Source organism: Triticum dicoccoides, chromosome 2A (assembly GCF_002162155.2).
Source record: "Triticum dicoccoides isolate Atlit2015 ecotype Zavitan chromosome 2A, WEW_v2.0, whole genome shotgun sequence".
Classification (NCBI taxonomy): Eukaryota; Viridiplantae; Streptophyta; class Magnoliopsida; order Poales; family Poaceae; genus Triticum; species Triticum dicoccoides.
The window spans coordinates 192,454,772-192,526,860 of record NC_041382.1 but is presented as its reverse complement, the minus strand read 5'-3'; the positions used below and the strand labels follow the sequence as shown (position 1 = coordinate 192,526,860).

The 72,089-nt window shown below is 45.3% G+C and overlaps 1 protein-coding gene across 1 annotated transcript; it reads left to right on the top strand.

The window, feature by feature from the left end:
* The first annotated feature begins 51,239 nt into the window (after positions 1-51,239).
* Positions 51,240-56,035, top strand: LOC119354153 (vesicle-associated protein 4-2-like). The gene is made up of 7 exons (XM_037620866.1): positions 51,240-51,688; positions 53,162-53,232; positions 53,367-53,448; positions 53,547-53,662; positions 55,351-55,428; positions 55,522-55,641; positions 55,744-56,035. The coding sequence occupies exons 1-7, from the start codon at positions 51,397-51,399 to the stop codon at positions 55,801-55,803; spliced, it is 819 nt and encodes a 272-aa protein (XP_037476763.1). The 5' UTR covers positions 51,240-51,396; the 3' UTR covers positions 55,804-56,035.
* The last annotated feature ends 16,054 nt before the right edge of the window (positions 56,036-72,089 follow it).

Sequence of the window (72,089 nt, the reverse complement as noted above, 5' to 3'; positions counted from 1 at the left end):
GCTGCACCGCACCCCGCCCCGCGCGGGCGACGAAGCTCCGGCGGCGCCCCGGCCGCCTCCTCCTCAAGAAGGCGCCATGGCTCCAAGGCGCGTGGCCCCTGGGCGGAACCCGCTCCGTCAGGTGCCAGCGCAGCAACAGCAGAGCTGCCAGGAAGTCCCTCGCCCGCAAGAAGCTGCCTGGGCGCTCTCTGCTCCGGCACGTCGCGACCATGCTCCTGCTCCCGTGGGTCAAGACCCCGCGCTGCTCCCAGCTGCAGCGCGAGGGGACATGCAAGACCAAGCTCTCCGCCACCCAAGGCCTCCCGTGGCCACAGCAGGCTGCCGCGCCTTCACCACCGAGCTATGCAGCGTCGCGTGGCCCAGCAAGTTCAAGCCAGACCTGCCTCCTCGTTACGACGGCACGGCTGACCCTGCGGAGTTCCTCCAGCTCTACGAGCTGGGCATCAAAGCTGCCAACGGAGACGAGAAGGTCATGGCGAACTGGTTACCCATGGCTCTCAAGGACGGGGCCCGCACCTGGCTCCTGAACCTGGCTCCAGGCACGATCTCCTCCTGGGACGAGATGCGCACCCGCTTCATCGCCAACTTCCAAGGTACTCGCGACCGGCCACCCGCCGTGAGCTACAAGCGCCGCATCAAGCAACAACCCGGGGAGACCCTGCAGAAGTACATCCAGCACTTCAACAACGCACACCTCAAGATTCCCAAGGAGACTGAGGAGGCCATCATCTCAGCCTTCTCCGACGGCGTGCACGATGTCAAGATGAAGGAGGAGCTGGCGATGCATGAAGACCTGTGCACTTCCTTGGAGCTGTTCAACTTGGCAACCAAGTGTGCCAGGGCTGAGGAAGGGCGTCTCTCCCTCCTCGAGCTGCCTGCCGCAGACCCAGAAGAGAAGAAGCCCAAGGCCAAGGATGTGAAGCGCAAGGGGTCTGCCGTGCTCGCGGCAAAACCAGACACCAAGCGGGGCAGAGATCAGCCGAACCTTCCAAGGGCAGCCGGTACTATGTGTACCACGACCTCCACACCCACAACACCAACGAATGTCAAGAGCTCCGAGCCGTGCGAGAAGGAAGGATCGGCCGTCGCCTTGACCGCGGTGACCAGGGCTACGGTCGAGGAGGAGGAAGGAACGTAGGACGCTGGGAAGACCGTGGCCCGCGCCAAGGGTGGCGCGATCAACCTCACGAGGATCGCTGGCAAGATCCGCCTCGAGAGGGAGACTGGAGGGATCAGCCTCGCGAGGATCGCCCGCAAGGCAACGCAGGCCTCCCTCCTCTGCCGCTGCAGCCAAGGAGAAACGAGGACCGCCACCAGGACGAAGGGGCTAGGGGCTTCCAGGAGCCGCGCGCGATCGCCTGCATCCTGGGCGGGGCTCAAGCCCCGGCCTCTCAACGCATCTTCAAGCAGTTCTCCTGCGAAGTGAATGCAGTCCTCCCTAGGCTCGAAGCCACGCGCCCTCTCAGGTGGTCAGCGTGCGCCATCATGTTCAGCTCAGCAGATCAGCTCAAGTGTGCGGCTACAACCGGAGTCCTCCTGATGCTTTGTTCCCCAATCGTCAGCAACGTGGTGGTCACCAGGACCCTCATCGATGGCGGGGCAGGGCTCAATGTCCTGTCCATGGAAACATTCAACAATCTCCAAGTGCCCTACAGCTAGCTTCAGCCAACCAAGCCCTTCTCCAGAATCATCGACGGCTCCACGGTCCCGATTGGGCAGGTCCGCCTCCCTGTCACCTTCGGGGCACGCGACAACTACCGCACCGAGCTCATCGACTTCGACGTCGCTCACATTCGCCTACCGTACAACGCCATCCTTGGGTACCCAGCGCTAGCCAAGTTCATGGCCGTAACTCACCACGGCTACAATGTCCTCAAGATGCCAGGAACTGGCGGAGTCATCACGGTGCCCTGTGAAGAGAAGGACGCGGTGTGTTCCCTGGAACGAGCCTTTCAGGCCGCGTCACTGGAAGACCCGGATCGCGGAAGCAGGAGGCTTCCCGAGACTGTCCCCAAGAAGAAGAAGACATTTTCCGGCCCGGCCCCTCAGGAGGCAGGCCCCTCTGGGCCCGTGCCTGCCCAGGGGGAACCTCCTTCCGTCGCATAGGAAAGTGCGCCCTGCGCCCTCCTCAGGCAGGGCTCGGGGGCTCTTCCCTGGAGGGCCACCGACCTGGCTAGGGTCACGAGGGAGGCGCTTGGGCACCACATGGAGGCATGTTTCGAAGCACGTTTCCCTCAAGAAGGAGTAAGGCAAGGAGAGCTAGACCCTCAGGAGTTCGTCAGCAAGGCCATTCAGGAGCTACAGGAGTTAAGGGTCATGAAAGGCGGCCGCCGTCTACCAGCAGTGGCTCCCCATCCAGGCGAGGATGGTGGGCTGCGCGTCTGCATCGACATACCAGGGCTCAATCTAGTCGCCTCTCTGGAGCGCCTCTGGCCCACGCGCGTGGGGCGCTGCGGAGGTCCACCCCACAGCTACGTTTGCATGCCTTACGGCTTGCCGAACGCGGCTGCCACGTACCAGTGCCTCATGAGGGGCATCATGGAGGCACAAGAGGCCAGGCGTTCCGCAGCCCTGGCGGAGATGGAGATGGTCCGCAGGGAGCCACCAGCGCCTCCGGAGCCTCCTGAGGCCCCTGGGCCTGGGGGCTCGTGAGGATCGGCTTCCGCAGCCCACTGAGTCTGCTACACCAACACCCCTTTGTCCTCAACGTCATCAGGTGACATCTTTCAAGTTTCACTTCCAGCTAGGAGCGCCCCCCAGGGCTGCATTATTCCCAGGTCGCGTGGGTCCGTCCCTGCGGCATGTACCCCTTTTATTTCATGTTGTTAGCTTACCTTGTTGGGGGCGCCCCTCGGGCTGCATCATCCCCAAGTCGCTCGGGCCAGACCCGGCGGCATGTGTCTCATTTGCATTTATTTCCGGTTATGCGTTATACCCACCATGCTTGATTATTTGATGCCGGTCCACGGCACCTCTTCTTCTCCATGCCAACCGCTTGCACGTTAAAGGGGGGGTACCTGAGCATCGCGACTCAGGGCTCTTACTGGCTCTCCAGCCCTCACCCTCTGGCCTTGTCCACGGCATCGCGACCTGGCATACCAGCGATGGCTGAGACCAGCTCGAGGGCCGGGACCCGAGGACGTAGAGTGTCGGCATCTAACCAAATTTGCAGGGACACATCACAAGATAAGGCCGAGTGCCAGGCGCAACCCGCCTAGAGGTAGGGCCCCGTGAGTCCCGCGCTGGCCCACGGGTGCCCAGATACACCTCGCTAGGCCCTACCGTGCCAGCCACATGTCAGGGCGGGGCTGTACACGCCCCGGGGGCTCCTCCCGGAGGGGGCCCCCTCCCACGTACCAGTGGAAGCACCATGCTCCGCGCTGGCTGACGACACTGCCGAGGAGCGGCTATGCCCGTACACATACGGAAGCGCTATGCTCCGCCCTGGTGATAAACAACTGAGGGTGGCCCCCGGGCCGCATCAACCTCAGGGAGCCCAGAGCTCAGTGTCTAGCCTCATCGTAACACCTCCCCTCGGGAGTGCCGTGCGAGGGGGCTGGGCACGGGGGCTGCGACTTGGTCACGCCCAGACGCACGCCGCCCAGCCAGCCAGCCCCCCCCCCCCCCGGGCCTGGTTCGTCACGCGTCTCTCCCCGAGCGGAGCCAAGGTATGAAGGCCATTTGAGCGTCAAGGGGGACTCCTGAGCATCGCGACTCAGGAGCCTAACTGGTCACGTAGCCCCTCACTCCTTAGTTCCGAAAGGCTAACGCTGGGTGAGGTATGCGCGCGGCCGGGCTCTGCAGACGTAGAACGGTAGATCCACCCACATCACACCTCCCTACTTGCTGTTTGTGCGCCAAGGGGGACTCCTGAGCATCGCGACTCAGGAGCCTAACTTGTCACGTAGCCCCTCACTCCTTGGCCCCGTCCTGTTTTCCGATCGGGACTAACGCTGGGTGAGGTATGCGCGGGGCCGGGCTCTGTCGGCATAGAACATAAGCAAGTAGGAAGGAAAAGCGCAAATTTCAAGGAATTCAAAAGCAAATATTACATTCCACACTATTCTCTCAATGCCAAACACAAGTTTAAGCGCCTCCCCGAGGCATGATACATGTGCAGGAATTAAAGGCAGGACAGGAGCCACAACGGAGTCACTTGTCGGCGGTGGAGCAGCGCAGAGTGGGTGCGCCTCATGAAGCAGTGGGGTCGGCAGCGCCTTGCTTCGGCTTGGTGCTGAAGGCCCGGAACTTCCCCAGCAGAGCCTCCGCGCGACCCTTCATGGCCTCGGCAGCGGCAGCGGCACGCTCGCCGCTTACTGGCTCCAGCAGGCCATCGAGGTTGACATCGGGATCGTGAAGGTAGATGTGGGTGAGCACCCGCGTTAGTGCTGCAGAAGACAGGACACGTGCCTCGGCCCGGCCGTGGGGCCAAGGCCAAGGGCGACATCTTCAAGAGCGTGAACCAGGAAGGGAAGCAGCTTGGCGGGGCCATCCTCGGCGCCAGCCAGCGGGCTCTCCAGGCCGCTGTTGTAAAGCGTCCTCAGCGAGGAGCGAGCCTTCGCCTCCATCTCCGTGAAGGCCACGCGGTCCTTGGCAAGAACCAGGGCCTTGTCGTCCAGCTCGGCCTTCCTCACCCCCAACTCCTGCTCCAGCGTGCCTAGGCGGTCGCGGCGCTTCCTGAGCTTGACCTTTCTCTCCCTGACGGCCGCTTCGCGAGCCTTCACACCTTCTTCCTGCTCTTGGCGAAGGCGGACCTCTTTCGCGAGCTGGTCCCGCAGGCCCTCCATCTCGTCCTCTAGCGCCTTGCAGTGACCACGAACGTCGACCACCTCCCCCAGGGATGCATCATGAGCAGCCTTCGCCTCAAGGAGGGCCTGCTTCTCCTCATCGCAAGCCGTCGAGGCCTGGACTAGCGCCGCCCGAATCGAAGCATCGGAGCGAACCCATCCTGAAGCCAGCTCCAAGCGCCCGGCCACCAAGCGAGGGTCGGCGCCAAGAAGATCATGCCGCAGTCAGTCTAGCTCAGCGACAGCACGATCCAGAACGGCAGAAGGAGTCGGAGAGACAGAAGCCGATGGAGTAGGAGGAGAAGGCGGTTGCGCGGCCACAGCATCCTGAGGCGGAGTCTGCAGCGCCCCAACGGCTGTAGTGGCGGCGGCAGGCAAGGACACCTCGGGAGTCAGTTGGGCCGTGGGGGCTGAGCTCGCCCCAGCCGGCTCAGCCAGGCCTCGCGAGGACGACCGGGCAGGAGAAGCCGTGCGTCGCGGTCACCCTCCTTCCCGGGTAGAGGCGCTGCCACGGATGGAACCTCAGGAGCTCCCTTTGACTTCTTTGCTGCGGGCGCCAGCCTGTCCAAGAGATGCGGACGTCAAGCCTGAGAAGTAGAATAAGAAATAAATACAAGAATCAAAACGCTTACGAGTCGTCCCCAGTGAGCTCAAGCGGCCTCCGGCCAAATTTGAAGCCTGAAAGCCAGCTGGAAGGGTCAACCTCGGGAAGCTTGGAAGCGGAAGGTGCGGTCCGCCTCGGGGCCGGGGCAGACCCGCGGGAGATCAGCCCGGTCCTGTCCTTCTTCAGGATCTGGGGCAAGCTCCTGCCGTCATCCTCGTCGTCGTCCTCATCGTCATCGCTCGGAGAGAGGCGGAGAACGCGGGACCTATGTAGGGGGAGGGGAGCCCTCGACTCTCTGTCAGTCGCCTCGGAGTCAGGCCCTCTTTCCCGCTCCCCTCCTTCCTCCTCTTCGCTAGAGTCGTCGGAGGGCACGTCCACCGGTTCCTCGGGAGTTTCCATGGGCACGGGCCCATCCCCGTTGAAGACGGGCATGGACTCCACTACCTGCTCCCAGTCGTAGCGGAGGAACAAGGGCGTAGGAGCACCCTCCAACCTCGCCACATCGCCCCCGACCAGAGATTGGAGGACCGCAGCCAGATCTCCGTCGGCCAAGGCCGCGGGGCTCGGATGGGGCCTCCACATCGGAAGTGAGTACTGCCGAAGCGGAGCCAGTTGGTGCTCCAGGAACTCCCTCAGCAGCGACGGGCCGGTCAGCTTCGCCGCCGCCATGTTGGCCGGCCTCAGATCCGCATCCATCTTCTCCAACAATGGCTTCGCGCGGGGGTCCGCAAGCTCCGCTCGACCCCAATCGCTGGAGCTCGTGGGCTGCTCTGTGGGCAAGATCAGCCGAGGGTGAATGCGCCCAGCATCCGCTAAGACCCACTTTCTCCTGAAGCCCTCAATCCTTTTCCCGGGGTTCGAGATGGCAATGGCGCCGCCGTACGCAATGAAGCTCGCGCACGCGGAAGCAGGACCGCGAAAGGTCCGGAGGTAGAAGTAGTGGCGCAGCAAGGCCACTAAGGGCTACACGCCTACGTGAGCCTCGCAGTAATAGGCGAAGATTGCCAGGAGAAGGACAGAGTTGGGGTGGAGATGCAGAGCCTGTAGCTTGTAATGGCGGAGGACAGAGAAGAAGAACTCGGAGAAGGGAGGCACCAGGCCAGCAGCAATGGCACTTACGAAGAATAGATAGAAGGTGCTCCCTTGACCCTTAGGGTTGGCGGAGCCGGCCTTGAACACCTTCGCCCCGTCGATGCCCCGCGCCGCCGCCATCCGGTGCAACCGGGCAAGGCTCGCCTCCGACACGTTCGGCGAGTCCAGGGCAGACAAGTACCAAGCTACGGCCGGGGGCTGACGAGGCGCCATGGCTTCCTAGGTCACGCGGTCAGAGTAGATCTGGAAATTTTGGAGGAAGGAAGGAGAGGCGCAAGAAAGGGGATCTGAACAGCAACTAGAGAAAACAAAAGGCAAAGCCTAGGCAGATGCCGCTCCCTTATCAACTCGCACGGTTGCTAAGGCACTCACGTCCAATCAACTGCCACGCGGCGCCCAAGGCCGCAGGCTGTTAGGGCCCACGGTGCTTCGCTCTTGCCCTTCCGCCTCCCTGCACGGCCAAGTCCAGGCGCGCCTTGGGCCCGGGGGCTACTGTCGGCGTTCTGGGAACGGGGGTCCCCAAACTTGCCTGCCTGCGGCCTGCGGCGTGACTCAAAGTGGGGCCCAGCATGGCCCATCTTCACCAACACACACCCAAGACCCTCGCGAGGGGCCAAGCCTCGCGGGGTGGACGATGCGGAGCTTCCTCAGGCACGGCCTCACCAGGCTGGCTCGCGAGGAGGCGGAGAAATCAAGGCGGGGTACCTCACGAGGTGCCCGTGACGCAAGCCATGACGACCAAAGGCGCCAGGCGGGTGCCAGCCCGCGCAGTGTCCTCCTTTCCTCTTCGGTGCAAAGGGAGCAAGCGCAGCCGCAGAGTACCGAGGCGTCAGGCAAAGGTTGCCATTTCGGTGCAACAAGAGCAAGACCAGGAGGACTGCAAGAAGGAGGTCATCGTGGAGCCCAAGACGGCGTCACCACCAGAGCTTTGTGCAGGCGAAGACTACTTTTGTCAGGATAGCTGGTACTAGCTGTCCCCTTTCAAATTAGCACACCATTGTTGGCTCCCTTCCCGCTCTATATTTGGGAAGAGGGCCAGGGCCTCTATAAATAGGACCAGCCACCCGCAGGATGAAAAAGGAGAGGACAATCGAGAAGAGAGAGAGAGAGAGGAGGGTGACTGAACTCCTCCCAGCAGTTCATCCCCCCAGCCAAGAACAGACCCTTGCGAGGCTGTTCTTCCTTGTATTGTTCATCATCATCAGCCCAAGAGGCAATCCACCACGCCACACACTGGAGTAGGGTATTACACCACAACGGTGGCTCGAACCAATATAAACCCTGTGTCATTCGTGTTGCTCTTTCCATAGCTTAGATCTTAGCGAGGCGGAGGGGTGCAGGTAGGTAGGAGGCGAAATCTCCGCGCGCACCCTAGTGTTCGAACCTCAAGGGTCTGCCAAAACCCGAAATCCGACAGTGTTACTTTAGCATAAGAAATCATATGACAATATTTATATATGTTGATGTCCTAAGAATGATCATGATGCCCTCATGTCTGTATTTTATTTTATCGACACATCTATCTCTAAACATGTGGACATATTTATCGATATCGGCTTTCGCTTGAGGACAAGCGAGGTCTAAGCTTGGGGGAGTTGATATGTCCATTTTGCATCACGCTTTTATATCGATATTTACTGCATTATGGGCTGTCATTACACAATATGTCACAATACTTATGCCTATTCTCTCTTATTTTACAAGGTTCACATGAAGAGGGGGAATGCCGACAGCTGGAATTCTGGGCTGGAAAAGAAGCAAATATTAGAGACCTATTCTGCACAACTCCAAAAGTCCCAAAACTTTACAGGAGTATGTTTCAGAATATATAAAAAATATTAGGCGAAAGAAGTACCAGAGGGGGCCATCCACCATCCACAAGGGTGGGGGCGCGCCCAACCCCCCTAGGTGCGCCCCCTGCCTTGTGGGCCCCCTGGCAGCCCTCTGATGCCCATCTTCTGCTATATGAGGTCTTTCGTCAAGGAAAAAATCATAAGCTAGCTCACAGGACGAAACTCCGCCGCCACGAGGCGGAACCTTGGCGGAACCAATCTAGGGCTCCGGCGGAGCTGTTCTGCCGGGGAAACATCCCTCCGGGAGGGGGGAATCATCACCATCGTCATCACCATCGATACTCTCATTGGGAGGGGGTCAATCTCCATCAACATCTTCACCAGCACCATCTCATCTCAAACCCTAGTTCATCTCCTGTATCCAATCTTTGTCTCAAAACCTCAGATTGGTACCTGTGGGTTGCTAGTAGTGTTGATTACTCTTTGTAGTTGATGCTAGTTGGTTTATTCGGTGGAAGATCATATGTTCAGATCCTTTATGCATATTAATACCCCTCTGATTACGAACATGAATATGATTTGTGAGTAGTTACGTTTGTTCCTGGGGACGTGGGAGAAGTCTTGCTATAAGTAGTCATGTGAATTTGGTATTCGTTTGATATTTTGATGAGATGTATGTTGTCTTTCCTCTAGTGGTGTCATGTGAATGCCGACTACATGACACTTCACCATTGTTTGGGCCTAGAGGAGGGCATTGGGAAGTAATAAGTAGATGATGGGTTGCTAGAGTGACAGAAGCTTAAACCCTAGTTTATGCATTGCTTCGTAAGGGCTGATTTGGATCCATATGTTTCATGCTATGGTTAGCTTTGCCTTAGTACTTCTGTTGTAGTTGCGGATGCTTGCAATAGGGATTAATCATAAGTGGGATGCTTGTCCAAGGAAGGACAGTACCCAAGCACCGGCCACCCACATATCAAATTATCAAAGTACCGAATGTGAATCATATGAGCATGATGAAAAGTAACTTGACGATAATTCCCATGTGTCCTCGGGAGCGCTTTCCTTTATATAAGAGTTTGTCCAAGCTTGTCTTAGCTACAAAAAGGATTGGGCCATCTTGCAGCACCTTATTTACTTTTATTACTTGTTACCCGTTACAAATTACCTTATCACAAAACTATATGTTACCGATAATTTCAGTTCTTGCAAAGAATACCTTACTGAAAACTGCTTATCATTTCCTTCTGCTCCTCGTTGGGTTCGACACTCTTACTTATCGGAAGGACTACGATAGATCCCCTACAGTTGTGGGTCATCAGTCTTCACCTCAACCGGAAGAGCAAAGAGTTGCTCCTCAACCTACTGCACCTACTAAAAATATTTATTATGAAATATCTTCGGGTATGATAGAGAAACTGCTACCTAATCCTTACGAAGGAGATGGAACATTACATCTTGATATGCGCCTAATCTACGTGCATGAAGTTTGTGGATTATTTAAGCTTGCAGGTTTGCCCGAGGATGTTGTCAAGAAGAAGTTCTTACCTTTATCTTTGAAGGGAAAGGCATTGACATGGTATAGGCTATGTGATGATATTGGATCATGGAACTACAACCGATTGAAATTGGAATTTCATCAGAAATTTGATCCTATGCATCTGGTTTATCGGGATCGGAATTATATATATAATTTTTGGCCTTGTGAAGGAGAAAGTATCGCTCAAGCATGGGGGAGGCTTAAGTCAATGTTATATTCATGGCCCAATCATGAGCTCTCAATAGAAATTATTATTCAAAAAATTCATGCTCGGCTTTCTCATAATGATCGACCCATGCTCGATACTTCTTGTACTGGTTCTTTTATGAAGAAGGATATTGAATTCAAATGGGATTTATTGGAAATAATTAAACGCAACTCTGAAGATTGGGAACTCGACGAAGGTAATGAGTCAGGTATAAACATTAAGTTTGATTGTGTTAAATCTTTTATGGATACGGATGCTTTTCGTGATTTTAGCACTAAATATGGACTTGAATCTGAGATAGTAGTGAATCATTTTCTACTCATGTTGATCTCCCTAAGGAGAGGTGGTTTAAATATCATCCTCCCATTGAAGTTAAAGTAGTTGAACCTATTAAAGTTGAAGAAGAAACTGTTACTTATAATGTTGATCCTATTGTTCCTACTGATTATATTGAGAAACCACCTTTTCCTATTAGGATTAAGGATCATGCTAGAGCTTCAACTGTGGTTCGTAAGAGTTATAATAGAACACCTACACCCCCTGAATAAATTAAAGTTGAACCTAGTATTTCTATGGTTAAAGATCTCTTGGTTGATAATATTGATGGGCATGTTATTTATTTCTCTAATGAAGCTGCTAGGATTGCTAAACCTGATATTAAAGATAAACATAGACTTGTTGTTGGCATGCCCGTTGTTTCTGTTAAAACGGCTTTGGTAATGTGGGTTCTAGTGTGAGTGCAATTCCTTTTACTTTATATAAAGAATAATGAATGATATTGCACCTGCTGAGATAGAAGATATTGATGTTACTATTAATCTTGCCAATAGAGATACTATCTCGCCAATTGGGATTGTTAGAGATGTTCAGGTCTTGTGTGGGAAAATAAAATAGCCTACTGATTTTCTTGTTCTTGCTTCCCCGCAAGATGATTTTTGTCCCATTATATTTGGTGGACCTTTCTTGAATAATGTTAATGCTAAAATAGACTGCGACAAAGATATTGTAACTGTCGATTTAGGGGATATGTCTCATGATTTTAATATCTCTAAATTTCGAAGACAACCCCATGACAAAGAATTTCCTAGTAAGGATGAAATTATTGGTCTTGCTTCTATTGTTGTACCTCCTACTGATCCTTTAGAACAATATTTGCTAGACCATGAAAATGATATGTTTATGAATGAAAGAAGGGAAATAGATGAAATATTCTTTAGTCGAGGGCTTGTTTTGAAACACAATTTGCATGTTGAAATTCTTGGGGATCCTCCTCCACCCAAGGGTGATCCTGTGTTTGTGCTTAAACATGCTTATCTTGATGAAAAGAACATATATCCTATTATTATTAGTGCTAACCTTTCAGAGCATGAAGAAAATAAATTATTGAAAACTCTGAAGAAGTACTATGCCGCTATTGGATATACTCTTGATGATCTTAAGGGCATTAGTCCCACTCTATGTCAGCACAAAATTAAATTGGGGCATGGTGCTAAACCAGTTGTTGATCATCAATGACGATTAAATCCCAAGATGAAAGAAGTGGAAGGAATGAAATATAAAAGCTTCTGGAGGCAGGTATAATTTATCCTATTGCTGGTAATAGATGGGTAAGTCTTGTTCATTGTGTCCCTAAGAAGGGAGGTATTACTGTTGTTCCTAATGATAAGAATGAATTGATTCCACAAAGAATTGTTACAGGTTATAGAATGGTAAATGATTTTTGCAAATTAAACAAAGCTACTAGAAAAGATCATTACCCTCTACCTTTCATTTATCAAATGCTAGAGAGACTATCCAAACATACACATTTTTGCTTTCTGGGTGGTAATTATGGTTTCTTCAAATACCTGTGTCAAAAGATGATCAGGAAAAGACCACTTTTACCTGCCTTTCGGTACTTTTGCTTATAGACGTATGCCTTTTGGTTTATGTAATGCGTCTTCTACCTTTCAAAGATATATGCATGCTATATTCTCTAACTTTTGTGAAAATATTGCTAATGTTTTCATGGATGATTTCTCCATTTACGGAACTTCTTTTGATGATTGCTTAAGCAACCTTGATCGAGTTTTGTAGGGATGTGAAGAAACTAATCTTGTTTTGAATTGGGAGAAGTGCCACTTTATGGATAATGAAGGTATTGTCTCGGGGCATAAAATTTCTAAAAGATGTATTGAAGTCGATAAAGCTAAAGTAGATGCTATTGAAAAGAGGCCCTGTCCAAAATATATCAAAGGTATAAGAAGTTTCCTTGGCCATGCTGGTTTCTATAGGAGGATTATTAAAGACTTCTCTAAAATTTCTAGGCCTGTCACTAATCTCTTACAAAAAGATGTTACTTTTGTTTTTTATGATGATTGTGTAGAAGCATTTGAAATACTTAAGAAAGCCTTGATTTATGCACCTATTGTTCAACCGCCTGATTGGAATTTACCCTTCAAAATTATGTGTGATGCAAATGATTATATTGTTGGTGTTATTCTAGGACAAAGAGTTGATAAGAAATTGAATGTTATTCATTATGCTGGTAAAATTCTAGACAATGCCCAGAGAAATTATGCTACTACTGAAATAGATTTTTTAACAGTTGTTTTTGCTTGTCATAAGTTCAGATCTTATATTGTTGATTCCAAAGTAATTGTTCACACTGATCATGCTGCTATTAAATATCTTATGGAAAAGAAAGATGCTAAACCTAGACTTATTAGATGGGTTCTCTTGCTACAATAATTTGATTTGCATATTATTGATAGAAAGGGAACTGAGAACCCCGTTGCAGACAACTTGTCTAGGTTAGAAAATGTTCTTGATGACCCACTGCCTATTGATGATAGCTTTCATGATGAACAATTAGCTATCACAAATGCTTCTCGTAATACTCCATGGTATGCAGATTATTCTAATTACATTGTTGCTAAGTTTATACCACCTATTTTCACATACCAGTAAAATAAAAAGTTTTTCTATGATTTAAGACATTACATTTGGGATGACCCACACCTTTATAAAGAAGGAGTAGATGGTGTCATTAGAAATTGTGTACCTGGGCATGCACAGGAACAGATCCTACGCAAGTGTCACTCTGAGCCTTACGGAGGACACCACAGTGGAGACAGAACTGCACACAAGGTATTGCAATTCGATTTTTATTGGCCTACTCTCTTTAAGGATGCTCGTAAGTTTGTCTTGTCTTGTGATGAATGTCAAAGAATTGGCAATATTAGCAAACGACGGGAAATGCCAATGAATTGTTCACTTGTTATTGACCATTTGATGTTTGGGGCTTTGATTATATGGGACCTTTTCCTTCCTCTAATGGGTATACACATATTCTAGTTGTTGTTGATTATGTTACTAAGTGGGTAGAAGATATCCCAACTAGTAGTGCTAATCATAACACTTCTATTAAGATGCTTAAAGAAGTTATTTTTCTGAGGTTTGGAGTCCCTAGATATTTGATGACTGATGGTGGTTCACATTTTATTCATGGCGCTTTCCGTAAAATGCTTGCTAAGTATGATGTTAACCATAGAATTGCATCTCCATATCATCCTCAGTCTAGTGGTCAAGTAGAATTGAGCAATAGAGGGATTAAAGTGATTTTGAAAAAGACTGTTAATAGATCTAGAAAGAACTGGTCTAAGAAACTTTATGATGCATTATGGGCTTATAGAACTGCTTATAAGAATCCTATGGGTATGTCTCCATATAAAATAGTTTATGGAAAAGCTTGTCGCTTACCTCTCGAACTAGAACATAAAGCTTATTGGGCTATTAAAGAGCTCAACTATGATTTCAAACTTGCCGGTGATAAGAGGCTATTTGACATTAGCTCGCTTGATGAATGGAGGACCCAAGCCTACGAGAATGCCAAGTTGTTTAAAGAAAAGGTTAAAAGATGGCATGACAAGAGGATACAAAAGCGTGAGTTTAATGTAGGTGATCATGTTTTGCTATACAACTCTCGTTTAAGATTTTTTTGTAGGAAAGCTTCTCTCTAAATGGGAAGGTCCTTACATTATCGAGGAGGTCTACCATTCCGGTGCCATCAAGATCAACAACGCCGAAGGCACAAATCTGAAGGTGGTAAATGGTCAAAGAATCAAACATTATATCTTAGGTACTCCCATAAATGTTGATACCAATATAATTAATACCATAACATCGGAGGAGTACATAAGGGATACTTTCCAGAATGTTTCAGACTACGAAAAGGAATAGGTATGTGGTACGGTAAGTAAACCGACTCCAAAATGTTTCCAATGGAAAATTTTCTCCATTTTGGAATATTTAAAAAATTAGGAAAATTAAAATTTGTCCAAAAGAGACACGAGGAGACCACAAGGGTGGAGGGCGCACCCTACCCCCTGGGCGCGCCCCCTGCCTTGTGGCCACCTCGTGTGCCCTCTGGACTCTGTTTTCTTGCACAATACTCCTTTTGGTCGGTAAAAATTCAGTAGATAATCTCCCGAAGGTTTTGACCTCCGTACCACGACAAAATCCTCTATTCTAGTTTCGTGTTGTTTTCCTGCTAGATCTGAAAATATGTCGTCTCAGGATTCGGAAGGAGAGAGTTATGTAGCTGATTATATCACAAACCCAAAGGCATACAGGGATGTGGAACATTATGGTTGGTCCACGGAGGAAGAAGAATACTATGATCCAAAGGGAAAGGAGGAGACGAGTTCCGATGAAGAGAAAGTCCCTCTACCCCAACCTAGAGACATGCACGTGGAGTTCAAAAAGTCAAGTCTCCCAAACAAAGCAAAGAAACCAAAGATCGAGTTTATCCCTTTTAGTCTTTTGCATGAGAACACAGAAGAATTATGCAGAAGGATATTAACATTAGAACAAGAGATCGGTGAGCTGAAGGAGGAAAATTCCATCCTCAAGCGTAAGCTGAGGAAAAAGGACAAGCCTACTACATCAACAACTCCATCGTGACCACCTCCGAAGAAAGAGACAAAAATGCATGGGTATGGCCACTCCCCTTGGCAACTGCCAAGCTTGGGGGAGGTGCCCCGGTATCGTATCACCATCGCACCTATACCTTTATTGTTTTTCTCAGTTCGATCCTTTTGGTCATATCCTGATCTAGTAGAATAAAGTCATTAGTATGATCTAGCTTTGAGTTTTGTTTTGAGTTCTATCTATATAATCGAATTCGTGAGTTATATATAGTAAAGAGTAGTTTTGAGTTTAGGGCTTTGCTATGTTGCTATGATCTTGACGGAAATTAAATAAAAGAGAGAATAAAAAGATCATATATTGATCTTATGAAGAGTAATGACTTCACATATCAAGAGTATGATGGATAAAACTTGTTGAGGGTTGACAAACATAGTTTTGGTCATTCTTACAATTAATAGGAAGTAATAAAGAAAGAGAGGCTTCGCATATAAATATACTATCTTGGACATATTTTGTAATTGTGAGCACTCATTAAAATATGACATGCTAAAAGGCTGATGTTGGACAAGGAAGACAACATAATGGGTTATGTTTCCTTATATCTGAATAGAAGTTACATTTTCATGGATCATCCAACATGTTGGGCTTGCCTTTCCCTCTCATGCCAGCCAATTTTTTTACCAAGTAGAGATACTGCTTGTGCTTCCAAACATCCCTTAAACCAGTTTTGCCATGAGAGTCCACCATACCTACCTATGGATTGAGTAAGATCCTTCAAGTAAGTTGTCATCGGTGCAAGCAATAGAAATTTCTCCTTAAATATGTATGATCTATTAGTGTGAAAAAAATAAGCTTTATATGAACTTGTGATATGGAAGAAATAAAAGTGACGGACTGCATAATAAAGTTCTTTATCACAAGCGGCAATATGAAGTGGCGTTCTTTTGCATTAAGTTTTAGTGCATCCAACCATAAAGCGCATGACAACCTCTGCTTCCCTCTGAGAAGGGCCTATCTTTTACTGTTATCTTCTACCCTTATACAAGAGTCGTGGTGATATTCACCCTTCCTTTTTACACTTTTTCCTTTGGCAAGAACTGTGTGTTGGAGAGATCCGGCTATATATATCCACTCGGATGTAGGTTATCATAAAGTATTATTGTTGACATTACCCTTGAGGTAAAAGGTTGGGAGGCAAAATTATAAGCCCCTATCTTTCTCTGTGTCCGACGAATGCTTTGAACCCATAACTATCACGTGAGTGTTAGCAATTGTGAAATACTAAATGATAGTTGAGTATATGGACTTGCTGAAAAGCTCTTAAATTGACTCTTTCCGATGTTATGATAAATTGCAATTGCTTCGATGACTGAGATCATAGTTTGTTAGTTTTCAGCGAAGTTTCGGATTCATACTTTACCTTATGAATGAATCGTTACTTTAGCATAAGAAATTATATGACAATATATGTTGCTATTCAAAAGATGATCATGATGCCCTCATGCTCGTATTTTATTTTATCGACACCTCTATCTCTAAACATGTGGACATGTTTTTCGATATCGGCTTTCGCTTGAGAACGAGCAAGGTCTATGCTTGGGGGAGTTGATACGTCCATTTTGCATCATGCTTTTATATCAATATTTATTGCATTATGGGCTGTTATTACACATTATATCACAATACTTATGCCTTTTCTATCTTATTTTATAAGGTTTACAGGAAGAGGGAGAATGCCGGCAGCTGGAATTCTAGACTAGAAAAGGAGCAAATATTAGAGACCTATTCTAGACAACTCCAAAAGTTCTTAAACTTCATGGAGAATTATTTTGTAATATATAAAAAATATTGGGCGAAGAAAGCACCAGAGGGGGCCACCTGCCATCCACAAGGGTAGGGGCGCGCCCCCTACCTTGTGGGCCACCTGGCAGGCCCCTGATGCCCATCTTCTGTTATATGGTCTATTTTGACCTGGAAAAAATCATAAGGAAGCTTTCGGGATGAAGCGCCGCCGTCTCAAGGCGGAACTTGGGTAGAACCAATCTAGGGCTCCGTCGGAGCTGTTCCGCCGGGGAAACTTCCCTCCAAGAGAGGGAAATCGAAGCCATCGTCATCACCAACGATCCTCTCATCGAGAGGGGGTCAATCTCCATCAGCATCTTCACTAGCACCATCTCCTCTCAAACCCTAGTTCATCTCTTGTATCCGATCTCTATCTCAAAACCTCGGATTGGTACCTGTGGGTTGCTAGTAGTGTTGATTACTCCTTGTAGTTGATGCTAGTTGGTTTATTCGGTGGAAGATCATGTGTTTAGATCCTTAATGATAATTAATAATCCTATGATTATGAACGTGAACATGCTTTGTGAGTAGTTACGTTTGTTCCTGAGGACATGGGAGAAGTCTTGTTATAAGTAATCATGTGAATTTGGTATACGTTCGATATTTTGATGAGATGTATGTTGTCTTTCCTCTAGTGGTGTTATGTGAACATCGACTACATCACACTTCACCATTGTTTGGGCCTAGGGGAAGGCATTTGGAAGTAATAAGTATATGATGGGTTGCTAGAATGACAGAAGCATATATAAAATTCCGATCACAATGAACCAGATGCGTAGGATAAAACTTCTGATGAAATTCCAATTTCAATCAGTTGTAATCCCAAACTCCAATATCTTCACATAGCCTATACCATTCAACGACTTTCCCTTTAAAGATAAAGGGAAGACCATCTTCTTGACCTCATCCTCGGGCAAAACTGCAAGCTTAAATAATCCACAAACTTCATCCACATGGATTAGATGCATATCAGGATGTAGTGTTCCATCTCCTGCATAAGGATTAGCTAGCAGTTTCTGTATCACACCCGAAGGAATTTCATAATAAATATTTTTAGTAGGTGCAGTAGATTGAGGGGTAACTCTTTGTTCTTCCGGTCGAGGTGAAGATACCCCGAACAAGCCCCTCAGAGGATGATTTTCCATAGTGAGAACTAACGGTAAATTTCAGCACGTAATATAAATTTTTCCTTACCAAATTCCACTCACAAAGGCTCTTCACTCCTAGGCAACGGCACCAGAAAAGTGTCTTGATGACCCACAAATATAGGGGATCAATCATAGTCCTTTCGATAAGTAAGAGTGTCGAACCCAACAAGGAGCAGAAGGAAATGACAAGCAGTTTTCAATAAGGTATTTTCTACACGCACTGAAATTATCGGTAACAGATAGTTTTGTGATAAGATAATTCATAACGGGTAACAAGTAACAAGTGTAACAAAGGTGCATAAAGGTGGTCCAATCCTTTTTTAGCAAAAGACAAGCCTACACAAACTCTTATATGAAGCAAAGCGCTCCTCAGGACACATGGGAATTATTGTCAAGTTAGTTTTCATCATGCTCATATGATTCGCGTTCGTTACTTTGATAATTTGATATGTGGGTGGACCACTTCTTGGGTGTTTTCCTTACTTGGACAAGCCTTCCACTTCTGATTAACCCCTCTCGCAAGCATCCTCAACTACGAAAGAAGAATTAAGATAAATCTAACCATAGCATGAAACATATGGATCCTAATCAGCCCCTTACGAAGCCACGCATAAAGTAGGGTTTAAGCTTCTGTCACTCTAGCAACCCATCATCTACTTATTACTTCCCAATGCCTTCCCCTAGGCCCAAATCTTGGTGAAGTTTCATGTAGTCAACATTCACATAACACCACTAGAGGAAAGACAACATACATCTCATCAAAATATCGAATGAATACCAAATTCACATGATTACTTATAACAAGACTTCTCCCATGTCCCCGGGAACAAACGTAACTACTCACAAAGCATATTCATGTTCATAATCAGAGGGGTATTGAGTAGCATCAAGGATCTGAACGTATGATCTTCCACCAAATAAACCAACTAGCATCAACTACAAGGAGTAATCAACACTACTAGCAAACCATAGGTACCAATATGAGGTTTTGAGACAAAGATTGAATACAAGAGATGAACTAGGATTTGAGAGGATATGGTTTCTCCTCAAGATGGCAGCGCTTCATCTCGAAAGCTTTATTATTATTTTTTCTAGGTCAAAAACTTGCATATAGCAGAAGATGAGCTCCAGACGATGGCCAGGGGGGCCACAAGCCCTAGGGGTAGGGCGCGCCCCCAGGCTTTTGGCCACCTGGTGGGTCCCCTTCTATTGTTTCTTCGCCCAATATTTTTATATATTCCAAAACAATTCTCTGTAAAGTTCCAGGACATTTGGAGTTGTGCAGAATAGGTATCTCAAATTTCCTCCTTTCCGGTCCAGAATTCCAGCTGCCGGCATTCTCCCTCTTCATGTAAATCTAGTAAAATAAGAGAGAAAATGCATAAGTATTGTACCATAATGTGAAATAATAGCCCATAATGCAATAAATATCTTTACCTAATATTAAAGGAAGGATTGTTTCTCCACTTTTTTGGTTTGTGGTGGGACCCAGATGTTTTTTCATCCGTCATGGGGTTAATATTTTTTGTCGGTCACAAATCCTCTCGAGCGAGTTTGCTTTTTGTTCGGTGAAAAATCAACAAAAAAATGTACCCAGGTGGGACTCGAACCAGCGACCAGCTGCTGATTCACCCGCATACCTAGCCACTACACCAGGATACCTTCAGTGGAAGGTTTGCGGCGCAGCCATTAAAGAAAAGAGCGACAGTGGCAAAGCAACAAAATAAAAAGGGCTATCAAAAAATTGTGCGTGAGTGGGACCAATCACATGACCTCCCGTGAGTTAACGACGTTCCTAGCCAATGTATTATTTTGTCTAAAAATTGCAACTAAAGATTTAAACTTTTTTAAGTCTGCAAATTTTTTTTGAAAAGAAGTGAACAAATTTTGAAATACTAAACAAATTTTGAATTTCTGGACAAATTTGAAAACATGATTATTTTTTTAAAAATGAACTAATTTTGAAAAATGTAAACATTTTTTAAGATTCTGAACATTTGTTGAGAAAAGAAAAAGAAACCTTGAGTGAATAAATTGGTCCAGCTCGTACTTCTCTCTATTACCTTCATCCTCATTATTAAGCCAGGTGCAATGAGTACGTCCGTTATTTGTGGGTCATTCGATAAAAATGCTTGATCAACAGATCATTATAAAGCACCAGCCAATGCATGCGATGGGTTTTCTTTCCTCCAATCGGTGCATCGTATGCGGGCCCAATTATCCAACATGCCAGCCAAAATGTACTCCCTCCGTTCCAAAATATAGTGCATCCTCGATTCCCATGCTTCAACTTTGACCATAAATTTAACCAATGAGACCGACTGCGGCGGTAGCAAAATTTATACCAATGAATTCATATTCAAACAAACTTTTGAATTATATAATTTTTGCTTCTGTCGCAGTCGGTCTCGTTGGTTAAATTTATGGTTAGAGTTCAACCTCGGGAAGCGTGGGTGCACTATATTTTGGAACAAAGGGAGTAAAATTTACGTGGAAACTTCTTCTTCATGCAGTGACTGGCTACAGTTATATGCATTTAATCTTCACGCGAGGTTGTCTCTTGGCCGTAGAGATTTGGCCCTCGAGCGCTTTAAATTCAGATGAGAGGGTTTGTTTACTTATCAAACTAAATATAAATACTAGCTTCTCATTTTCTTATACTAAATTTCATCATTTTATATATGTTTGCAAGTTGTGTGGAAAATCAATAAACCGCTCCATGAATTGATAGAGGGTGAGGAGTGGGTACCGATTATACCTAGAGAACCGAACACACAATTGTTTTGTTACACATGAGCAGGAAGGACTTAACTCACATTTCTCAAAAAGAAGAAATTAAGTCCCAATGATCTGGATGCTTTGCATGCGGGATTGTCGGTGAACATGAAATAGACAGTATGTTATGAGACTATGGGATTATGATATAACTTAATATAAAATTGCAATCCGACAATATTTAACTTGGCCGTGTTGTATGTTCACCAACTGCACATTCACAACCAAGATTTAGGGTTAATACATATATATATGATTATAAGTTCAAATATAGTGGGGAGTGTGAAGGAAATATGCCCTAGAGGCAATAATAAAGTTATTATTTATTTCCTTATTTCATGATAAATGTTTATTATTCATGCTAGAATTGTATTAACCGGAAACATAATACATGTGTGAATACATAGACAAACAGAGTGTCACTAGTATGCCTCTACTTGACTAGCTCGTTAATCAAAGATGGTTATGTTTCCTAACCAAAGACAAAGAGTTGCTATTTGATTAACGGGATCACATCATTAGGAGAATGATGTGATTGACTTGACCCATTTCGTTAGCTTAGCACTCGATCGTTTAGTATGTTGCTATTGCTTTCTTCATGACTTATACATGTTCCTATGACTATCAGATTATGCAACTCCCGTTTACCGAAGGAATACTTTGTGTGCTACCAAACATCACAACTTAACTGGGTGATTATAAAGGAGCTCTACAGGTGTCTCCACCGTACATGTTGGGTTGGAGTATTTCGAGATTAGGATTTGTCACTCCGATTGTCGGAGAGGTATCTCTGGGCCCTCTCGGTAATGCACATCACATAAGCCTTGCAAGTATTGCAACTTATGAGTTATTTGCGAGATGATGTATTAAGGAACGAGTAAAGAGACTTGCCGGTAACGAGATTGAACTAGGTATTGAGATACCGACGATCGAATCTCGGGAAACGGCCCTTCGTTAATGCGGAGGAATCCCGAAGATTCTGCTGAGTCATCGAGTGGTTGACCAGTCTCGTGCTACATCATGACAGTCAGTTTTCGGCTTTCTCTACTGAGGTGCTCATCCGGATGAACCAGGGCACAGTCGCAGTAGTTCTCCCAGTGTTACCTTAGCCGATATAGCGGAATGAAGGTATCAAAACATGGGAGCTAGGCAAACCCAATATTTGACCAAAGACATGATTCGGAGCTGATGCATATAGGGCCAAACTCGCGACACCGAACACTCCCTAAGGTATTCGGTCTTTATAACATATGCCGGGCTGAACAATGCCCTCAATAAAACCCCGAGTGTCCAGGTACGTGCAGTATCCTGACATGGCCACATGCCAATGACGTCGGCATCCTTCTCGGTTGGATTGAGTATCCGAAGGATGTGAACAACAAGAGAGACAGTAAAAAAGGTTTAGGCAGGGTCTTAATCTGAAAAGAAACCTTTGAGCGGGCCCCTGCTGCACTCTCCGCTTGTGTCTCCGTTGTGCCGTATCCTGGACGGGTGTAGCACGATTGTAATCTGTAAAAGAGAAGAACTTAGGTGAAAGTTGTCGTGCCAGAAAATTGGTTATGAAAATTCAAGATAAGTTAAGTTTGAGCCGGGCTAGCCCTGATTACACGCGGGAAGCCCCTGGTACCGTCGGGTTTGACCATCAAACCAATCTCATGTGTATGTGGTGATGCGCCGGACTCGTCTAACCGTGTCCGTGGTCTTGACGACCTGTCATTTTTTCTAGTTGGTGAGGCCGTCTAGTGTTCGGCTGTTAAAGCCGCCGCACATTCTTCCGCACATAGAGAACACTCGGTGTTTCCACTAACTGTGATGGTGCCACGTGGACCGGGCATCTTGAGCTTGAGAGAAGCGTAATGTGGTATTTCATTAAAACGAGCGAAAGCTGCTCTCCTGAGTAGTGTTTGATAGCCACTTCGGAATGGAGCGATGTAGAAAGTTAGACTTTTGCTTCGGAAGTTGTCGAGAGAGCCGAATACAACCTCTAGTAATAGAGAGCCCATATAGTGGGCCTCTAGGCCTGGTATTACTCCCTTGAAGGTAGTATTACTGTGGCTTATTTGTGTCGGGTCTATCCCGATTTTGCGGACTATGTCCTAATATATCATATTTAGACTACTGCCGCCATCCATAAGGACTCGTGTTAGATGGTGTCCACGTATTATTGGGTCTAACACCAAGGCAGCCAACCCTTCATGTCGGATGCTTGTCGCATGGTCTCCGTGATCAAAAGTGATCGGCTAGGCCAACCAGGGGTTGGACCTAGGGGTGACGGGCTCTATGCCCCGTGTGTCTCGGAGTGCATGTTTGCTTCTCCTCTTCATCACATGGATCATGTTTACTGTTTTAACCTCTGGTGGGAATTTTTTTCTGTCCTCCAGTGCTTTGCTGGCGAGGTTCATCCTCGTCTTCGCTTGATGAAAGGATCGATATGGTTGACTAGAGGGGGAGTGAATAGGCAACTAACAATTTTTAGCTCTTCTTTAACAATTTAAACTTTGCATCAAAGTAGGTTGTCTAGATATGCAACTAGGTGAGCAACCTATATGATGCAACAAGGATAGGAACACAAGCAAGCAAGAGATATGAAACAAATAAGCTTGCACAAGTAAAGGCACGAGATAACCAAGAGTGGAGATGCTGGAGACGAGGATGTGTTGCCGAAGTTCCTTCCCTTTGAGAGGAAGTACGTCTCCGTTGGAGCGGTGTGGAGGCACAATGCTCCCCAAGAAGCCACTAGGGCCACCGTATTCTCCTCACGCCCTCACACAATGCGAGATGCCGTGATTCCACTGTTGGTGCCCTTGGAGGCGGTGACCGAACCTTTACAAACAAGGTTGGGGCAATCTCCACAACTCAATTGGAGGCTCCCGACGACACGACGAAGCTTCACCACAATGGACTATGGCTTCGCGGTGACCTCAACCGTCTAGGATGCTCAAACACCCAAGAGTAACAAGATCCGCAAGGGATTAGTGGGGGGAATCAAATTTCTCTTAGTGGAAGTGTGGATCGAGGCCTTCTCAACCACTCCCGAACAAATCAACAAGTTTGATTGGCTAGGGAGTGAGATCGGGCGAAAATGGAGCTTAGAGCAATAATGGAGCTTAGGGTTGGAAGAGATGAGTCAACGGGGAAGAAGGGGACCCCTTAAATAGTGTAGGACAAAGATCCAACCGTTACCCACCAACCAGCCCGCGGCCAGCGGTACTACCGCGCCAGGCCAGTGGTACTACCGCAGGGCCGCGCGGTACTACCGCTTGCTACCAAGCGGTACTACCGCACGGCTATGCGGTACTACCATACTGGCCCGCGGTACTGCTGCAACCCCAGCGACAGTAAGGTCAAATCTGACGCGCAGGAGCTGAGGGCGGTACTTCCGCAAGCATGGTACTACCGCGCCTCCATGCGGTACTACCGCAAGGCAGAAATCCCCTAGCCAGGGGGGAGGAAACATCCGTGCCTACTTCCGTAAAGAAACAGAAGTAGCAAAAACCCGACAGTAGTACTGCCGAGGGGCGGTACTACTGCCTGACAGCATAGCGCGGTACTACCGCGGAGCGAAAGCGGTACTACCACGGTAGATGCGGATGTAAAAAATTACATCCGCCCCTACTACCGCGAAGGAGCGGTACTAGCCTGGTGGGCAGCGGTAGTGCAGCTCCAGGGGAGCGGTACTACCATGGGCACCTGCGGTACTACCGCGCCACCGCACGATACTACCGCTGATGCCTACGGTACTACCGCTTTCCTGGGAGCAGTACTACCGCGACCCAACTCAGCAGCCAGAACCAGGGAGGCAAGAAAATGGAGGAAGCTCCAAGGGAAAAAGGAGGGGACAAGACGGAGACGTGTACGTGATGATTCCACCGAAACCTTTCCAACGCGGACCCCCTCTTAATAGTACGGCTTTCCTACGACTCAAATCCACCAAAAAGAAACATAGAAAAGACGCCGTCTTTAGCAGTCTTCGAGGGGCACCCAACCGTCTTGTGCCTAGCGATGAAATGTCTGGGATACTCAAGGCACACGATTAGTCCGCAAACATGTTGTCATCAATCACCAAAACACCTTAGGGATAAATATGCCCTTACAATCTCCCCCTTTTTGGTGGATTGATGACAATACGGGATTTGCACAAGGGAAATAATATTAAGTAACCGCAAACCCCTCCTCTCTAGAATATAGACGGGCTCCCCCTAGATGTGTGCCACCTAGATGAGTGCTTTGGACTGCACGGCACACATACTAGGATCAAAGCTCCCCCTATATTATAGAGACAAGGCATATCTATCACTAGACAAGATAGCACAAACATAAGTTAACTAAGATAGATAGAGTGCATATGTCTTACACTATATGGAGGATAGGATTCGAAGCACAAACCAAACAAAAGCAAACGAGGCAAATGAGGTCCAAACGACAAAGCAAACAAACACACCAAGCACGACATGACGCAAATCCCTACACTCTCTCCCCCTTTGGTATCGAGACACCAAAAAGGCAGAGAGGACACCTACACACACGGGGTGGCTCAGGCAGAGAAGTCGTCCCACTACTCCTCATGCTCCTCGTCAGACTCAGCGGCGGGGACGGTCTTCTCGATGTCTTCCTCTGAACTGGTCCACTTGTATCCCTGCTTCGACATCCAGGCAGCCTCAGGTGTGATGATGTCCTCAGACCCGCCAGACACATCCTCTCCAAAGAGCCTCATAACCTTCTTGTCACGGTGGCGACTCTCCTTGTCTGCCACGTGAGCCCTGTACTGTCCCTTTGCCTGCATGCAGAAGAGAGTCTTCATCTTGTCCTTTAACTTCTTGGCCCACGACGGCTCAGAGGAAGGTGTGGTGGACCTAGCAGCACGGTCCTCAGCAATATTCTCAGCAGCAGCCTCCTCCTCACCAGCAGCCCTCCTAGCAGAAGAGGCCTCAGCACGGGTAGTGGTGTTGGCCCAGTTGGGCTTGACGCGGAGGCTGATGGACTCATGACGAATCCAGTCTGGAGCAAGGAACTCAACACCAGGGTACGTCTTCTCCCAAGTGGTGGAGAGCAGCAGAAACAGGTACGGTCCATAGATAGGTACCTTGCGAGTGAACACCGCAAACCGAAGCTCACACCACATGATGTGTGAGACATCAAGTAGCTGAGTCTGAGATGAACGTGCCTCTGCACACAGGAGCAACATGTCCACTAGATAGGCATGGACCTTGTCCTTGTCGCCAATGCGTGGGAACAGAGTGTTGCGGAAGATGCGATGCATGATATCCAGAAAGGAGTTCAACACCCAAGTTGACTTGCCATTGGGGAGCACCTTCTCAACAAGGAAAGGCTGAAGAAGGTTCTTGTTGGCAGACTCAGAGTTGGCGTGGGGGCGAACACCAACGGGGGTGTGAAGCCCGTCATCAGGAATGTGAAGCAGATCCATGAACTCCTTCCATCTAGCAGACAGCTGACGGTCGTTGGTCATCCAGGTCATCCTCCGCTCATCCCCGAGATGAAAGTACACTGAGGCAAAGAACTGACAGATAAGCTCAGGGTCATAGTCAAGGTGAAAGGAGATCACCGGCTCAATAGCAAACTACTCCACCAAGTCCAGAGCCTCTCCAAAATAGTCATGAAACTTGTCCTTCTGCATGTGATGCATGTCTATCCACTTGACATCCACGAAGGTATTCTGCTTGCTCTTGATCACATCCAGATAGATGAGATCCTGTTGCTTGGTCCAGAACAACTTGGTGCCTCTGAGGATAGCCCGAGGATTCACATAGGGATTGATCCTCCGGCGTTCGACATACTCAGAGACTGAAATCTCGTCCATGCCCTTAGCAGGTTCCTTTTGCTTGCTGGCAGTGGTCTTGACATTGTGCTTGGGGGCATTGGAGCCCTCTGGGGCTTCATCTTGGGGGTTGCGTAGATGCTTGGAGCCAGTGTCACGACTGGGATTGGAATGGCAAGAGCCACCACCTGAGACACAAAACGCAAAAACACCCACGACAAACAAGAGGGATCAATGCAAAGACCACAACAAAGCAAAAGAAACATGCAGAAAGCACACAAGATAATTGCCTAGAGAGAGATTTGACCCCTACGGAAGTACTGCGGAACTAAGATAGTAGTACCACTCTTAGACGCGGTAGTACCGTGTAAGGTCACGGTAGTACCGGGTCTAGTAGCGATAGTACGAGCTTAGTGCCTCAGCTAGCACGGTAGTACCGCGTCTGATGAGCGGTAGTACTGCACGAGCTAGCGCGGTAGTACCGCACCTGACGGGCGGTAGTACCGCACGAGCGGTAGTACCGCACATGAGACACGGTAGTACTGCACCGCGTCAGATCCGAACAAGTTCAAATCTGAGAAAAGCCCGCGAAACCGTGGCGGTACCACGGTTGGACAAATCTACCATGAGACAACATGTCAAGTATGATTCCTACGCAACACGACTCTCCTACATCCTACTCTTGCATAGATTTGGCCTAAAATCTCAAGAACAACACGCATCTCCCCAAAAACCTAGAAGCGAGAGAACAACCAAGAAAAAGAGGGAGTTGGGGGAAAACCTTGGTCCATGGCAAGAGGAAGTGGTGGGGAATGATCCCACCAGTCGGAATCCGAGGAGAGTGGCCGGAGAAGGAGATCCGGCAAGGGCCTCCGGCGCCGTTCTTGAGCAAGAGAGAGAGAGACGTGGGGAGAGAGACAAGTGAATGGGTATGGGGAGTTGGAACTCCCCTGCCCGAGTCATAACCCCACGCTCCCTCGATGGCGCGGTAGTATCGTGCCCCATCGCGGTAGTACCGCTCGGCGTGGTACTTCTGAAGTACCGCACCTGAGCGGTAGTACCGCGCTATGGCGCAGTAGTACCGTGCCTCTCAAAGTGGTAGTACCGTGGCAAGCCGTGGTAGTACCGTAGGCTCAAGAAGATGCACGTTTCAAGCACACGAAAAACGGGGTCTTTGCACAAACACTCTGAGGCAACACGACACCACAAGAGCACGCAACACACAAAGGCAGAAAGGCACACGACAAAACGAAACAACCACGAGACACCACCTCTCCAAAGAGAGGGCAGTGGCCGTAGCCACCTATGTTTGAGTCAATTGGTATGGCACCGCGAAGAATTATCCTTGGGTCCATGAACAAAACTCGTCTTTGAAGCACAAGTACCATCAAACATGGCTAATGTGAAAGACTTGATCAATTTATGCATAATGGGGGGAGGGGGATTTCATTGAGAGAACAACACTCCCCCTATGTCCATGCCTACATCTAAACAAGACAACACGTTGAGTATGGTGGGGTGTGCAAGGGTTCAAGCAACATTGCTTGAATCAATGATATTTAGCTCATGCCTTAACTCACGAAATCTTGCTTCATCCAAGGGCTTCGTGAAAATATCTGCAAGGTTATCATGAGTGTTGACATAGTTGAGCTCGATCTCTCCTCGCCTAATGTGATCCCGGATGAAGTGATACCGGATCTCGATATGCTTCGTCTTGAAGTGTTGCACCGGGTTGAGAGAGATCTTGATGGCACTTTCATTGTCACACCAAAGAGGCACTTTGTCACAAATGACACCGTAATCCTTTAAAGTTTGCCTCATCCATAAGAGTTGTGCACAACAACTACCGGCCGCCACATACTCCGCTTCGGTGGACGAGAGAGACACACAACTTTGCTTTTAGGAAGACCAACTTACCAAAGAGCAACCAAGGAATTGGCACCCTCCGGAAGTGGACTTCCTATCCACTTTATCTCCCGCCCAATCGGAATCCGAGTACCCTACAAGCTTGAAGTTTGCTCCTCTTGGGTACCATAAGCCAAAGTTTGGGGTATGAGCCAAATATCGAAAGATTCGTTTGACCGCCACATAGTGACTTTCCTTAGGTGCGGCTTGAAAGCATGAACAAATTCCCACACTCAACATGATATCCGGTCTAGATGCACAAAGGTAAAGCAAGGAGCCTATCATGGAGCGATATACCTTTTGATCCACCGCTTTACCATTGGGATCTAAGTCAAGTTGGCACTTGGTGGGCATTGGAGTGGAAGCTGGCTTGACATCACTTAGCTTGAATCTTTTGAGCATGTCTTGAGTATATTTGGCTTGATTGATGAAGGTTCCTTCTCTTCTTTGCTTCACTTTGAACCCTAGAAAGAACTTCAACTCTCCCATGGAAGACATCTCGAACTTTGAGATCATGAGAGCGGCAAATTCCTCATTGAAAGCTTTGTTAGGGGAACCAAAGATGATATCATCAACATATAATTGGCACACAAACAACTCCCCTTTGACCTTCTTAGTAAAAAGAGTGGGGTCGATTAGCCCAACTTCAAAACCACGGTCTTGTAACAACTCGGTAAGGTGGTCATACCACGCACGTGGGGCTTGTTTAAGGCCATAGAGTGCCTTATCGAGTTGATACACATGATCGGGAAAGTAGGGATCCTCGAACCCGAGGGGTTGCTTGACATAAACCAATTCATTAATGGGACCATTAAGAAAAGCACTCTTCACATCCATTTGTTGTAACTTAAAGTTATGATGAGAAGCATAAGCAATCAACATGCGAATAGATTCAAGACGAGCAACAAGAGCAAAGGTTTCACCGTAGTCGATACCGTCGACTTGGGAATAGCCTTGTGCTACTAAACGAGCCTTGTTGCGAATGATAATCCCATGGGCATCTTGCTTGTTCTTAAATATCCACTTGGTTCCAATGACATTGTGGTTCCCCGTCGATCTTGGCACCAATCTCCACACTTTGTTGCGCTCGAAGTTGTTGAGTTCTTCATGCATGGCATTGAGCCAATCCGGATATTCTAGCGCCTCATAGACCTTGTGGGGTTCGACACAAGCGACAAACGCGTGATGCTCACAATAGTTTGCTAATTGTCTACGAGTGCTTGCCCCCTTTCTTAAGCTTCCAAGCACATTCGTTATGAGATGATCCTTGGTGGAGAGCTTGGAAGCAACCTTGGCGGCACAATGCTCCAATTCCTCCTCGGGGGTGAGACGAGGAGTGGTCACTTGATCATCTTGAGCATCGTCTTGAGCTTGTTCTTGTTCTTGAACTTGCTCGAAGGAGAGAACTTGACATTGGGCATCACTTGATGTGTCAACACCATATTGAGCATGATATTGCCCTTGGTCATGTTCTTGAGGATGAGGGCCTTCATGTTGTTCTTCGGAAGCATGTGGGCCTTGGGTTGGTGATGGCTCCACTTGAGTGGAGCTTTGTCCTTCTCCTTCGGCCACAAGGGGTTCCTCAATGGGTAGGTAAAGCCAACACCCATTCTTCTTATGGCTTGAGGAGGAATTTCATCACCTACATCACAAGTGCCACTTTGCTCCACTTGGGAGCCGTTATTCTCATCAAACTCCATGTTACATGTCTCCTCAATAAGTCCCATGGATTTATTGAGGACACGGTAAGCATGAGAGTTTGTAGCATAACCAACAAATATGCCCTCATAAGCTCTAGCCTCAAATTTAGACAACCGAACACCTTTCTTGAGAATGAAACACTTACACCCGAACACCCGAAAGTACTTGAGGTTGGGCTTGTTACCGGTGAGTATCTCATATGGAGTCTTGTTCAAGCCCTTGCGGAGGTAGAGTCGATTGGATGCATGACACGCGGTGTTGATGGCTTCAGCCCAAAAGTTGTATGGAGACTTGAACTCCGCCATCATGGTCCTTGCCGCATCTATCAACGTCCGGTTCTTCCTCTCCGCAACACCGTTTTGTTGAGGGGCGTAAGGTGCGGAATATTGATGCTTGATCCCCTCATCACTAAGAAACTCATCCAAGGTTTAGTTCTTGAACTCGGTGCCGTTGTCACTTCTTATTGTCAAGATCTTTGCATTGTGTTGACGTTGTGCTTCATTTGCAAAGTCAATGATGGTTTGTTGGGTCTCGCTCTTCCTATTGAAGAAATACACCCAAGTGTATCTTGAGTAGTCATCCACAATCACCAAGCAATACTTCCTACCCCCAAGACTATCGAAGGATGGAGGCCCAAAGAGATCCATGTGAAGGAGCTCCAAAGGCCTCTTTGAGTAAATGATAGTCGTGGGAGGGTGAGCCTTCTCATGTAGCTTTCCTTCGATACAAGCACTGCAAGCACGATCTTTAGCAAAACTAACATTCATTAGTCCACGGACATGGTCCCCCTTGAGGAGACTTTGCAAAGATCTCATATTGACATGGGCTAGACGGTGATGCCAAAGCCATCCCACATCAACTTTAGCCATTAGGCATGTTGCGGTCTTAGTGGGTCTCTCCGAAAAGTTAATCACATATAGACCGTTCTCGACATGTCCAACAAAGGCTACTTTAAGAGTCTTGCTCCACAAGAGGGCCACGGTATCGATATCAAAGAAAGTGGCAAAGCCCATGATTGCAAGTTGACGAACAGAAAGTAAATTATATGCAAGGGACTCAACAAGCATGACCTTCTCGATCGTGAGATCATGAGAGATGACCACCTTGCCAAGTCCCAATACCTTAGAGGATGAGGCGTCACCCCACTCGACATTGGTGGGCATAGATGGAATCTTGTGCATGTCCACCACCAAGTACTTGCTTCCGGTCATATGATTTGTAGCTCCGCTATCGAGCAACCATGATCCCCCACCGGAAGCAAACACCTACAAGAGATTAATGCTTGGTTTTAGGTACCCATTTTGTAATGGGTCCTTTGATGTTAGTAACAAGGGTCTTTGGAACCCAAATAGACCATTCAATGTATTCATGAGGAGAACCAACGAATTTGGCATAGACATGCCCATCACTAGCACGGCATAACACATAAGAAGGATTAAAGTCGCCGGCTTTGATGCGAGGAGTGACATTGCCCTTTTTGACAATGCCACCCTTCGCATTGTTCTTCTTCTTCTCCTCGGAGGCACTTTCTCCCTCCTTCACAAAGGTTTGCATGAGAGGACGAGGTCATTTGATCTTGTCATTCTTCTTCTTGTTCTTGGAGTCGGGCACGTACCCAACCCCTTCCTTGGCCACAACTCCCTTTTGGTTGATCAAGAGATCGTTGAGGTTCTTCTTGCCTTGTATGCAAGTCACAAGACCTCTCTCAAGTTGCCCCTTTAGCTTAGCGTTCTCCTCAACGAGATGCACATGCTCACAACACGGGTTAGTAGCATTTGCATTATCAATTAACATCATACGAGGAAAAGTGGCTTTTTCCTTGGTTAGCTTTACTTGAAGTTGATCATGAGACTCTTTGAGGCTAGCATGAGCACCTATCAAGACCTTGTGAGCCTTTTCAAGTAGATCAAACTCCTCTTTGAGTCTAGCAAGATCAACCTCAAGTTCAGCCTTCTCGGAGTTTAGCACATGAGAAACAATGAGGACATGATCATAATCTTTCTTTAACTTAGCATGATCAACGTTGTGTGACTCCTCAAGAGCCAAACGAAGACCACGCTCTTCCTCAAGAGCATTGGAAAGATCCGAAATCTCATCGGCATAGTCACGACTATGCCCTTAAATCTTAGTTATGGTGTCTTCGTGAGCCTCAATCATGTCATTGGCTTCACCAAGTTGTTCCAAGAGAGCAACAAAGTGCTTCTTGGATTTTCCCTTAAGTTTTCCCATAAAGGCCTCAAACTCATTTGCCTCCACATTAGCTCCCTCAAGTTCATTAATGCTATCCATCGGAGAAGGATGATTAATGATGGTAGTTTTGATGTTGGGGGTTACCTTGTTGGTGGCTTTAGCCATTAGGCACTTGGCGGTGATGCTCTCACTGGGTCAGTCGAAGAGAGACACCCGTGGAGTCGTCGCAATGGCAACGGAGGCCATGGCAGGCGACTCATCACCTTCATCATCGTCATCATCCTCCTTATACTCTTCTTGTACCACCAATGCCTTGGGAGGAGTCTTCTTGGTGAAGTTGCTCTTGTTGGGGAACGACTTGGCCTTGTCCTTTCGGATGAGCTTGCCACCATTGTCTTCCCTCTTCTCATACGGGCACTCCACAACAAAATGACTCACGTTGCCACAATTATAGCAAGTCCTTACACGTTGCTTGCTCTTCGTGCCACTTGAGTTGTTTTTGCTAAAGTTTGGCCTCGAGTTTTTCTTGCTCCAAAATTGCCTTGAAGCGAGTGCCATGTGTTCATGATACGCATACTTTGTATCTTCGGGGTTGCTCTCCTCTTCTTCCTCTTCTTCTTCTTCAACAGTGAGCTTGGCCTTCAATGCAAGGTTGGGCTTCTTTGCCCTTTGAGAATGAAGCACCGCATTGTCGGCGGTCTTGTCCAAAATGTTCATGGCCACAAACTCATCCAACACTTCGCTTGAGGTCAAAGTGTGGAAGTCCGGTCTTTGACGAATGACGGAGGACATGGCCTTGTGGTAGGGCATCATTGCATTGAGGAATTTGCGCTTGATCCAATTGTCATCCGTGTCCTTACTCCCGTGATCTCGTAGTGAGACTGCGAGTTTGGTTACTCTCCGATAAAGCTCACGAGGTTCTTCATCTTCTTTCATTGCAAACTCATTGGCCTCATCTTGCACCACTTCATAGTTGGAGCGTTGAATGCTTGCGCTTCCCCGATAGAGAGAGACAACACAATGCCATGCGTCTTTGGCCAAGGCGAAGGGCCGAAGAGGAGGTAGGTCTTCGGGTGGAATTGCATCTTGAATGATGAAGAGAGCATTCTCATTGAATTGATTATCCGCGGCTTCTCGAGGAGTGAAGTTGCTTGGATCATGCGGATAGAAACCTTCTTCAATGATTCTCCAAAGGTTAGTGTTCACATGATTTAAATGACGTTTAAAGCGGTAAACCCAAGAATCAAAGTCCTCATTTTTCACAATCTTAGGGGGAGGACCGGCATGATTCAAATGAGTGGAAGGAACCGGTCCACCATAAACAAGTGGTGGTTCCACATGAGCAAAGATGCCGGTGCCATTTTTACCACTAGAAGAAGGAGATTTTTCACTACTAGCTTCCCCCTTATCGGAGATAGCATCCGTCACCTTGTCGGTGGGATCACCCACTTTCAACGGTGTGGTGGATAGTTTAAGCCCCTCAAGGAATTTAGTAAACATGCTTTCAACCTCGGTCGTCATGGAGGTTTTCAATGTCTCCAAGGCCACATTAAACTCCTCATGAGAGACCGAGGTTCCCCCATCGCCCGTAGACGAGGTCGGATTCGCACCGGAGTGTTCCTCCACACCGTCTACGGTATCAACCATACTCTTCGGACGGTAAAGTCCTTAATAAAGAGACGAGGCTCTGATACCAATTTAAAGGATCGATATGGTTGACTAGAGGGGGGTGAATAGGCAACTAACAATTTTTAGCTCTTCTTTAACAATTTAAACTTTGCATCAAAGTAGGTTGTCTAGATATGCAACTAGGTGAGCAACCTATATGATGCAACAAGGATAGGAACACAAGCAAGCAAGAGATATGAAACAAATAAGCTTGCACAAGTAAAGGCATGAGATAACCAAGAGTGGAGACGGTGGAGACGAGGATGTGTTGCCGAAGTTCCTTCCCTTTGAGAGGAAGTACGTCTCCGTTGGAGCGGTGTGGAGGCACAATGCTCCCCAAGAAGCCACTAGGGCCACCGTATTCTCCTCACGTCCTCACACAATGCGAGATGCCGTGATTCCACTATTGGTGCCCTTGGAGGCGGCGACCGAACCTTTACAAACAAGGTTGGGGCAATCTCCACAACTCAATTGGAGGCTCCCAACGACACCAAGAAGCTTCACCACAATGGACTATGGCTTCGCGGTGACCTCAACCGTCTAGGATGCTCAAACACCCAAGAGTAACAAGATCCGCAAGGGATTAGTGGGGGGAATCAAATTTCTCTTAGTGGAAGTGTGGATCGAGGCCTTCTCAACCACTCCCGAACAAATCAACAAGTTTGATTGGCTAGGGAGTGAGATCGGGCGAAAATGGAGCTTAGAGCAATAATGGAGCTTAGGGTTGGAAGAGATGAGTCAACGGGGAAGAAGGGGACCCCTTAAATAGTGTAGGACAAAGATCCAACCGTTACCCACCAACCAGCCCGCGGCCAGCGGTACTACCGTGCCAGGATGGCGGTACTACCGCAGGGCCGCGCGGTACTACCGCTTGCTACCAAGCGGTACTACCGCACGGCTATGTGGTACTACCGTACTGGCCCGCGGTACTGTCGCAACCCCAGCGACAGTAAGGTCAAATCTGACGCGCAGGAGCTGAGGGCGGTACTTCCGCAAGCGCGGTACTACCGCGCCTCCATGCAGTACTACCGCAAGGCAGAAATCCCCTAGCCAGGGGGGAGGAAACATCCGTGCCTACTTCCGTAAAGAAACGGAAGTAGCAAAAACCCGACACAGTAGTACTGCCGAGGGGAGGTACTACTGCCTGACAGCATAGCGTGGTACTACCACGGAGCGAAAGCGGTACTATCGCGGTAGGTGCGGATGTAAAAAATTACATCCGCCCCTACTACCATGAAGGAGCGGTACTAGCCTGGTGGGTAGCGGTAGTTCAGCTCCAGGGGAGCGGTACTACCGTGGGCACCTGCGGTACTACCGCGCCACCGCACGGTACTACTGCTAATGCCTACGGTACTACCGCTTTCTTGGGAGCAGTACTACCGCGACCCAACTCAGCAACCAGAACCAGGGAGGCAAGAAAACGAAGGAAGCTCCAAGGGAAAAAGGAGGGGACAAGAAGGAGACGTGTACGTGATGATTCCACCCAAACCTTTCCAACGCGGACCCCCTCTTAATAGTACGGCTTTCCTATGACTCAAATCCACCAAAAAGAAACGTAGAAAAGACGCCGTCCTCAGCAGTCTTCGAGGGGCACCCAACCGTCCTGTGCCTAGCGATGAAATGTCTGGGATACTCAAGGCACACGATTAGTCCGCAAACGCGTTGTCATCAATCACCAAAACACCTTAGGGATAAATATGCCCTTACACTTGGTGTCTCCCACCCCCCCCCTTGTGTTCGGCGTTTAGCTTACCGGCTTGCTTGAAGACCCAGCATTCTCCGTGGGTGTGATTCGCAGGTTTATCGGGGGTGCCATGAATCTGACATAGTTTGTCAAGAATCCTGTTTAGGCCGGACGGTCCCTCTCTGCTGCCTTTGAAAGGCTTTTTTTGCTGACCAAGTCGAGAGCCCTTGAATCCGGCGTTCACCGCCGTATTATCTAGGCTATCTTCTTTATTTCGACGCTTGTTTTTATTGCGCCGTGGTTCTCCATTGCCATCCCTTACTTCGGATGTGCTTGGGTCGCTGGTGCTACTGCGGGCTAACCAGCTATCTTCGCCCGCGCAAAAGCGGGTCATGAGGCTTGTCAGGGCTGCCATCGTTCTTGGTTTTTCTTGGCCGAGGTGTCTGGCGAGCCATTCGTCTCAGACGCTATGTTTGAAAGCTGCTAGGGCTTCGGCGTCCGGACAGTCGACGATTTGGTTCTTCTTAGTGAGAAACCTATTCCAAAGCTTTCGGGTGGACTCTCCGGGTTGTTGAATTATATGACTTAAATCGTTTGCGTCCGGAGGTCGGACATAGGTCCCTTGAAAATTAGCCCGAAAAGCGTCCTCGAGCTCCTCCCAACTTCCAATTGAGTTTTTGGGGAGGCTTTTTAGCCAGTGTCGAGCTGGTCCTTTAAGCTTGAGGGGCAAGTATTTGATGGCATGGAGATCGTCTCCGCGAGCCATATGGATATGGAGGATAAAGTCCTCAATCCAGACCCCCGGGTCTGTGGTCCCACCGTACGCCTCTATGTTCACTGGTGTGAATCCTTCTGGGAATTCATGATCCAGCACCTCATCGGTGAAACATAGGGGGTGTGCGGCACCCCTGTATTTGGATGTACCATGGTGTTCGGACGGTTGTAGTATTCGGTTTTGATTTTGTACCGGAGCGCGCTTCCTAGATCCATAGATGGATCTGGTCGTACCGGATTTTTGGCGCCAGTCCTCACGTAGATCATGTGTTGACTTATGTGTGACCTTGTTAGCCACTCTATCGCGGTCACAAGGTGGTTGATCCGGCCGGTTGGCCGTTTCATTTTTCAGCTGTGTGGGCTCTAAGGCCTTATCATCGAATTCAGGTAGTAGCTTGCACTTTGGATAGCTCTTTGTGTGGTAACTTCCACTATACTTTTCTGCGTTGTCGAGTACTTTGTTCCACCTGTTGTTGAGCGTATTTTGTGTGGCCTTAAGCCTTTGCTTCTGCTTCTTCAGACTCCTCGCTGTGGCAATAAGCCTTCTATGGAGGTTCTCTTGCTCCAAGTGCGTTTCCGGGATGATGTGTGCATCTTCGTCCGGACTGTTTTCCTCCTGATACGTCTCCAATGTATCTATAATTTTTGATTACTTCATGCTATATTATCTACTGTTTTGGGCAATATTGGGCTTTATTTTCCACTTTTATATTATTTTTGGGACTAACCTATTAACCGGAGGCCCAGCCCAGATTTGCTGTTTTATGCCTATTTCAGTGTTTCGAGGAAAAGGAATATCAAACGGAGTCAAAACGGAATGAAATCAACTAGAGAAGTTATTTTTGGAAGGAAACCTACCGGATAGACTTGGACCCTACGTCAGAAGATGAAGGAGGTGCTCACGAGGGTAGGGGCGCACCCACCCCCCTGGGGCGCGCCCCCTGCCTCGTGCCCCCCCCCCCCTCGGTCCACCGACGTACCCCTTGTACCCATATATACCTACGTATCGTAAAACTTCCGAGGAGCAGAATAGATCGGGAGTTCCATCACCAGAAGCCTCCATAGCCACCAAAAGCCAATCTAGACCCGTTCCGGCACCCTGCCGGAGGGGGCAATCCTTCTCCGGTGGCCATCTTCATCATCCCGGTGCTCTCCATGACGAGGAGGGAGTAGTTCTCCCTCAGGGCTGAGGGTATGTACCAGTAGCTATGTGTTTGATCTCTCTCTCTCTCTCTTGTGTTCTTGAGATGATACGATCTTGATGTATCGCGAGCTTTGCTATTATATTTGGATCCTATGATGTTTCTTCCCCCTCTACTCTCTTGTAATGAATTGAGTTTCCCCTTTGAAGTTATCTTATCGGATTGAGTCTTTAAAGATTTGATAACACTTGATGTATGTCTTGCCGTGGATATCTGTAGTGACAATGGGATATCATGTGATTCACTTGATGTATGTTTTGGTGATCAACTTACGGGTTCCACCCATGAACCTATGCATAGGGGTTGGCACACGTTTTCATCGTGATTCTCCGGTAGGAACTTTGGGGCACTCTTTGAGGTCCTTTGTGTTGGTTGAATAGATGAATCTGAGATTGTGTGATGCATATCGTATAATCATACCCACGGATACTTGAGGTGACATTGGAGTATCTAGGTGATATTAGGGTTTTGGTTGATTTGTGTCTTAAGGTGTTATTCTAGTACGAACTCTAGGGTTCTTTGTGACACTTATAGGAATAGCCCAATGGATTGATTGGAAAGAATAACTTTGAGGTGGTTTCATACCCTACCATAATCTCTTCGTTCGTTGTCCGCTATTAGTGACTTTGGAGTGACTCGTTGTTGCATGTTGAGGGATAGTTATGTGATCCAATTATGTTAGTATTGTTGAGGGAACTTACACTAGCGAAACTATGAACCCTAGGCCTTGTTTCCTATCATTGCAATACCGTTTACACTCACTTTTATCATTAGTTACCTTGCTGTTTTTATAATTTCAGATTACAAATACCTTTATCTACCATCCATATACCACTTGTATCACCATCTCTTCGCCGAACTAGTGCACCTATACAATTTACCATTGTATTGGGTGTGTTGGGGACACAAGAGACTCTTTGTTATTTGGTTGCAGGGTTGCTGGAGAGAGACCATCTTCATCCTACGCCTCCTACGGATTGATAAACCTTAGGTCATCCACTTGAGGGAAATTTGCTACTGTCCTACAAACCTCTGCACTTGGAGGCCCAACAACGTCTACAAGAAGAAGGTTGTGTAGTAGACATCAAGCTCTTTTCTGGCGCCGTTGCTGGGGAGGCGAGGAAAGCGGCACTAACACCCCGTCAACTAAGCTCTTTTCTGGCGCCGTTGCCGGGGAGGTTAGCGCTTGAAGGTATATCTTTAGATCTTGCAATGGAGTCTTTTAGTTTCTTGTTTTATCACTAGTTTAGTTTATAAAAGAAAATTACAAAAAAATGGAATTGAGTTTACCTCATACGCTTCATCTTTTTAATATCTTTCGTGAGTATGATGGAAAGGATAATTGTGCTCAAGTGCTAGAAGAAGAAATCTATAAAATGTTTGGCACTAAATATTTGAATGATGAGCATGGTTGCAATGTTGTTAGTATAAATTCCTTGAATATCCATGATGCTAATGATATGCAAAGCCACAAGCTTGGGGAAGCTATGTTTGATGAAGATGATATTTTTTGTCCCCCAAGTTTTGATGAGCAAATTTATTATGATGAAAGCATGCCTCCTATCTATGATGATTATTGTGATGACACGTATGCTTTAAAGAATAATAATAACAATGAAACTTGTCATCTTGATCTTAATTTTCAATCACATGATAGTTATTTTGTTGAGTTAGCTCCCACCATTATTCATGAGAAGAATTTTGCTTATGTGGAGAGTAGTAAATTTTCTATGCTTGTAGATCATGAAAAGAATGCTTTAGGTGCTGGTTATATTGTTGAATTCATTCATGATGCTACTGAAAATTATTATGAGGGAGGAACATATGCTTGTAGGAATTGCAATAATATCAAGTTTCCTCTCTATGTGCTTAAAATTTTGAAGTTATGCTTATTTTACCTTCCTATGCAAGTTGATTCTTGTTCACACAAGTTGTTTTCTCACAAAATCCCTATGCATAGGAAGTGGGTTAGACTTAAATGTTCTAGTAATATTCTTCCTGATGCTCTCTTTATGTTTCAATTCTTATCCTTTATGTGAGCATCATTGAAATCATTATGCCTAGCTAGGGGTGTTAAACGATAGCGCTTGTTGGGAGGCAACCAAATTTTATTTTTATTCCATGATTTTTGTTCCTGTTTAGTAATAAATAATTCATCTAGTCTTTGTTTAGATGTGTTTTTATGCTTTTAATTAGTGTTTGTGCCAAGTAGAACCTTTGGGAAGACTTGGGGAGAGTCTTGTTGATCATGCTGTAAAAAACAGAAACTTTAGCACTCACGATACTTGCTGCCATTTTTATTTGAAGAGTGATATTTAGTTAATTCTTTTTTCAGATGATTAATAGACAAATTCCTCAGGTCCAGCAATTTATTTTAGAATTTTTGGGGTTCCATAAGTATACGTTTGATCCAGATTACTACAGACTGTTCTGTTTTTGACAGATTCTGTTTTCTATGTGTTGTTTGCTTATTTTGATGAATCTATGAGTAGTATCGGAGGGTATGAACCATAGATAAGTTGTAATACAGTAGGTTTAACACCAATATAAATAAATAATGAGTTCATTATAGTACCTTTAAGTTGTGATTTACTTTCTTATACTAACGGAGCTTACGAGTTTTCTGTTAAGTTTTGTGTTGTGAAGTTTTCAAGTTTTGGGTAAGGATTCGATGGACTATGGAATAAGGAGTGGAAAGACACTAAGCTTGGGGATGCCCAAGGCACCCCAAGGTAATATTCAAGGATACCCAAGAGCCTAAGCTTGGGGATGCCCCGGAAGGCATCCCCTCTTTCGTCTACTTCCATAGGTAACTTTACTTGGAGCTATATTTTTATTTACCACATGATATGTGTTTTTCTTGGAGCGTCAATTTATTTTGTTAATATTTGCTTGCTGTTATTTAGAACAATGTATTGCATCTTTTATTTCAATAAAAGTGGCATTGATAGCCTTTACTATGCCTATTTTAGAAGTCCACATGTTGCTGTTTGAAAACAGAAAGTTTACCGCTGTTGCAATAATTCCCTAGAAAAGTCAGAATGTGATAAAATTTTGAAACCTTTTGCATATTAAGCTCTGATAAATTTTCTACAGTGGGAATTTTCTTTCATAATTTTTGGAGCTAGGGAAGTATGGATGTTGCTGCATTCTTTACAGACTATCCTGTTTAGGCAGATTGCTGTTATGTTTGCATTGTTTGCATATGTTTGCTTCTTTAATGATTATATTTGAGGATAGGACTATTAAATATGCAAAGGCATTTAGTATGCAATGTTGAATAATAATTTTAGTGATTTGCTACAGTATAGTATGATAAGGTTTTTGCAATGGTTTATACTATCTTATCTCACGAGTCCTTGTTGAGTTTTGTGTGGATGAAGCTTTTGAGATTTAGGGAGACCGTGATATGAGAGGAATTAAGGAGACACAAATGCTAAAGCTTGGGCATGCCCAAGGCACCCCAAGATAATATTCCAAGAAGTCTCAAGCATCCAAGCTTGGGGATGCCCCGGTTGGCATCCCACCTTTCTTCTTCAACAATTATCGGTTAGTTTCGGTTGATCCTAAGTTTTTGCTTCTTCACATGATGTTTGCCATTCTTAGAATGTCATTTTATTTTGCTTCGCTTGCTTTTTGAATAGAATACCAAGATCTGAAATTATTAAATGTTAGAGAGTCTTCACATAGTTGCATAATTATTCGACTACTCATTGATCTTCACTTATATCTTTCGGAGTAGTTTGTCATTTGCTCCAGTGTTTCACTTATATCTTTTAGAGCACGGTGGTAGATTTGTTTTATAGAAACTATTGATCTCTCATGCTTCACTTAGATTATTTGGAGAGTCTTAAATACCATGGTTATTTGCTTAAAATCCTAATATGCTTGGTATACAAGATTAATAATAAAACTTTCTTATGAGTGTGTTGAATACTATGAGAAGTTTGATGCTTGATAATTGTTTTGAGATATGAGGATGGTGATATTAGAGTCATTCTAGTTGAGTAGTTGTGAATTTGAGAAATGCTTGTGTTAAAGTTTGTGATTCACGTAGCATGCACGTATGGTGAACAGTTATGTGATGAAGTTGGAGCATGATTTATTTATTGATTGCCTTCCTTATGAGTGGCGGTCGGGGATGAGCGATGGTCTTTTCCTACCAATCTATCCCCCTAGGAGCATGCGCGTAGTACTTTGTTTCGATAACTAATAGATTTTTACAATAAGTATGTGAGTTCTTTATGACTAATGTTGAGTCCATGGATTATACGCACTCTCACCCTTCCACCATTGCTAGCCTCTCTAGTACCATGCAACTTTCGCCGGTACCATACACCCACCATATATCTTCCTTAAAACAACCACCATACCTACCTATTATGGCATTTCCATAGCCATTCCGAGATATATTGCCATGCAACTTTCCACCGTTCCATTTATTATGACACGCTTCATCATTGTCATATTGCTTAGCATGATCATGTAGTTGACATCGTATTTGTGGCAAAGCCACCATTGATAATTCTTTCATACATGTCACTCATGAGTCATTGCACATCCCGGTACACCGCCGGAGGCATTCATATAGAGTCATATCTTGTTCTAAGTATCGAGTTGTAATTCTTGAGTTGTAAGTAAATAAAAGTGTGATGATCATCATTATTAGAGCATTGTCCCAGTGAGGAAAGGATGATGGAGACTATGATTCCCCCACAAGTCGGGATGAGACTCCGGACGAAAATAAATAAATAAATAAATAAATAAAAGAGGCCAAAGAAGCCCAAATAAAAAAAGAGAAAAGAGTCCATAAAAAAAGAGAAGGCCCAAATAAAAAAATAAAAAAATAAAAAAAATAAAAAAATGAGAGAAAAAGAGAGAATGGGCAATGCTACTATCCTTTTACCACACTTGTGCTTCAAAGTAGCACCGTGATCTTCATGATAGAGAGTCTCCTATGTTGTCACTTTCATATACTAGTGGGAATCTTTCATTATAGAACTTGGCTTGTATATTCCAATGATGGGCTTCCTCAAAATGCCCTAGGTCTTCGTGAGCAAGCGAGTTGGATGCACACCCACTAGTTTCTTTTGTTGAGCTTTCATACACTTATAGCTCTAGTGCATCCGTTGCATGGCAATCCCTACTCACTCACAATGATATCTATTGATGGGCATCTCCATAGCCCGTTGATACGCCTAGTTGATGTGAGACTATCTTCTCCCTTTTTGTCTTCTCCACAACCACCATTCTATCCACCTATAGTGCTATATCCATGGCTCACGCTCATGTATTGCGTGAAGATTAAAAAAGTTTGAGAACATCAAAAGTATGAAACAATTGCTTGGCTTGTCATCGGGGTTGTGCATGATTTAAATATTTTGTGTGGTGAAGATAGAGCATAGCCAGACTATATGATTTTGTAGGGATAGCTTTCTTTGGCCATGTTATTTTGAGAAGACATAATTGCTTAGTAGTATGCTTGAAGTATTATTATTTTTATGTCAATATGAACTTTTGTCTTGAATCTTATGGATCTGAATATTCATGCCACAATTAAGAACAATTACATTGAAATTATTCAAAGTAGCACTCCGCATCAAAAGTTCTCTTTTTATCATTTACCTACTCGAGGACGAGCAGGAATTAAGCTTGGGGATGCTGATATGTCTCCAACGTATCTATAATTTTTGATTGCTCCATGCTATATTATCTACTGTTTTGGGAAATATTGGGCTTTATTTTCCACTTTTATATTATTTTTGGGACCAACCTATTAACCGGAGGCCCAGCCCAGATTTGCTGTTTTATGCCTATTTCAGTGTTTCGAGGAAAAGGAATATCAAACGGAGTCAAAACGGAACGAAATCAACTAGAGAAGTTATTTTTGGAAGGAAACCTGCCGGATAGACTTGGACCCTACGTCATAAGATGAAGGAGGTTCTCACAAGGGTAGGGGCACGCCCACCCCCATGGGGCGCGCCCCCCTGCCTCGTGGCCCCCCTTTTGGTCCACCGACGTACCCCTTGTACCCATATATACCTATGTATCGTAGAACTTCCGAGGAGCAGAATAGATCGGGAGTTCCGCCGCCAGAAGCCTCCGTAGCTACCAAAAGCCAATCTAGACCCGTTCCGGCACCCTGCCGGAGGGGGCAATCCTTCTCCGGTGGCCATCTTCATCATCCCGGTGCTCTCCATGACGAGGAGGGAGTAGTTCTCCCTCGGGGCTGAGGGTATGTACCAGTAGCTATGTGTTTGATCTCTCTCTCTTGTGTTCTTGAGATGATACGATCTTGATTATCGCGAGCTTTGCTATTATATTTGGATCCTATGATGTTTCTTCCCCCTCTACTCTCTTGTAATGAATTGAGTTTCCCCTTTAAAGTTATCTTATCGGATTGAGTCTTTAAAGATTTGAGAACACTTGATGTATGTCTTGTCGTGGATATCTGTGGTGACAATGGGATATCACGTGATTCACTTGATGTATGTTTTGGTGATCAACTTGCGGGTTCCTCCCATGAACCTATGCATAGGGGTTGGCACACGTTTTCGTCGTGATTCTCCGGTAGGAACTTTGGGGCACTCTTTGAGGTCCTTTGTGTTGGTTGAATAGATGAATCTGAGATTGTGTGATGCATATCGTATAATCATACCCACGGATACTTGAGGTGACATTGGAGTATCTAGGTGACATTAGGGTTTTGGTTGATTTGTGTCTTAAGGTGTTATTCTAGTACGAACTCTAGGGCTGTTTGTGACACTTATTGGAATAGCCCAACGGATTGATTGGAAAGAATAACTTTGAGGTGGTTTCGTACCCTACCATAATCTCTTCGTTCGGTCTCCGCTATTAGTGACTTTGGAGTGACTCTTTGTTGCATGTTGAGGGATAGTTATGTGATCCAATTATGTTAGTATTGTTGAGGGCACTTACACTAGCGAAACTATGAACCCTAGGCCTTATTTCCTATCATTGCAATACCGTTTACACTCACTTTTATCATTAGTTACCTTGCTGTTTTTATAATTTCAGATTACAAATACCTTTATCTACCAGCCATATACCACTTGTATCACCATCTCTTCGCCGAACTAGTGCACCTATACAATTTACCATTGTATTGGGTGTGTTGGGGACACAAGAGACTCTTTGTTATTTGGTTGCAGGGTTGCTGGAGAGAGACCATCTTAATCCTACGCCTCCTACGGATTGATAAACCTTAGGTCATCCACTTGAGGGAAATTTGCTACTGTCCTACAAACCTCTGCACTTGGAGGACCAACAACATCTACAAGAAGAAGGTTGTATAGTAGACATCACCTCCCCAGAGGGGGTTTGATGAGGTTTATCCTCGGCGTCGCCGTGTTCGGACGTCGGATCCGTACTATGTTCGCCGTTTGCAGCTTCATCATGCTCTGCTGCCGGGGCGATGTGGTCGTCGTTTCCTCTGGAGTCGACTGGGGTGTTATTTTCTCTTGCGCTGTTATCACTGTTTTTGCTATGGCGGGACTTAGGGCGGCGCCGCTGACGTCGGCGCTTGGGTTGCTTCTTGGAGGGTCCATCCTCAGCTGTCTCTTCACCATTGCCTTCTTTGGGTGTATCCACCATGTACATGTCATGTGATGAGGTGGCGTTCGAGCGCCCTGTGGGCGGTGGTTCCTATTTGTCTGCTGCAACGTCGTCCATACCGTTGATGTCTTCGGAGTCGAAGTCGAGCATGTCGGTTAAATCGTCGACAGTGGCTACTAAGTGGGTGGTGGGTGGGCAGCGAATTTCTTCGTCGTCCGCGTCCCATCCTGGCCGGACATAGATCGGCCAAGGTTCTCCTGACAGGGAGAGAGACCTTAATGAATTCAGCACATTGCCGAAAGGCGAGTGCTGAAAGATATCCGCGGAGGTGAACTCCATGATCGGCGCCCACTCGGATTCGACGGGTACATATGTAAGCGGTTCGGAGTCCGTGGCCGGAGATGAATCCAGTGGTTTGGCAACACGGCTCTCGTAAGGGGTGAAGTCAGTGTCCGGCTCTATCACCACTGAAGGTGCGGCCTCCATGGCGGGGTCTATCCCTCCGCTTTCGGGTGGCGCGATTTGCTTCGGATTGACAGCCGGAGCAGTTGCAGATGCGATCTCCCGAACATTGTCCGGCGGCAGAGTTACGTCCTGCTCGTCGTGACTGTGCGGCACACCTGACGTGGGCTCGAATCCGTCGAAGATCAAGTCTCTGCGGATGTCGGCAGTGTAGTTTAAGTTTCCGATCCTGGCCTGATGGCCACGGGCGTAGTTCTCGATCTGCTCCAGATGGCCAAGCGAATTGGCCCGCAGTACGAAGCCACCGAATACGAAGATCTGTCTGGGAAGGAAAACCTCACCTTGGACCGCATCGTTACCGATGATTGAAGGAGCCATCAAGCCTTATGGTGACGGCACGGTGGAACTCTCAATGAAAGCACCAATGTGGGTGTCAAAATCGGCGGATCTCGGGTAGGGGGTCCCGAACTGTGTGTCTAAGGCGGATGGTAACAGGAGGCAGGGGACACGATGTTTGCCCAGGTTCGGGCCCTCTTGATGGAGGTAATACCCTACGTCCTGCTTGATTGTTCTTGATGATATGAGTATTACAAGAGTTGATCTACCACGAGATCGTAGAGGCTAAACCCTAGAAGCTAGCCTATGGTATGATTGTATGTTGTCCTACGGACTAAACCCTCCGGTTTATGTAGACACCGGAGGGGGCTAGGGTTACACAGAGTCGGTTACAAGGGAGGAGATCTATACATCCGTATTGCCTAGCTTGCCTTCCACGCCAAGGAAAGTCCCATCCGGACACGAGACGAAGTCTTCAATCTTGTATCTTCATAGTCCAACAGTCCGGCCAAAGGATATAGTCCGGCTGTCCGGAGGCCCCCTAATCTAGGACTCCCTCAACCACGAAACCCTATTTACACCACCGCAACCTTCTGTACCCAAGAGATCCCATCTTGGGGCCTTTTCCGGAGCTCCGCCGGAGGGGGAATCGATCATGGAGGGCTTCTACATCAACACCATAGCCTCTCCGATGATGTGTGAGTAGTTTACTTCAGACCTTCGGGTCCATAGTTATTAGCTAGATGGCTTCTTCTCTCTCTTTGGATCTCAATACAATGTTCTCCTCGATCTTCTTGGAGATCTATTCAATGTAATTCTTTTTGCGATGTGTTTGTCGAGATCCGATGAATTGTGGGTTTACGATCAAGTTTATCTATGAACAATATTTGATTCCTCTCTGAAATATTTTATGTATGATTGGTTATCTTTGCAAGTCTCTTCGAATTATCAGTTTGGTTTGGCCTACTAGATTGATCTTTCTTGCAATGGGAGAAGTGCTTAGCTTTCGGTTCAATCTTGCGGTGTCCTTCCCCAGTGACAGCAGGGGCAGCAAGGCACGTATTGTATTGTTGCCATCGAGGATAAAAAGATGGGGTTTATATCATATTGCTTGAGTTTATCCCTCTACATCATGTCATCTTGCCTAATGCGCCACTCTGTTCTTATGAACTTAATACTCTAGATGCATGTTGGATAGCGGTCGATGTGTGGAGTAATAGTAGTAGATGCAGAATTGTTTCGGTCTACTTGTCGCGGACGTGATGCATATATACATGATCGTGCCTAGATATTCTCATAATTATGCACTTTTCTATTAATTGCTCGACAGTAATTTGTTCACCCACCGTAATACTTATGCTATCTTGAGAGAAGCCACTAGTGAAACCTATGGCCCCCGGGTCTATTCTCCATTATATTAATCTCCCGTCAACAAGCTATTTCTGTTACCGTTTATTTTTGCAATCTTTATTTTTCAATCTATACCATAAAAATACCAAAACTATTTATCTTATTATTATTATCTCTATCAGATCTCACTCTCGTAAGTGACCGTGAAGGGATTGACAACCCCTTTATTGTGTTGGTTGTGAGGTTCTTATTTGTTTGTGTAGGTACGAGGGACTTGCATGTAGTCTCCTACTGGATTGATACCTTGGTTCTCAAAAATTGAGGGAAATACTTACGCTACTTTGTTGCATCACCCTTTCCTCTTCAAGGGAAAACCAACGCAGTGCTCAAGAGGTAGCATGAGGCCTGTTTTCAGGAGTTGAAGAAACGTTTGGTTACAACCCCAGTGCTGATTCTTCCGGATATACGCAAGGATTTCCAAGTTTACTGCAACGCTCTCATTTGGGACTTGGAGGTGTACTTATGCAATATGGAAGAGTTGTTTCATATGCCTCACGGCAGCTTCGACCCCACGAGTTGAATTATGCGACACATGATTTGGAGTTAGCAGCCGTAGTGCATGCGTTCTAGACCTGGAGACATTTTCTGATTGGAAATAGATGTGATGTGTACACCGATCACAAGAGTGTGAAGTACATTTTCACGCAGAAGGAGTTGAATCTTAGGCAGAGGAGGTGGTTGGAGCTCATGAAGGATTATGATATGAAGCTGCATTATCATCCAGGAAAGTACAATGTCGTAGCAGACGCTTTGAGATGCAAAAGTTATGCCAATACCCTCATAAGCGGAGGATTACCGCAGGAGTTAGTAGACGATCTCAAGGAACTTCGTTTGGAGATAGTTCCTAGAGGTTTTGTTGCAACAATGGAGGTTCAGTCTACATTATTGGGAAAGATACGAGAAGCTTAGAAGGATGATAAGGAAATTTCTGAGATTAAGGAGAAGATGAGCAAAGGAAAAGCCAAAGGTTTTCGTGAGGATGAGCACGAGACTTTATGGTTTGAGGATCGTGTATACATGCCCAATAATGCGGAGATCGGGAAGTTAATACTTCAGGAAGCACATGACTCGCCATACTCAATTTACCTCGGAAACACCAAGATGTATTTGGATTTGAAGGAGCGTTTCTGGTGGACAGGAATGAAGAAGGATATTGCCGAATATGTAGCAGTATGTGATGTATGTCAGATAGTAAAGGCAGAACATCAGAAGCCAGCAGGATTACTGCAACCTATGCCGATACCGGAATGGAAGTGGGACAAGCTTGGCATGGATTTCATCACCAGATTACCCATGACCGATCGGGATCAAATTCTATATGGGTAGTAGTTGATCGCTTGACCAAGGTAGCCCATTTTATCCCAGTGAAAACCACATATACAAGCGCGAAGTTGGCCAAGATATATATGACCAGGATCGTATGTGTGCATGGAGTTCCGAGGACCATCGTATCAGATAGAGGGACACAGTTTACCTCAAAGTTTTGGAATCAGTTGCACCAGACTTTGGATACTAGGCTAGAGTTCAGTACAACCTTTCATCCACAGACAGATGGACAGACCAAGAGAGTAAATCAGATTCTGGAGGACATGTTGAGAGCTTGTGCGCTAGATTATGGATCTAGTTGGGATGACAACTTACCCTACGCGGATTTCTCATGCAACAAAAGGTATCAGGCTAGTCTGAAGATGTCACCTTTTGAAGCCTTGTATGGAAGCAGATGCAGGACACCGTTAATGTGGGATGAAGTCGGAGACCGTCAGTTGTTTGGACCAGATTTGAACAAAGAGTCCGAAGAGAAGGTTAAGTTGATCCGAGATAAACTGAAGGTAGCTCAGTCTAGGCAGAAGAGTTACGCCGACATTAAACGCAAGGAGGTAGTCTATGAAATTGGCGACAGAGCATATCTTCGTGTGTCACCACTCCGAGGAGTTAAAAGATTTGGAGTTAAGGGAAAGTTAGCCCCGAGATTTGTAGGACCATACCGAGTTCTGGAACGTATGGGAGAGGTTACCTACAAACTGGAGTTACCCAAAGGATTGTCAGGAGTTCACGATGTGTTTCACGTTTCCTAGTTGAAGAAGTGCCATGCTAAGATGGCCGATATTCCTCTAAGAGATACAGTGCCCCTGGAAGCAATTCAGTTAGAGAGTGATCTAACCTATGAGGAGAAACCCATCAAGATTCTTGAATTGCGAGCAGAGTTACCCGCAACAAGGTTATTAAGTTTTGCAAAGTTCAGTGGAGCCACCATACCGAGGATGAAGCCATTTGGGAGCGAGAAGAAGACCTACGGAAAGACCACCCACACCTATTTTCTAGCCAACTCGAATCTCGAGGGCGAGATTCATCTTAAGGGGGTAGGTTTGTAACATCTTAATTTTCAATTTGAATGTTATACATAGGTCATCACATGCATATCATATTTTATTTGCATATTTGGTTGTGATCTTAGAAATCTTAAGCAACTCAAGGACCCAAGGAGAGAGTTGGGGATTTCATAAATTTTCATATTTGAATTTTCCTCAAATTTGAAAAGAGGATCAATTTGGTTTTAATATTTTTTTCTCCAAAATATTTCCAATATCAAAAAAAAAACAAAAGAGAGAAGATAATATGACTTCTTCAAAAAAGAGGAATATTGGAGGAGAAATTTTAAAATCAAATTTAAATTTTATTTGGTTTTTATTTGATATTTTATTTGAATTAGAAAAATATGCATTTTTAGGTCAGAAAAATGTTCACTTTGTTCTAAATAATAGATTTAGACGGTGAAAATTGTTTTTGAAATGTTTAGAATTTTTTATATATTTTATTAGGATTTTTATTCAGGCGGAATTTTATTAAAAAAAACTTTTCCCTAACCAATATCTTGAGATAAACTTGATAACCGACTTCAGTCATCACTAATCTTGTTGTCATCACACCAAAGTACTATTGAGAAAGCAATACACTTCCAATGGGTCCTTCATGATGAAGTCGTAGTCGTCTGCTCGGGAAAACATGGTGATGATGAGATTGTAGGCAATCTCAATGGTGTTCTCTTCTCGGCGGCGTGTTGGTCTTATGGGTAACTAGGTTGGTCAGGATGCCCTAACTCGTGGGCGCGTCGTAACCTTTTTGCTGGAGTTTAAAAAAAATTAACCTAGCAACTCTCCTTTTTTTAATGAACCGAAGCTCATGGTACACCACTTAAAAAAAGTCTAAACATAATACTCTCTCCGGTCCTTTTTACTTCATATATAGGATTTGTCTGAAGTCAAACTTAATAAATTTGATCAACTTTATGAAAAATATCAACAATACAAAATCAATATCATTAAATGGGTCATGAATTTAATTTTAATATTTTTAACTTTGGTATTGTATATGTTGATATTTTTTCCATATTAATATGGTCAAACTTCGACATTTTTTTTTGAACTCAAACTTCGACAATTCTTGTGTGCAAAGTAAGAGACCAGATGGTACTTAGTCATGTGTCTCTGTGTGTTTTGAATTCTTTAGAAACGGAAACAGTGAATTAATGTTGCGAGCCAGGAGCATGTACTCCTAATAGTTACCGCAACCGGCACCGATTTCCCTTAACCTTGCTATTTTGGGAGATACCGTATTAGTTGATTAAAGTCTTACCGCAACATGCTGTATGAGTGAGCTCATTTATTTCCAGTGCTGCTTTTTTGTGGTACAGTAACACCACTTCCGTCAGTTACAATTGAGGCGTGTGTAAAAAAAATTGCAGATCAATCCGGGGTGCATGATTAGTTTCACTATGCCAGCAGCAGCATAAAGCCGCGGTCCACAGCCCATCAATGAAAAGTCAACCGGAGAAGAGATGAAAAAGAGGCGAGATCGAGGATGGAGAATGTACTGTAGCGAAAGCTGAGGTGAAAGAAGGATCACTTTAGAAGAGAGAGAGAGAGGGAGAGGGGGAGAACCGAAGCAGAGTGCAGCCCAACCACATCCTCCGTACTACACGCTCGTGGTAACTGGTAGTAGTAACTTCCTCGCCCATGGCGATCTCCGGCGACGACAGGTACGCCCCCGCCGCCGACTCCGGCGGCGGGAAGCTCTGGAACCTCTGCCGCATGCCCTTCAGGCAGGCCAGCGGCGCGCCGGCGCCAGCGTCGTCCTCCTCCTCGTCCGGGATCCACCACTCGGCCGGCCGCTACGGCCATGAGGCGCCCGTCGCCGGAGACGGCGGCGCCCCTGCCGCGCCGGCCGGGATCTCGACGGTCGCCAAATCTCTGCTGCCGGCGCGGCGCCGCCTCCGGCTCGATCCGTCCAACAAGCTCTACTTCCCATGTGAGCGCTCGACGAAGTCATGTCTTCTTTGAGCCAGTCTTTCTTGTTTAATTATGGGTTGGGGCCGTGAGGAGCTCCAAAAGCTGAGGATTTGCGGGTGCAGCGTGGCTAGTGCCGTTCGATTGCGTTAAGTTCCGGGGTTGATTTTTGGTTCGAAATCGCTCGATCTCCGCTGTCTTGAAGCGGGAATCTGTGGGTGGCCGAGAAAGTCACGATCTTGTGGCGAGATTTGCCATCCGAATTTCTTGATCTTGTTGCAGGAGGTAAACCGTAGTAGAATTTCCGTGTGTAGAGTTTTTGACAGGGTTTGCCAACGCTTAGATCTCGAGTGGAACTTCCAAGATTCGTGAGCCACGATTTTGGTAGGCTAGTTATAACATGTCAGTAGCCTTCAATGCAGTATTAGGGTCTAGGCAACTTTCTATTGCTGGCAGTTATTTGTTACACTCATTACTGAGTGCTTAGATGGAAACAGTGGAATCATAGGATGAAAACCAATTTTACACATCAGTTTGTTGATTGGTTGCTTTTGAGGGTTCAATATCTATATTTGTTGCCGTGAAGTAGTGTAAACAGATGTGTTCTTTCTCACAGCCATACCTTAAATAGGAGACTGACTCTTCTAGTTGAGTTGAAAACCTGAAAACTACAGCATTGGAAGTCTATGTCGTTCTTGCTGCACTTGGCAAGTTGTTGCCTAGGCGCACGCCTGTGATCTCCAGGGCGAGGGAGTTTGCCTTTACCGGGTTAAGGGTGTTTTGTCGTGTCTAAATTTAGTATCTATCTAGGAAAGCGGTCAACAAATAGGTAAGCATCCCGTGATGGTTTGTGAAGCGAAGTCTTGTGGGATGCCCTCCCATAATGCCAAATGGACTATTAATTTTGTGATGCATAGGCAAGATATTTGGTATCTACATTGACGTTGAAATGTTAGCAGTACTGTAGTCTTCTACATAATTATGTACTCCCTCTGTTCCTAAATATAAGTCTTTCTAGAGATTCCAATATGGACTACATACGGAGCAAAATGAGTGAATCTACACTCTAAAATATGTCTATATACATCCGTATGTAGTCCATTTTGAAATCTCTTAAAAGACTTATATTTAGGAACGGAGGGAGTAGTTATTAGCTCCGCAACTCTGACCCGGTCTTCAGTAGGCGCTGCGTGAGTGTGTGTGTGTGTTGTGTTGTGAGTGTGTGCGTGTACGTTGTCTTTGGTGTTTCTAAAAAAGACATAGTTATTCAATTGACAGGACGGGTCTGATTGTTAAATGACTTAGCTTTAGCTGTGCTGTTTAATTTACTTTCGTCTGAATGAGTACAGAACATCATGACATGTGGACATGTGGTTAGCATGCACGGTAATAGGAGGCAAAATCAAGAAATAGACTTCAGTTTTGCTTGGTTTTTCTCTTACACGTTCTCTTCTTTATAGAGAAGCTAATAAGTCTTCTGGCTTGCCTTTTGTAGATGAACCAGGCAAGCAGGTCAAGAGTGCAATTAGGATAAAGAATACAAGCAAGTCACATGTAGCATTCAAGGTTAGTACTGATTATTGCTTTGCAGCTTATCCAATGGTAGATGGGCTAAATTTGCAGTTAAAGATCCAGTGCTCAACAATAACTCCGTTGATAACTATATTTTTCTGACTGTTATCGTCTTTTTGAATTTCTAGTTTCAAACAACTGCACCCAAGAGTTGCTTTATGCGTCCTCCTGGAGCCATACTTGCCCCTGGCGAGACTATCATAGCGACTGGTAATGTATTGGTCACATTGGATCTTTTCTTAGCAACAGCAAGGTTACTCAGTATGTCCATATTTGGTGCTTACTTCTGTTCCCTTTCGACCTGCCAGTTTTCAAGTTTGTCGAGCACCCAGAGAATAATGAGAATGTTCTGCAGAAGTGCAAGGTCAAGTTCAAGATTTTGAGCTTGAAGGTCAAAGGACCCATGGAATATGCACCAGAATTGGTTTGTGACATTCTATTTTAACCTTTTACTTTCACACATGCTTGTTATTTCTAGCAAGTTTGGCGAACATTTTCCAATTGCCGACATATACCTACAGGTGCTATAGTTATTGGAGTGAAATTAGGCTTCTTAGAAATCAAACTAAATGTGCTTCTGATGCTCCAAACCAACTCTTCTAACTGCCTGAGACATAGAGGGGAGGGGATTTATGTCAGTGTACTCCTGCTGTTGAATTGCTTGGGTGGAAGCTCACTTTTTACCATATGAGTACTCCTGCCTAATTGGCTACCTAATTTCGCGATTAAGGACTGTTGAGGTAGATGTAGGTTATTAACTGAACATTAAGGGTAAACTTCCTAACACCAGCTGCAATTGCATTGTTGTTAGACTAGGCCAGACATTTCATTCCAAGTCCATATCACCACTCTACCATTAGTTTATATCGTAAATCTCATGAGAAAATGGGTAAATCCCAGTCGTGATCTTGCCCCCTAACTCTCCAAGGGTTGACAGAGCACAAATCAACTCTGACCCTAAGGGTTGACAGAGCACAAATCAACTCCGACCCTAACTCCTCTGTGAGGGGATATAAACAAGACATCTCATCTTCTGCTGTTGTCATACTGGGAGGCTTGACAGACATACACACAACATAGGTAAGGGGAAAAGTTCATTCCCATTTGAAGCTGTTGCACGATTTTTATCAACGGAGACAATCAAAGGGTCAACCATGTCCCTATTCACCTCCAGTTTGGCCAGTGTGTTCTTGCCCCCTTGAGCACCATACTTCACAGAGATAGGAGGAAGGGGGCATGGCGGTAAGATGGGGGGAGTTGCAGGGATCGACTGTTTTGTGATGGCAGCTCCAGGGGGACATGGGATGAGTGGGTGTAACATCAAAACAGATCCCATTAACTACGGCAGAACTGGTCCTAGAGAAGCGGCTTGACCTCTCCCCTCGCCATGTCTCCTTCACATAATGTGAATGCTGATGTGTAATGTCCTTCGTAACAACATAGGTGGGTTGTTGGAGGTGCTCGAGTGAAGAACAAACTGACAAATTTACAGGCGAGTTCAACCACGTTTGACTCCCGGATAATATAATTAATGAAGACTACAGGAGTACCTGAACTGGAATAGAGCCTCTTCTTTTCCTTCTCGTTTCTTGCTCCTCTCGAGTTTTGCTTAGTGTTTTTGTACTTGAGGGCTAGGATTTTGCTCATCTCCACTTACAAGAGGAGGCGTCTTGACCCTTCATTGCCTTTTTTACAGGCATGTTGAGGGTGGACCTATGTTTTCATATGCAAGAATGCTAACTCAATCCTCTCCGTACACTTGTATAGTTAGGATGTCCAAATTGGATGAGTTAAAATTCTTTCCTGAGGGGGAGGCTTGGGGGCATTCAACTAGAAGAATATGCTGTTAATTCATCGAATGGAACTTGATAGGGTAAATGTTGATAGAGTAATCCTAGTGCTAGGTAGTTTAGTGCTGTAGTCCATTTTGCCCTGGTCTGCTTTTAGTGTTTAGTTGGATACGAGGCAATGCTCATGCTGTTGGTCCCCCATTCGTGGTGTAAATTGAAAGAGGCGCATAGGTTTGGTTCAAACCTTACCTTCATAACAAACAGTAACATACTTGTGATTCATATCCCTGCCGTTAAGGATGACTTCTTTTGTTGGTTGCAGTTCGACGAGCAGAAAGATCAGGCAGTGGTTGAGAAGATACTGAGGGTTGTTTTCTTGGATGTTCAAAACCCAGGCCCTGTAAGTAAATCATACAAACACCGTTACTTATAAGAACTTTCTTCCATGGACAGAATCATAATAATATGTCTCATGTTCCATTTGTTTCCAAAGCAACTGGAAAAGCTGAACACTCAGTTAGCCGAGGCAGAAGCTGCACTTGAGGCGCGGAAGAAACCTCCAGAAGAGAATGGTCCTAAAATTGTTGGTGAAGGGCTTGTCATTGATGAATGGGTATGTATATCACTTCAGATCTCCTACGGTGTTCCAGCTCTTTGTTTTCTTGTGAAATTCCTTTTCCAGTGCTAAAATCTATCCTCCATGTGTTCGTCGCAGAAAGAGAGGAGGGAAAGATACCTCGCACAACAACAGGTTGAAGCGGTCGACTCGGTGTAAATTGTACCTTCTTGTGCTAGAGCAGCATATGGCTTGAGCAATGTGTTGTGATAATTCTTATAAACTGCTAGGTTCTGCTAGTTTAGTGTGCGGTAGTTTAGAGTTGTGCTTGAAGGATCGGTCTCCAGTGAACAAGCTAACCTTTGGTTGTTTCGGTACTCGCTGTGTAACAGATAAATTAATTGGCTTGTCAGAACAATAAAGTGCATATGCGTAGCTTCCGTTTATCTCTTGCGAGAGCTGCCTTGCTTATGATGGTTTCTTAATGATGTGTTAATTTTTTTTGTCGATTCTTTTGCTGCTTCACAAAAGAACTTCTGCCGGGTCTTTTACACTACCTATGTCTTTATACTTGATATTTAGATCGGCTAGAACATTTCACAAAAGATCGTCTAGAACATGGGCTCAGATTCTGCGAAATAAGTATCTTCATGCTAAAACTTTGGCTTAGGTGACTGTGCGCCCGACTGATTCTCTGTTTTGGAAAGGGTTGATGAGAGTCAAGCCCCTCTTCTTTAACAGGGCAAAAATCTTAGTCGGTGATGGGGCTAACACGAGGTTCTGGGAGGATACGTGGCTTGGGGAGACGCCTCTGGCACTTCAATATCCTACTCTGTATAACATTGTTCAACGTCGAGAAGTCTATGTTGCAACTGTCTTACAGTCCACGCCTCTCAATATTAGCTTCCGAAGGACGCTAGTAGGCCATCGTTGGGAGGCATGGCTTCATCTTGTACGAAGGTTGATGGATGTCCAGCTGTCTCAGCAGCCAGATAGATTGTTTTGGAAACTGACTAAGGACGGCAGGTTCTCGGTCAAATCCATGTATCTGGATGTCATAAACACTAGTGTCATTCCTTGCTCGAAGCACGTCTGGAAAGTTAAGGTACCTTTGCGAATTAAAGTGTTTATGTGGTTTGTGCATAAACAAGTCATTTTGACAAAAGACAACCTGGCAAAACGCAATTGGATGGGTTCTGCTAGGTGTAGCTTTTGTGGTTGTAACAAAACTATAAGGCACCTCTTTCTAGATTGTCCGCTGGCTAAGATTCTTTGGCGTTCGATTCATATTGCTTTTAATATTACTCCACCTACCTCTATCAATATGTTATTTGGAACATGGCTTGATGGGGTTAACTTGGATGTAGCAAGACACATTCGTGTCGGAGTGTGTGCCTTGCTATGGGCAGTATGGAACTGCAGAAATGATTTGGTTTTTAACAGAAAAACGAATTTTCACTTTTTGCAGGTTATCTTCAGGGCCACAGCATTGATCCGTATGTGGTCGTTACTCACTCCAACGGAGGCCAGGGGGCGTTTGGCTACTGTGTCTACCCGATGGGAGATGGTAGCTCGGGATATTTTCAACCGGTTTGGATGGCGGTCATGTAATAGGATAGGCATGTAGTGCTCCTATTTTATTTGCCAGCCGGTTGTGGCTTCTTGATTAGGCTCGCTTGAGCAGCTTGTTTTCTTTTCGTACCTTCAGATGTTGGAGATTTTTGTGACTGCTTTTGTTTTTTAATTATGAGCCGTATGCATCTTTCTGATGTAGAGGCCGGGATAATACCCCTTTTCTAAAAAAATTAAGAAATATAAGAACGTTTACTTATATTTCTTTACAGAGGGAGTATCAAAATAAGTTGTAAGTGCAAAACACAGTATATCTTATTTTATTTGGCAATTATGTCAAAGAAATTTTGTACTGAAGTTGATTTTACCTTGATACTGAAATAGCCTATTTCTTATGGACAGTGCTACGCGTCCGCCGGATGATAATCTAGTTAGATCGGCCGCCTCGAGTACCGTTGGATGCCTTCTGAAATAGCTCTGATCTACTGGCCCAGCCAGCCGAGTATTGCGCTCATGGGCTGTGCAACAAAGGACCTTGTTGCAAAGGTCTATAGAGACAACGCCGCCACGCCGTCATGGCCTGAGCGCCTCGGCCATGGAGCGTCACCGGCCACCAGAGTTATCGTGCCTTCTCTGACCCAACACCCCGAGCAACTATGTCTACTCCAGCACGACAACGACAAGCGCTCACGCCGTGCACTCCTTTGGCAATTTCTGCAACCGAAGCCATGTTTCTGAAACATGTGTGATGTTGCAATGGTTGGCCTCTCAAGCTCTAGTGTCGTGCGCTCCTCTGACACTTTCTGCAATGAGGGATATGTTTCTGAAACAAGACCCCTATTACAGAATAAAAAATCTTCACCATCGAACCATTTCTGAAACAATACATCTGTTGCAGAAACCTTCTAAAACTAAACCTTGTTGCTGGAAAAAACTTCATCACCAAAAGTTTTTTTTTTCTGAAACATGACCTTTGTTGCTGGAACTTTTTGAAACAAGACCCTTGCTACAAAAAAATTGTCTACACAAGACTTATGCCCTGCGTGCGCATTTGATTAGAATTGATCCGACGGCAACGCAAGAGGCAGATCCTGCGCGTTCATCCACCGGCTTAAGAGTAGCTTTTTCCATTTCTTATGCAAGATATGGATTTACTTGGTGATTTTATATTTGGTCGTTTACATAAAAGTTTTTTTTTGAGTTCAAATAAGCTGGAGTCCTATGCAAAATGGTGGAAGAGAAAAGTAATGCTCACTCAATCTAAAATGGAGGAAAAGAAAGGTAAAGCTCACTCTCAGATGAGAGATATCCTACACATACCTATCGGCACACAACAGCAGTTCCTACAACTACTCTGTTAGTACTAATTTAATCCCTTCATCAGTACTCCCTCTGCTTTTATTTACTTTGTATATTACAGTTGACTGAAGTCAAACTTTATAAAATTTTGATCAAGTTTATAAAAAACAATATAAACATTTACCATAACAAATCTATATGATGTGAAAAGTACATTCAATAATAAATCTAATGGTATTGATTTGTTATTATATAATGTTCATATTTTTGTTTATAAACTTTGTCGAAGTTTACAAAGTTTGACTTTGACCAAAGCTAATACGCGGACTAAATAAAAATAGAAGGAGTATATTTTTTTAGTCGAACCCATCAGTATCTCCACCTACTCTTTACTAGCTTAATTAACCACTTGATCATATCATATCACTAACATGAATTACCTCCCCCCCTCCCCATCCCCTCCGAGAGGCGGCTCAGGCGGGCAGCGCCGCCATTGCCCCTCCCTCCCTGTTGCCACTGCCAAACATCGTCAAGCAAAGCTCGTGTTGGCTAGCGGCGGCGGGAATTTCTCTCGCGTGGGTCGTTGGGGATCAGTCCAGCAAGGCATGGTGTTGCTCTAATGGCAAGGTGGCCTAGGCCATCGCCGACTCTCCCCTAGGTGGCACTGCGCAACACCCGATAGTGCGGCGTGGATCGCGATGGTGGCGGCTTTGGATCCCGGTGACACGACATCCGGCGTGCTCTGCGGCATCTCCCAGGTAACGGCCTTCGGCTTGTCCCATGGCGTACATCGCAACACCGACAAGGCGGCGTAGATCATGGCGACATTGGCTTCTGATCCCGGCGACACGACATCAGGCGTGCTATGCGACGTGTCCCAAGCGACGCTCGTCGGGAGGCACAACGGCTGGCGTGCTCGGTGCGTGCATAGTGCTTCAATCGGGAGGCACGATGTTGATCTAGCGACTATTCGCTACTGATCCAGCAATGGTGATTTGCCTTTTGTGATCTTTTGACCATGTTGGCCCCTGGACCAATGGGCCTGGGTAGAGCTCTCTCTGGCGAGGTGGTGTGCTCTGTCGTTGGTGTTTCTAAAGCGGTGGCCACACCACGGATTGCGATGGCCACCGAAAAGTCTTTGTGAGGGTTCCTCTCAAATCCGGTGGTTGCCTTTGGTAGTGAGATGTAAACTATGGACAATGGATTGACACGGAGGAATGGCTGTGCAGCTGCCGGGGCGCATGTAGCTATTGAGATCGTGGAAAAGTGATGGTGCTACTCGAGCATCCGGTCTCGGGCTCTAGGGTAAAAGCCTATGTTAGACTCGAGTTGTTTATGTACCTGGCAATGATGATGTTTTTACATCATTACCTTATTGAAGACATTGCTCGGATGTACTTAGACTGGTTCTTCAGGGTGAAAAAATAAATTAGGATCCGGTGACGAATGCGCTTGAGCGCCACTCCTTTAAGGTGTTGATGTCGAAGAATCTCGTTGTCCGTGTGATGTCATGAGATGGTTGGTGCCAATGTCATTGTTGTACTTTGCCAACCGTGTATTTGATTGTTTTACGGGGTTTTTTCCTCGCGTACGCATAACTTTGGTCTTGTATGAATTTACTATTTGCTGGCATGTTTTTATGTGCGTGCATTTATGTTGGATGTGTGCATCTTAATTGTGCAGAGGTCAGATGTGTGTTTATTGTGTTTTGCATTCTCTTGATGCTCTAATTTGAGACAATAAAATCCACCATTTACTTTCCTGAGAACATAAATTACCTCCTAGTGTACTTTCACTATGCAGAGATGTATATTCTTGTGAACATGTACATATCCTACAATATGCAATTTTTAGGTTCAAATTTGATCACAGAAGATTGTCAATATATTGTGAAGAAAAATATTGTCAGAATATTACTTTTAAAAGTCTGGCCGACACAATGAACCATTTAGTGCCAACTTTCACTTAATCAACATAGATAGCTTTACTTATTTTAGTTGTAAAAGCTTGAAAGTTTGCATTAATGCAAAACGACATACATTTACAAACAGAAACATAAATATTCTAAGTCCAAAGGATAACAAACTTTTTGACAGCGATGTCCACTTGTGCAGAAAAAAAATGTAGAGCGTGACCAGAAAGCAACGACAATGATGTTACCAGATGAGATTCAGAAGATCTGTAATCCATATAATATACGCGACGCAACTGGTAACTTATGCACTTATCTTCAGTCCTTGCCAGTTTAATTACTGTTAATAGGTAAGGCTGGCCCAACAACTAATCCTAGTTAATGAACAATATAAACTGCACATGACGTCCAAAATTATACCTGACGGATATGGACGATGTTGATTCTTTAGCCGGTTAACAATATTGCTAGTGATGCTAGTTTTGTCAACTAAGCAAAGGCATCCGTGAGAGCTCCAAAACACTGAAAGAGACGTGCAAAACTAATATGTACTGCCTCCGTAAACTATCCTAAATATTGCTAGGGAATAGTGTAGTAAAAGATCTTTTAGATCACTAAAAGGGAGTACGTCTGAACATAAACTGTTTTTCAACCAGTTTCTTGAATAATAGCAGAGCTCCTGTCGTATGTAAAAAATGGTAGCTGCTACACATATCCGTTGGCGATTGATGCTTATCTCACTTGTTTAACTAGCCAATGGCAAACTAGTGCGAAGAGCTGTACCCATCCTGATGGTTTATTTTGACAATGTCAGAGGAAAAGAACGGAGCGGCACATGCAGCAACAAGCTCGGATTAGGATGAAGTTCCATGTCAGCACGGTTAGAACTTATCCACATCAGTAACAGTATCTGCATGCGATTTTCATGGATCAACCATCGACTGGATGCTGCAGAGAAGACAAGCGACCATAACTGCAGGTCCATATCCAAACCAGGCACCGGCCTCAGGATGAGGAGCCACACCCACTGGATCGAACGAACCAGTGGTCTACTCGCCACCTGTTTCCACGGCTGCCTGCAAAACAATTGGCCATTGAAAATAGCCCATGTTGTCGCAGCGGCTGTATATATACGGCTCGCCTGTCACCTGCCTTCTCCCTCCACACATCAAACACTCCAGAAACGTCATAGTTGAGAGACAGACTTTGAGTTGCAGGTAGTGGAACTGTGGAAGTAGAACTAGCACGTATCTTTTTGAGATCTCTATCTTTTTCAGGGCAAGGAAATGAGGTTTGCAATGGCGAACAAGGCATACATGGCGGTGACTCTGGGCGCGGCCATGGAGCTCAAGGAGCAGGTGGCCAAGCCGTGCTCGGCGGCGGCGAAGCGGGGCCTGCCGGTGGTGGCTGTCCGGTCGTCGGCCGTCAAGGTCGATGGCGTCTCGGTTGCCGCCGAGGAGTCGCTGAGGATGGTCATGTACCTCAGCTGCTGGGGCCCATGTTAGGCTAGGTTGACAAGCTGTAAATACATGACTTTTCTTTTGACACGGGTGAATACATGATCTGGAGTTCTGGCCGAAAGTATCTCGTGATTCTGAGTATCGATCTAACTATTATTGAATTCATACTCCGGCCAATTGCTTCAAAAGTCTAAACTGATGGATATAACTAAACAATATATTTCAATACTTCACCTCAGGTCTAAGCTTCTTTAGTCCTTAAACGTGGGACCACTGTAGACCGCAAAAAAAAATAATACCATGTTGGCAGAATCTTGAACTGGAGATTACTTGGCTCGAATACCGAACTGATTTCATGCACCAGCTAGTTGTTTTAAAAGTCTGAGCTAATGAAAGAAGACGGACAATAAATGTCAACACTATTACGCTCTCTCGGTATGAAATCCAATTATCTGATCTTTTATTTGTGACTTGTGAGGGGCTCAAAGAAGAAAGAGGTCAAGCAAGAGAAATTACATCAAGGTTTTGCTTTCTGGTAGAGCCACAACGAGTTAGTACCTCCGGTAGAGGTCAAGCAGGAAAAACTACATTTGAGCATTTTCATTTTGGAGTAGGGTGTTCTCGAGGACGAGCTCCATGGAGCTCTTTAAAAAAAATCAAGTCACATTTTTTTAGTTTTTAAAATCCTAAAATAATTCTACAAGTTCATATGACCGTACTTTACATGTGTATAAAGTTTGGCAATGAAACATTTTGGTGAGAGCTACACTAAAAAAACAAAGTTATGATTTTCAAAATGGTGAACAGTAATCTATTTCATTTTGAAAGTTTAGACACATGTAGTGTACTACATCCGTATGAAGGTGTGTGATTTTTTAGAATTTTCTGAAACTTCAAAAATATGATTTTTGAAATTTTCAGAAAAAAGAGTTTTATGGTGCTCGTCCTCCATTTAGCATTTTCATTCAGTACTTGGTTATATATCTTCTCATACGATTTTGGATGCACTACTTCTTTGATACATAGGTGAGATGTAGGAGCCCAACTCAGTCCATAAGTTCAGCACTTGTGGGCCATTGATATCTTAGCTGAAATGTTGAACCACTGGTTCGGATGGCTCCTCGAAAGAAGAGCCGAACCAAGAGGAGCTTTTTTAAAAAGAAAAACACGACCCAAGGTCCCTCAAAATGCGTAAACCAACCTGTGGTTAAATGGTTAGGAAGAAAGTAGTATCCCCTGCCCACCAGAGATCAAGTCCCACACTTGACATTGGCGCTTGCATTTTCCTGGCATTCTTCCGGTCCTTGCGGCGATGTGCGTTCGGTGGGAGAAGACGTTCGGTCGACTACGAAAACGTCTGTGGTGACTTTGTCAATCTCAAAATGATGTGCCGGCTTTGTCTCTGGAAGGTGACCATAGTGGTAGGGTATGCGTGCGTGTGTTCATAGCGATGAATGTATGTGCGTATATATGAACGTCTGCATGTGTACTGTGTTTAAAAAAAGCCCCCCAAAATGTGTGGCTATGTCAAAAGTGATACACCACTTCAAAGAGGATTCGGAAAGAAAAAACATTTACATTCATGTCCTCCTTTTTACAAGAATGGCCCTATATAGAGGCTGAAACTAGATTACAATACAGTCCTATTGCAGCCAACACCTCGCCAGAGTTGCTTCACCATCGACACTCGGGCATAATCCTCACCATCAACATAAGTCTCCATTTCCCTCTTCTTCAGTTGCTTAGTGGCTAATGTAGGAGGGCAAAAGAGACCAACAAACAACCAAACGAGAAGGGGGGATGATAACCAAGATGCAAATGGCGTCATCTGGTTCAAACCTGGTGTTGAAAGACCTATTGGAAAATTTTAGGTGCAAGGTTGGATCCACACCTAAAGTGAGGTTTATCAGCTAATCTATTAAGGCATGTACAATGGTTGATTAGACGGTCTTTTCTTGTGTGTTGCACATTATTTAGTGAAGGCACTAATATATGCATGTTATACAATGTTTCTTTATTAGGAATAAAGTACAAACGTAGACGCACACTCATCCATATACATGTACATAGATATTACCCTTATGAGCACCTTTGAGACACCGAGTAGAAATATTTTGAGACTGATAAAGTCCCCATAGATGCCTCATAATCGACGGGCACACCATACCTACGAAAGAATAGTGTCGAGAAGTCTGAAATATATACAATAAAATGCAACCACACGTATCCAATCTAGGACTTGAATCCGGCTGGGCAGGTTTAACCACAAGGAACCTAGTCATATGAGCTACACTCAGTTTGCTTAAACAATGGATTATATGTTAGTGTTATCTCTACCATTTAATGCTACAACATCCTAAAATTGAGGGACATGCAAAATTAAAACTAAAAACATGTAAATAAGATAAGACAACATGTACAATGGACAAATGTCTTAGCTTTCTTCATAAGATACCATCTCGTAGCTAAGAGAAGGCAAGACTCTCTCTCTCTCTCACGCACACACACACCTACTAATTAGTGTCATTAGTGCATCTAGTGCCCCTTGAGGGTTTTGAATGATTTTATGGACAAAACAGTTAAGGAACTAATATGTTTGTGAATATACACAGGTGATAGTCTCCGAGAATTTGGTTTAACAAAGAGTTATGACCCCTAAAAATGGTGTGGATACATTGAAGAACATGGAATGCCCATTTGACGCTAACGAAGTGAGTGAAATATGCCCTAGAGGTAATAATAAAGTTGTTATTTATATTTCTTTATATCATGATAAATGTTTATTATTCATGCTAGAATTGTATTAACCGGAAACTTAGTACATGTGTGAATGCATAGACAAACAGAGTGTCACTAGTATGCCTCTACTTGACTAGCTCGTTAATCAAAGATGGTTAAGTTTCCTAACCATGAACAAAGAGTTGTCATTTGATAAACGAGATCACATCAATAGAGAATGATGTGATTGACTTAACCCATCTATTAGCTTAGCACTATGATCGTTTAGTATATTGCTATTGCTTTCTCCATAACTTATACATGTTCCTATGACTATGAGATTATGCAACTCCCGAATACCGGAGGAACACTTAGTGTGCTATCAAGCGTCACAACGTAACTGGGTGATCATAAAGATGCTCTACAGGTATCTCCAATGGTGTTTGTTGAGTTGGCATAGATCGAGATAAGGATTTGTCACTCCGATTGTCGGTGCGGTATCTCTGGGCCCTCTCGGTAATGCACATCACTATAAGCCTTGCAAGCAATGTGACTAATGAGTTAGTTGCGGGATGATGCATTACAGAATGAGTAAAGAGACTTGCCAGTAATGAAATTGAACTAGGTATGATGATACCAACGATTGAATCTCGGGCAAGTAACATACCGATGACAAATGGAACAACGTATGTTGTTATGCGGTTTGACTGATAAAGATCTTCGTAGAGTATGTAGGAACCAATATGAGCATCTAGGTTCCGCTATTGTTTATTGACCGGAGACAAGTCTCGGTCATGTCTGCATAGTTCTCGAATCCGTAGGTCCGCGCGCTTAACGTTTGGTGACGATCAGTATTATGAGTTTATGTGTTTTGATGTACCTAAGATAGTTCGGAGTCCCAGATATGACCATGGACATCATGAGGAGTATCTAAATGGTCGAGACATAAAGATTGATATATTGGACGGCTATATTCGGACACCGGAAGTGTTCCGGGTGATTTTGGAGAAAACCGGAGTGCTGGAGGGTTACCGGACCCCCCCGGGGGAACTAGTGGGCCTAGATGGGCCTTAGTGGAGAGAGAGGGGTGGCCAGGGCAGGACGCGCGCCCCCTCCTGTTGGGGAACGTAGTAATTTCAGAATTTCCCTACGCACACACAAGATCATGGTGATGCATAGCAACGAGAGGGGAGAGTGTTGTCTACGTACCCTCGTAGACCGGAAGCGAAAGCGTTAGCACAACACGGTTGATGTAGTCGTACGTCTTCATGGCCCGAACAATCAAGCACCGAAACTACGACACCTCCGAGTTCTAGCACACGTTCAGCTCGATGACGATCCCCGGACTCCGATCCAGCAAAGTGTCGGGGAAGAGTTCCGTCAGCACGACGGCGTGGTGACGATCTTGATGTTCTACCATCGCAGGGCTTCGCCTAAGCACCGCTATAATATTATCAAGGATTATGGTGGAGGGGGGCACCGCACACGGCTAAGAGAATGATCACGAAGATCAACTTGTGTGTATAGAGGTGCCCCCTGCCCCCGTATATAAAGGAGCAAGGGGGGAGGCTGGCCGGCCCTTGGGGCGCGCCAAGGAGGGGGGAGTCCTCCTCCTAGTAGGAGTAGGACTCCCTTTTCCTAGTCCAACTAGGAAGAGAGAAGGGGAAAGGAAAGAGAGGGAGAGGGAGAGGGAAAGAGGGGCCGCGCCCCCCTCCCCTAGTCCAATTCGGACTCCTCATGGGAGGGGGCGCGCCACCTCCTGGGCTGCTGCCCTCTCTCTCCCCTCAGGCCCACTAAGGCCCAATACTTCCCCGGGGGGTTCCGGTAACCCTTCCCGCACTCCGGTTTTCTCCGATATCACCCGAAATACTTCCGGTGTCCGAATATAGCCGTCCAATATATCGATCTTTATGTCTCGACCATTTCAAGACTCCTCATCATGTCTGTGATCATATCCGGGACTCCGAACAACCTTCGGTACATCAAAATATATAAACTCATAATGAAACTGTCATCATAACATTAAGCGTGCGCACCCTACGGGTTCGAGAACAATGTAGACATGACTGAGACACGTCTCCGGTCAATAACCAATAGCGGAACCTGGATGCTCATATTGGCTCCTACATATTCTACGAAGATCTTTATCGGTCAGACCGCATAACAACATACGTTGTTCCCTTTGTCATCGGTATGTTACTTGCCCGAGATTCGATCGTCGGTATCTCAATACCTAGTCCAATCTCGTTATCGGCAAGTCTCTTTACTCGTTTCGTAATACATCATCTGGCAGCTAACTCATTAGTTGCATTGCTTGCAAGGCTTAAGTGATGTGCATTACCGAGAGGGCCCAGAGATACCTCTCTGACAATCGGAGTGACAAATCCTAATCTCGAAATACGCCAACCCAACATGTACCTTTGGAGACACCTGTAGAGCACCTTTATAATCACCCAGTTACGTTGTGACATTTGGTAGCACACAAAGTGTTCCTCCGACAAACGGGAGTTGCATAATCTCATAGTCACAGGAACATGTATAAGTCACGAAGAAAGCAATAGCAACATACTAAACGATCGGGTGCTAAGCTAATGGAATGGGTCATGTCAATCACATCATTCTCCTAATGATGTGATCCCGTTAATCAAATAACAACACATGTCTATGGTTAGGAAACATAACCATCTTCGATTAACGAGCTAGTCAAGTAGAGGCATACTAGTGACGTTTAGTTTGTCTATGTATTCACACAAGTATTATGTTTCCGGTTAATAAAATTCTAGCATGAATAATAAACATTTATCATGATATAAGGAAATAAATAATAACTTTATTATTGCCTCTAGGGCATATTTCATTCAGTCTCCCACTTGCACTAGATTCAATAATCTAGATTACACAGTAATGATTCTAACACCCATGGAGCCTTGGTGCTGATCATGTTTTGCTTGTGGAAGAGGCTTAGTCAACGGGTCTGCTACATTCAGATCCGTATGTATCTTGCAAATCTCTATGTCTCCCACCTGGACTAGATCCCGGATGGAGTTGAAGCTTGGTTCTCCTGTGAAATCTGGATTCCTTTGCCAAGGCAATTGCACCAGTATTATCACAAAAGATTTTCATTGGATCCGATGCACTAGGTATGACACCTAGATCGGATATGAACTCCTTCATCCAGACTCCTTCGTTTGCTGCTTCCGAATCAGCTATGTACTCCGCTTCACATGTAGATCCTGCCACGACGCTTTGTTTAGAACTGCACCAACTGACAGCTCCACCGTTTAATGTAAATACGTATCCGGTTTGCGATTTAGAATCGTCCGGATCAGTGTCAAAGCTTGCATCAACGTAACCATTTACGATGAGCTCTTTGTCACCTCCATATACGAGAAACATATCCTTAGTCCTTTTCAGGTATTTCAGGATGTTCTTGACCGCTGTCCAGTGATCCACTCCTTGATTACTTTGGTACCTCCCTGCTAGACTTATAGCAAGACACACATCAGGTCTGGTACACAGCATTGCATACATGATAGAGCCTATGGCTAAAGCATAGGGATCATCTTTCATTTTCTCTCTATCTTCTGCAGTGGTCGGGCATTGAGTCTTACTCAACTTCACACCTTGTAACACAGGCAAGAATCCTTTCTTTGCTTGATCCATTTTGAACTTCTTCCAAACTTTGTCAAGGTATGTGCTTTGTGAAAGTCCAATTAAGCGTCTTGATCTATCTCTATAGATCTTAATGCCCAATATGTAAGCAGCTTCACCGAGGTCTTTCATTGAAAAACTCTTATTCAAGTATCCATTTATGCTATCCAGAAATTCTATATCATTTCAGAAATGCTATAGAGCTCCCACTCACTTTCTTGTAAATACAGGCTTCTCCAAAAGTCAGTACAAAACCAAATGCTTTGATCACACTATCAAAGCATTTATTCCAACTCCGAGAGGCTTGCACCAGTCCATAAATGGATCGCTGGAGTTTGCACACGTTGTTAGTTCCCTTTGGATCGACAAAACCTTCCGGATGCATCATATACAACTCTTCTTCCAGAAATCCATTCGGGAATGCAGTTCTGACATCCATCTGCCAAATTTCATAATCATAAAATGCGGCAATTGCTAACATGATTCAGACAGATTTAAGCATCGCTATGGGTGAGAAGGTCTCATCGTAGTCAATCCCTTGAACTTGTCGAAAACCTTTTGTGACAAGTCGAGCTTTGTAGACAGTAACATTACCGTCAGCATCAGTCTTCTTCTTGAAGATCCATTTATTCTCAATTGCTTGCCGATCATTGGGCAAGTCAACCAAAGTCCACACTTTGTTCTCATACATGGATCCCATCTCAGATTTCATGGCTTCAAGCCATTTTGCGGAATCTGGGCTCACCATCGCTTCTTCATAGTTCGCAGGTTCATCATGATCTAGTAGCATGGCTTCCAGAACAGGATTACCGTACCACTCTGGTGCGGATCTTACTATGGTTGATCTACGAGGTTCAGTAGTAACTTGTTCTGAGGTTTCATGATCATCATCATTAACTTCCTCACTAATTGGTGTAGGTGTCACAGAAACCGGTTTCTGTGATGTACTACTTTCCAATAAGGGAGCAGGTATAGTTACCTCATCAAGTTCTACTTTCCTCCCACTCACTTCTTTTGAGAGAAACTCTTTCTCTAGAAAGGATCCATTCTTAGCAACAAATGTCTTGCCTTCGGATCTGTGATAGAAGGTGTACCCAACTGTCCCCTTTGGGTATCCTATGAAGACACATTTCTCCAATTTGGGTTCGAGCTTATCAGGTTGAAGTTTTTTCACATAAGCATCATAGCCCCAAACTTTTAGAAACGACAACTTTGGTTTCTTGCCAAACCACAGTTCATAAGGCGTCGTCTCAACGGATTTTGATGGTGCCCTATTTAACGTGAATGTGGCCGTCTCTAAAGCATAACCCCAAAACGATAGCGGTAAATCTGTAAGAGACATCATAGACCGTACCATATCAAGTAAAGTATGATTACGACGTTCGAACACACCATTACGCTGTGGTGTTCCGGGTGGCGTGAGTTGCGAAACTATTCCGCATTGTTTCATATGTAGACCAAACTCGTAACTCAAATATTCTCCTCCACGATCGGATCGTAGAAACTTTATTTTCTTGTTACGATGATTTTCAACTTCACTCTGAAATTCTTTGAACTTTTCAAATGTTTCAGACTTATGTTTCATTAAGTAGATATACCCATATCTGCTTAAATCATCTGTGAAGGTGAGAAAATAACGATATCCACCACGAGCTTCAACATTCATTGGACCACATACATCTGTATGTATGATTTCCAACAAATCTGTTGCTCTCTCCATAGTACCGGAGAACGGTGTTTTAGTCATCTTGCCCATGAGGCACGGTTCGCAAGTACCAAGTGATTCATAATCAAGTGGTTCCAAAAGTCCATCAGTATGGAGTTTCTTCATGCGCTTTACACCGATATGACCTAAACGGTAGTGCCACAAATAAGTCGCGCTATCATTATCAACTCTGCATCTTTTGGCTTCAACATTATGAATATGTGTATCACTACTATCGAGATTCATCAAAAATAGACCACTCTTCAAGGGTGCATGACCATAAAAGATATTACTCATATAAATAGAACAACCATTATTCTCTGATTTAAATGAATAACCGTCTCGCATCAAACAAGATCCAGATATAATGTTCATGCTTAACGCTGGCACCAAATAACAATTATTTAGGTCTAATACTAATCCCGACGGTAGATGTAGAGGTAGCGTGCCGACTGCGATCACATCGACTTTGGAACCATTTCCCACACGCATCGTCACCTCGTCCTTCGCCAGTGTTCGCTTAATCCGTAGTCCCTGTTTCGAGTTGCAAATATTAGCAACAGAACCAGTATCAAATACCCAGGTGCTACTGCGAGCTCTAGTAAGGTACACATCAATAACATGTATATCACATATACCTTTGTTCACCTTGCCATCCTTCTTATCCACCAAATACTTGGGGCAGTTCCGCTTCCAGTGACCAGTCTGCTTGCAGTAAAAGCACTCAGTTTCAGGCTTAGGACCAGACTTGGATTTCTTCTCCTAAGTAGCAACTTGCTTGCTGTTCTTCTTGAAGTTCCCCTTCTTCTTCACCTTGCCCTTTTTCTTGAAACTAGTGGTCTTGTTGACCATCAACACTTGATGCTCCTTCTTGATTTCTACCTCCACAGTTTTTAGCATTGTGAAGAGATCGGGAATTGTTTTATCCATCCCTTGTATATTATAGTTCATCACGAAGCTCTTGTAGCTAGGTGGAAGTGATTGGAGAATTCTGTCAATGACGCAATCATCCGGAAGATTAACTCCTAGTTGAATCAAGTGATTATTATACCCAGACATTTTGAGTATATGCTCACTGACAGAACTGTTCTCCTCCATCTTGCAGCTATAGAACTTATTGGAGACTTCATATCTCTCAATCCGGGCATTTGCTTGAAATATTAACTTCAACTCCTAGAACATCTCATATGCTCCATGACGTTCAAAACGTCGTTGAAGTCCCGGTTCTAAGCCGTAAAGCTTGGCACACTGAACTATCGAGTAGTCATCAACTTTACTCTGCCAAACGTTCTTAACGTTGTCAGCAGCATCTGCAGTAGGCCTGGCACCCAGTAGTGCTTCCAGGACGTAATTCTTCTCTGCAGCAATGAAGATAATCCTCAAGTTACGGACCCAGTCCGTGTAATTGCTACCATCATCTTTCAACTTTGCTTTCTCAAGGAACGCATTAAAATTCAACGAAACAACAGCGCGGGCCATCTATCTACAATTAAACATAAACAAGCAAGATACTATCAGGTACTAAGTTCATGATAAATTTAAGTTCAATTAATCATATTACTTAAGAACTCCCACTTAGATAGACATCCCTCTTATCATCTACGTGATCACATGATCCAAATCAACTAAACCATAACCGATCATCACGTGAAATGGAGTAGTTTTCAATGGTGAACATCACTATGTTGATCATATCTACTATATGATTCACGCTCGACCTTTCGGTCTCAGTGTTCCGAGGCCATATCTGCATATGCTAGGCTCGTCAAGTTTAACCTGAGTATTCTGCGTGTGCAAAACTGGCTTGCACCCGTTGTAGATGGACGTAGAGCTTATCACACCCGATCATCACGTGGTGTCTGGGCACGACGAACTTTGGCAACTGTGCATACTCAGAGAGAACACTTTTATCTTGAAATTTACTGAGAGATCATCTTATAATGCTACCGTCAATCAAAGCAAGATAAGATGCATAAAAGATAAACATCACATGCAATCAATATAAGTGATATGATATAGCCAACATCATCTTGTGCTTGTGATCTCCATCTCCGAAGCATCGTCATGATCACCATTGTCACCGGCGCGACACCTTGATCTCCATCGTAGCATCGTTGTCGTCTCGCCAATCTTATGCTTCTACGACTATCGCTACCGTTTAGTGATAAAGTAAAGCATTATAGGGCGA

Coding starts and splice junctions, on each gene's coding strand:
- LOC119354153 (XM_037620866.1), top strand. CDS start 51,397: ATGGCGATCTCCGGCGACGACAGGTACGCCCCCGCCGCCGACTCCGGC. Junction 53,663..55,350: donor TGGAATATGCACCAGAATTG/GTTTGTGACATT, acceptor TGTTGGTTGCAG/TTCGACGAGCAGAAAGATCA. Junction 55,642..55,743: donor GGCTTGTCATTGATGAATGG/GTATGTATATCA, acceptor TGTTCGTCGCAG/AAAGAGAGGAGGGAAAGATA.